Source organism: Phyllostomus discolor, chromosome 14, assembly GCF_004126475.2.
Source record: "Phyllostomus discolor isolate MPI-MPIP mPhyDis1 chromosome 14, mPhyDis1.pri.v3, whole genome shotgun sequence".
Lineage (NCBI taxonomy): Eukaryota > Metazoa > Chordata > Mammalia > Chiroptera > Phyllostomidae > Phyllostomus > Phyllostomus discolor.
The window spans coordinates 46992989-47054241 of record NC_040916.2 but is presented as its reverse complement, the minus strand read 5'-3'; the positions used below and the strand labels follow the sequence as shown (position 1 = coordinate 47054241).

The 61253-nt window shown below is 47.9% G+C and overlaps 2 protein-coding genes across 8 annotated transcripts; both read left to right on the top strand.

Annotated features, from left to right (window-relative positions):
- The first annotated feature begins 1256 nt into the window (after positions 1-1256).
- On the top strand, positions 1257-23855 carry CGN (cingulin). The gene is made up of 22 exons (XM_036015733.1): positions 1257-1323; positions 1354-1385; positions 6533-7413; positions 8040-8140; positions 8257-8326; positions 8439-8534; positions 9983-10110; positions 10758-10890; positions 11177-11389; positions 11803-11951; positions 12204-12336; positions 14744-14944; positions 15288-15494; positions 15858-16115; positions 17031-17201; positions 17721-17882; positions 19320-19409; positions 19887-19970; positions 20085-20203; positions 20531-20639; positions 21022-21185; positions 22109-23855. The coding sequence occupies exons 3-22, from the start codon at positions 6547-6549 to the stop codon at positions 22248-22250; spliced, it is 3597 nt and encodes a 1198-aa protein (XP_035871626.1). The 5' UTR covers positions 1257-1323; positions 1354-1385; positions 6533-6546; the 3' UTR covers positions 22251-23855.
- Positions 23856-25045: 1190 nt separating this feature from the next.
- Positions 25046-59721, top strand: TUFT1 (tuftelin 1). Of its 7 annotated transcripts, XM_036015967.1 has the most exons (13): positions 25047-25221; positions 41076-41150; positions 41532-41633; positions 44798-44884; positions 45412-45501; positions 46985-47050; positions 49330-49443; positions 52523-52651; positions 53388-53482; positions 55362-55467; positions 56350-56433; positions 57347-57447; positions 58234-59721. In XM_036015967.1, exons 1-13 carry the CDS (start codon positions 25162-25164, stop codon positions 58295-58297), a joined length of 1173 nt encoding a protein of 390 aa, XP_035871860.1. In that variant the 5' UTR covers positions 25047-25161; the 3' UTR covers positions 58298-59721. The 7 variants fall into 7 exon arrangements, with proteins under 7 accessions (XP_035871861.1, XP_035871860.1, XP_035871862.1 ...); XM_036015968.1 differs by lacking the exon at positions 46985-47050 and having other exon boundaries at positions 25046-25221; XM_036015969.1 differs by lacking the exon at positions 45412-45501.
- Positions 59722-61253: the final 1532 nt, after the last annotated feature.

Genomic DNA, 61253 nt, shown 5'->3' with positions numbered 1-61253 from the left:
TTTGATTACTCGAACCTTACATAAAGCTCCCTTTGGAATGCAGGGACTTTGCATCCTTGCAGAGGAGCTGGTAGGTGGACTTTAGCCGCCAGGACCCACACCTAGCCTCCAAAGGATGGGGGAGGGGAAGGAAGTAGCTCCCGAGAATAAACCGGATAGTCAGTCAGCTGCATTTAAGATTCCAACTCAACCCTAAATACTACACAGTAAATATTTGTTGAATAAAAAAGCGAGGAGAATATCCAGAGCCCAGAGATGTAAGCTAAATCAATCTCTTTTTTACACATCTCAGCGGTTACCATCTAGGAAGCCAACTTAAAGAGTCAGTTTAACCACAGCTGGTGTATTAGCAGTGCCTCGTTTGCTAAGACCCCCGCCCCTGACTTTACTCCCCTGAGATCAATTTCCCCACTTTTTAAAAAGGGGACTTAAAATCGGGCTGAGTCCCCTTCTGTTTAGAGTGAGGATCACTCCTATTTGACGTAAATTTACATCCCCCTTCAAAGTGAAGTCCACCCCTCGTTCCAGTCCATTCAGCAGATACTTAGTAAGCGTCTAATTTGTGACATTCCTTGTAGACGTTTGGGATGAAACAGCGAACAAGAGATCCTTGCTCTGGATGGACTACCGTAGGGCGAAAGACAAACGGCGCCTGTGATTTCTGAGATTAACATAAATTTGGAGGCGGATCAACACTACAGTGAAAAGGAACAACGCTGGAGAGTGCTTTGTGGAGCCAGCGGCCGGGAGGAGAACCCTGGACTGCAGCTCTGGCCTCGGGCCGGGGAACGGGGAGACGCGCTCAGGCGCAGGAGGCTCTGACGGCGGGGCCGGGGGATCTCCGCGAAGGCGACGGGAGAATAACCTGGTTTTTGCGAAGTAGGTGAAGGGCAGGAAGGGGTTTGGTCAGAGGTTCCGGCGGAGAACACCGGAGGCCGAAAGCGATTCTCCAGCTGAGCCCCGAGGATGCTCTGGCAGGCGGCTCCCGGGGCCGCGACTCCCGGGGCCGCAGCCCGAGGGGGGCGGTCTCGCGTGGCCCCCAAAATGGCCTCCCGCGGCCCCTGGCCGCTCCGCCCGCCTGCCCACGTGACCCCGCGCGCACCCCCGGCTCGCCCGGGCTGGCGACCCCGGGTCCGGGTCTCGGTGGCGGCGGCCCCGCCCCTCGCGGGAAGCGGACCAACCGCAGGAGGGGTAGGGCGGGTGGTACTGGCCAATGGGGGTGGGGCTGCGGAGGGGAGTAACAGGTTGGTAGGAGGGAGAGAAAGCCGGAGGGATTGCCCAGGGACTGAGGGGCGGGGGGCCCAGAGCCGCGCGTGCATCTCTGCCGGAGCCCGAGCCCAAGCCCGAGCCCGAGCCCGAGCCCGAGATCGCCGAGCCCGGCTGGGGTGAGTGAACCGCGCGGGGTACGGGCACCTGAGAGGCGAGCGGGCCCTCAGGTGTATCCCAGCGGGGCGCGGCGCGCGGCGATCAGTGATATGACCCTGCAGGGCGCTGGTGCTGAATTGGAGACCGCAGGAGGGGAGGTCAAGGTGGGGTGGGAGTACTGATCAAGAGCTGGTTCCCACTCTAAGGGTGCCAGAGGCAGGTGCCAGGGAAGGTGCCAGGTGAGGGGCACCTGAGGCTAAGTTTATTCCCAGGGCATGACAGCGTTTCAGGGCCAGGATCTTTCTGAAGGTCAGATGCCAGTCCCAGGGGCAGAATTTCTCTGCGAGTCTGGGGTGGAGGGGGGAAGGAGTTCGTCTCAGTTGGGCAAAGGGAACTGCTGCCAGGTTCAGAGACGAAGGGGGAGGGCATGGAGAGGTGCTGTTTCCCTGAGGTTCCTGTCCTCTGACTGCCAGTCTAGCTGCTGCAGACACCTCTCGCTAGCTTTGAGGTGGCTCTGAGGTGTGGAACTTTCTCTAACCAGTCACCTACAGGTGAAGACAGTCGCAAATAAGAAACACTGAGGGGTAGGACAAGAGGACGCCCGCACCTCTTTGCTAGGTGTGAAACTGTTTAAGGCTTTCAGTTTCTGTCCTCTTTGCTTTCATGCTAGGGAGAATTTTTTTCTTCTTACTCTAGATAGGGATATGAGGAAGCAAGGTCCCTAGGCCTACAAAATATCTAGAATTCCATCTTTCTAATGAGGCCTCTTTCTGGGGCTAATGTCAAACACTTCCCCCAAGCACAGGTACTTTCTTCTGTGCTGTTTGATAAGGCCATTGGGTGATGGCTGGGAGCCTAATCAATTTCCTTGATGCCTCTCAGAAGATCCCCATTATTCCCTGAAACCCCCCCAGGCATCCCTGATTCCTGCACCACGTTGGCTGTCAGACTGGCAGCAGGCACTAGCGATGCAGGAAATAGGCAGGACTCTTCAGGAGACCACAAAACTAGGGTTAGCACCTCCAAGTCTCCAGCTGGATGATTGGCACACACTGGGGCTCAGCAAGACTTCCGAGGCAGATTCCCTTGCCTTAGGCAGTTAAGAGCCAGCCTTAGCTTGGCCCCTTTGATGCCATGCCTGAGGAAAGTTGTAACTGGGGAATAATTAGCAACCGCTACCTTGTCCACTGGCTGCCTACACCTGCCTCTGCACCTCTTCTTTCATCCTGGATATTTGGAAGTGGGGGGCTGGCACTAGGGGACTGCTAATCCAGAGATTTGCCTGACCTTAAGAGGATTCTGGCTTCCTAGAGCCCTTCCTGCCTTTCCCAGGCTGACCTGCATGCCTTCACCTCTGTGGGAAGTGAGAAGGCGCTAGGGCTGCTTTTCTTTGTGTGGGGGAGGGGAGTTAAGGTCCAGGGAGGTGGCCCAGGAAGTGTGGGATCAGGAATGCATCTTTGAGAACTTGAGAGGGAGGAGTAGAGTCTTCCTGCCACAGACTGGTCAGTCACTTGCCAGGTTCTTTGTGCATTTGCTCCTCCTGCCTGTTCCCTCTCTACCTTCCGCCTCCTTCAGAGCCTTGGCCTTGGCATCTAGACTAGACAGAGTCCCTGCTCATGCCTTTGCCCCTCAGCCTCCTCTGTGGTATGGAATATCTCTGCTTTACTAGCTGCCAGTGGAGTGTCCCTGGCCCTCCCCTTCCCCTTGCTTCTCAAACCAGTCCAGCCAGTTTGCAGGGGCCCAGTTCCTCATTGTGTTTTTCCCCCACTGGCCAAGCAGCTCTAGCCTGGCTCTCAGGTTTCGGCTTTTTTTTTTTCTTCCAGTGGACGAAGCCAGAAATCCACTTGAGGGGTTCTTTTTGGATCCACAGGGAACCTTCTTATCCCTGTAACTATGAGAAAATAGGAGCTGAATGATCAAGGTCACTGAGCTGTCCTTTTGTATTTGGACCATTTGTTTTTCTTGTTGCCTCTAAGGGGAGTCTAATCTCTATTCTAGTTCTCCCATTTTCTAAATCTGCCAATTATGTAACATTAGCATACTCCTCAGTCCTGGTGTATCAGTTCTTCTGGACACCCCAAACCACCCCACCCCTACTTCCTGCCAGGAGTACAGAGACCTTGTCACTCCTAGTTGGGAGCCAGACAGTATGGCTGGGCCAGAGTTGATGGAATTGGGGCAGGGCAGGCTAATGAGTAACTCGGGGAGAAGTGGCTGTTTGGTCTAGGTTCAGTGTCCTCCTCCTCCTTGCAGGCAGGAATGGCAGAGGCAGACCAATGAAGCTGAATTAACTTGTGACCAGAGTACAGTTGGTGAGGAGCGGCTTGGGCACATGCCAGTGGAGGGAAAAGCAGGGTCAGGCATCTGATGAGAGTGAAGGCTCTGGACTCCATGTTGCCTTGTGCTGGATCACTGTTTACCTGCCTCTGGGACTTACGCAAGGCCGGCCTTGGAGCTGTCCTGCTCCCCAGCCCCGCCCCACTGTCCTCTGTAACCGAAGGCGGATAGGTTTCGGGTTTTCCACGTTGAATCATTTAGAACTCTGCTTTCTGACCCACCCTAAAGATTCCTTCAGCCATCCTGGCCCCTGACCCACATGTCCTGGAACTGAAGGTGGTTGAGGTTAGGGAGTCACTGGGTCCTAGTGGTACATTCAAGGCTGCCTCTGAACAACCTGGTGCTCTTGGGTGAGCAAGGTGCTGTGTACTCAGCTGAGCCAAGTCTGGGAACCTCTTGACCTGGATCTTGGAGATCAGTAGATATACTGACAGCATAGAGCTGCATCATGAATAAATAATGTGACTTCTGAGAGCTGGCAGTCTAGGCACATCTGGTTCCAAAATTGACTGAGTAGGGCAAGGAGTCCAGGCCAGGAAGAGGTCTGATTACTAGGACAAACAAGAAATGGCTATGAGGACTTTTTGGGCAAATCTCTCCACTGCTGTGCGAGGCTGCCTTGGTTCAAGATACAACTTTTAATAAGTGTTTATCCACATCTACCATGTGGCAGGTCCTGGGGACACAGGAGTCAGCTGAAAGCCGTGCATGCACGGTCTTTTATCCTCTAGGAGCTTATAATCTAGTGGGGGAGACAGACAGGAAACAAGTTATCACTGTGATAAATATATGAAGTTAAGCTGAGGCAGACTCCCTGAAGGACAACTGTATAGCATATCACACGGTTCTGACCTAGTTTGTGAGGAGTGGTTGGGGAAGGCTTCTCTGAGGAGGTGACATCCTTCTATGAACCAGATGAAGCTAGGAAGGTCCTGTTGGAACTAGCAGCGACTTTGCAGGGTAACATGTTGTTAGCTTTGTGACAGGTGTACACTGCTAGCTACATTCATATTTAATATCTTGTCATTTTTATTAAAGTATACCCTAAGTAAATAAAGTGCAAAAATATTGTGTATGATGATAAATTTTTACAGTTGGATACAACCATATAATTTTTGTCTAATTCCCACAGGTTATTACCTCATGAGGTATTATCTTTATACCCATCTTAAAGATGAGGAAACTGAGGCTCAGAAAAGTTGTGATTTGCCCAGGGTCGTACACAGCAGGTGAAGAGCAGAGCTAGGATTCCAAGCCAGATTCTGACTCTAGTCTCGTACCTTTTCTACTGGATGAGTGGTTTGGAAAACTTACCCCTTTGTCTTGTGGCGTCTTTTCTGGTTCCATTTCTTACTTGAATTCCAACATAGGGCCCTGCCAACTGAATAGCCTGCTCCTTTGTATCTGAGTCAGAAGTTGGTTAAGGTCTTCCCCAGTGCCTGAATAGTGGAAGAGAGGGGCTCTTGGGCTCATAGGTAGGCTTTAAGGTGTTCATGTGAACCTCTTGAGATTCTGTGGTAAAGTTTGAGTGGGCTGTCTCCCGGAAGGAGGGTACATTGCTTTCATCGTGTTCTCTATGAAGCCTCAACCTCGGGGGGGAAAAAAGTATTGAGGGGTATTTTTTGTTCATTTTGTTCTGTTCTGTTTTGTTTTTTTTCCAGTAAGGTGCTCCTCCCTCTCTGGAGGCAAGGGCCTGGAATGCTAGGAATGCTCTTTCTCCAGCAGGAGACTCCCACCAAGCTTTTTCTCACCTGGAGCTTGGCCCTACTTGCCCTCTCACCAGTTTCCTGGGCTTCCTAGCACTTCCACAGTCCCTGAAAGGGCCCTGGCCAAGTTTCCTTGGCCCAGAGCTCCACAGGGAGGTTGAGCTGAGTATGTTTGTGTCTCTGGTACGTTAAAAGGCTCCTGCTCCAGTTTGGTGCTAGGCTCTGCTGGAGATTAGCAGAAGCTGAGTTCTTACTTGCTTGGAGGAGAACCACTCCCCGCAAGTTCTTGGAGTCAGAGCACACCTGCCACACATTCCATTTGCTGACACTAGGCTTGGGCAATGTAGTCCTGGGGAGTTGGCCTGTGGGTGGTCTCGGCTCTGGTCCTCAGGGGCAAGTCTGCCTGTCCCAGGGCCCCTGGACTGGCACTTTTACTCATCATTTACATCTTTTTCTTGAATAGGCAATACACCTGCATGGTTCCCAAATTCAACAAGATGCACAAAAGAAAGCCAGTCACTTCTCCATCCCTGTCCCTAGCCCTCAGTTCTCCCAATCCAGAGGCATTGCTGCTGTCAGTTTGAGTATCCTCCCAGAAATAGGATGGAATAACTTGGGGTCTTCTGTATTTGAAATGAGCTGTGGGAGTGGAGGCCCCTTTGCTCTACAGAGATGGGGTGTCTGATAGGCAGGGCTTGGGTTCTGCCTTGCTGGGGTGGGGGAGGCATGTGGTGGTATGTGTCTCCATGTGAAGATCAAGCAAAGTCTTTAAACTCTTGACAAAGCCAAGCTTCCAGGAATGTACCAGAGGAAAAAGATTCTTCTGTGTCATTAGGTCTCCAAGTGTGTTCCCTGGACCAGCAGCATCAGCACTACCTGGGAGCTTGTTAGAAATGGAAATCCTCAGGCCTCACTTCAGACCTACTGGCTCAGACACTCTGGGGGTGGGTCCAGCAGTATGTCTTTTAATGGGTTCTGGGGATGCTTCTGCTGCTCAGATCTGGCATGAGAACCACTGTTGTATGTAGAAGTAACTGACAAGGCAATCACCAGAGCTGGGCAGGGGAGATTTCTGCATTGCCACTTCCAGTTTCTCAGTTTGCCCTCTTTTCTTCATCTCCTAGGACCCCTCCTGCCCATGGAGCAGGCATTCACCATGGCTGAGACCCGGGGCCCTGTAGACCACGGAGTCCAGATTCGCTTCATTACAGAGCCAACGGGAACTACAGAGATGGGCACCCTGCGTCATGGGGGCCGACGCCCGGCTAAGGATGCAAGAGCCAATACCTACGGGGTCGCCGTGCGTGTGCAGGGCATCGCTGGACAGCCCTTTGTGGTGCTCAACAGTGGAGAGAAGGGTGGCGACTCCTTTGGGGTCCAAATCAAGGGGGCCAACAACCGCGGGGCCTCGGGAGCTCTGAGCTCTGACTCGGATCTCCCTGAGAGCTCCTACTCTCGGGCCAAGGAGTTTTCTGGCCCCCTGCAGGACAGCATGTCTGATGAGGAGCCTGGGGCCCACTGGAGCGGTCGGCTCCTCCGCTCCCAGTCCCAGGCCTCCCTGACGGGCCCTGCCCATGCGGGTCTAGGCAACCGGAGCACCAGCCTGCTGGAGCTGGCCCCGCAAGGAGCTTCCCCAGGGAGCACCATTGACACTGCTCCCTTGTCTTCAGTGGACTCACTCATCAACAAGTTTGACAGTCACCGTGGGGGCCAGGCCCGGGGCCGGACTGGCCGCCGCATGCGTTCACTGCCCCCTGAACAGCGTAAGCGGAGCCAGAGCCTGGACAACCGGCTCCCACGAGACACCGTTGAGGAACGGGAACGCCTGTCCTCCAGTCACTGGAGCCCCAGCACAAAACATGACAGCAACATGGGCAGCTCAAAACAACCGGCACCGAGCCAGAGCCCTCCCGGTGGCTTTAGCCGTTCCCGTCAGACCCAGGACTGGGTCCTGCAGAGTTTTGAGGAGCCACGAGGGAGAACGCAGGACCCTGCCCTGCTGCAGGTCAGACCACAGCCCTCCGCAGCTTCCAAACCCTGGACCCTTCTTGTCAGCCCTGACCCACCAGTCCTGGGACCCCGTGCTGCTTCAAATAGTCAAGGGTAGAAAGTCTCTACCTTTTGTCTTTCACTTTTTCCATCAATATGGACAGGATTTCCATGGGCAACATTGTAAAAGAAATGGAACGAACTATAGAATCACCATCCACAAGTGTGGACAGTTACTTGTCCTTTCCCAACCATTAACGGTGCCTCTGTCACTAGTGCTTGCTAGGTCCGTAGCATGCACAAGGCAGGCTTGGAGGATATGAGCAGCTTCCTGGTTTCTCTTGCCAAAACTCCCAACTTTGTCTCCCACTCAGGAATGCAAATAAGTGGAGGAGTGATTCTCCCCTGAGACAAAGTTAAGCCCATTCTAGTAGTAAATCACCTACAAACCCTAATATGTATCTGTCAGTATTGCAGAATTACTTGTGACACAGCTCGCAGTTGGTTGAGATTTGCTTGTTGAGGAAATTTCGATCTGTAGCTCAGGCCTCAGCAGTGCTGCCTCCTTACCCCACTTCAGGCTTATTCATTGTGCTTGAAGGGGCTTAATTTTCCTATTTCTTCGGGTTTATTTTTTTGCAGTTCAAATCAACCCCAGACCTTCTTCGAGACCAGCAGGAGGCAGCTCCACCAGGCAGTGTGGACCATGTGAAGGCCACCATTTACGGCATCCTGAGGGACGGGTGCGTAGGGGACTCCTTTTCCTTCCTTTCCCGTCCTCCATACTCTACCCTAACTTCCTTCATCTTGGCTACCTCTGTCCTCCACTAAGCTTTGCTTCTGTCCCTTTATCCTCCAGAAGCCCAGAAAGTGAAACCTCTGTGAGGAGGAAGGTTAGCTTGGTGCTGGATCAGATGCAGCCTCTAGTGGTGAGTGGTCTTCTCCTAGTGGGAGCAAGGGGCGGGGTTAGGGCCTTTGGAGCCTCAGGATCTGGATGTGGACTCTTCCTCCCCTTCACCCCCTACCCCATGTCTCTGGCAGATGGCTTCTCCTGGTTCTACTAAGACCCTGGCAGGGCAGGGTGAACTCACCCGAAAAGTGGAGGAGCTACAGCAAAAGTTGGATGAAGAGGTGAAGGTGAGGAGAGGTTAGAGGCACAGGGGGGATAAAGAACCACAGGGGAAAAGAACCTTGGCCTGAGCTGGCTTCTCCAAACAATGGAAGGAGCACTCAAGTGTCCTACAAGACAAGAGGACATGCTAGGCCTAGCGAGGACTTCTGGGCTTCGCTGGAGCTTAGACAGGAGGAGCACGTTCATCAGGAGTGGTTGCTTTTCATTCCTTTTTTTTTTTTTTTTTGGCAGTTCCCATCTTGTCTCTGCCACTTATTGGATGTATAAATCTTGAGAAAAATGTGTAACTCAATTCTTTTAATCATCATAATAATGGTGGCGATAATAGTAGCTGTCATTTATTGGGTATAATTTCTGTGGTAGGTTCTGCCCTGGATACTATGTAATAATTATAGGGACCCTGTAAAGTAGGTATCCTGAACTTCTTTTTTGATGATGAGAAGATTGAAAATCAGAGAGGTTAAGTGAATTGCTGAATTGCTCAAGATAGTAAGTTGCAGAGAAGAAATGGAAAAATTCAGGTCAGTCTTATTCTAAAGCCTATGTACTCCTCCCCGCTTCCAGCTCTTACACTGTTGCCTGTGTGTTGTTGGTGCTCAGTACATGTTGAATTGTAACTCCTTTTGTTTCCTGGAAAGCAGTGTGGTGTACTAGTTTCATGGGGAGCTTTGAGTGAAATTAACAGTTCAAATCCTAATACCCTTAGTTGTGGGCTTTGTAACCCCTTGGGTAAGTTCTTAACTGTTCTAAGCTTCAGTTTCCTTGATTGTAAAGTAGGGATAATAATTGAACTGTATTAGTTATCTATTGCTGTGTAACAAATTACCTCAACACTAAATAGCTTAATGCAAACTTCCCAGTGTCTGGATGCCCAGATTTTGGGAGCAGCTCAGCTGGGCAGTTCAGGCTCAGGGTCTTCATGAGGTTCTGGTCAAGGAGTTAGCTGGGGCTACAGTCATTGGGAGACTTGACTGGAATTGGAGGATGTCCTTCTAAAATGGCTTATTCAATGGCTGTTGGTTGGAGGCCTCAGGTCCTTGCTGTGTGGGCCTCTTCGTAGGGCTGCTTGAGTGTCCCTCACAATATGGCAGCTCCCTTCCCGCAGAGTGGGTGAAATGAGAGAGAAAGTAAGGAGGAAGCTGCAATGCCTTTTTATAACCTAGTTTCAGAAGCTACATGTCATTTCCCCCTTTTTCTATTTGTTAGAAGTACAGCCCATACTTAAAGGGAGAGGCTTCACCTTTTGAAAGGATTGTCAAAGAGTTTGTGGATGTATTTTAAATTATCACATATACCAAGGCTATTATGAGGGTTAAATGCAGATAATCTGCCAAGTTCCCTAGTATAGTACCTCTCATATAGTGAGTGTCGATAAATGGTAGAATTCCCATTATTCCTGGCCCTTCTCAGAGGCTCTGTCTACTCTCTGTCTCCTTTTATTTCCCTTTTCCAGAAACGGCAGAAGATAGAGCCATTCCGGGCTGAGCTGGAGCGGCGGCTGCAAGAGAAGGCGGAAGAGTGCAGCCGGCTGCAGGAGCTGCTGGAGAGGAGGGTGGGGGAGGCCCAGCAGAGCACTAAGGAGTGAGTGCCGCTGATGGAGCCCGTGGGGCTGCACGGGGCCTGGTCAGAGTTAGAGGCTGCCCAAGGCCAAGGGAGACAGGAAGCTCCCAGAAGCTGAAAGGGGCAGACAGGTGGTTCAAAGACAGGACCTCTCTCTTCACCTTCTCCATCAGTAATGGTGATGGTGCAGGAGTTGGGCTCCCAGGTTTGCCTCTGTGCCTCAGGTTTTATCTGTAAAGTGGAGTTAATGATAGTACCTGCCTCAGAGGATTGTTGTGAGGACTCAATCTTTCATTCGGCAGATGTTTTTGCAATGAATGCCATGTGTGTGGCGCTGATCTAGAGTCCTGGGGTACATGGTGAACCGTACAGATGAAGGACGCTGCTCTTCAGGAGCACGGTTTCAAGTGAGGGGGACAGGCTGTAGGCAATAAACATTCTTAAGTATATTTCTCAAATGTGAAAAGGGGGTAAGTTGTAGTAGATCAGGAGGTCCAAGTTGTGGGGGAGCAGGTTCCAGTGTTAAAATAAATAGCATAGTCAGGGGAGGGCTTACTAAGATTTGAACAAAGGCTTGAAGGAGGTTTAAATGAATTGATATGTATAAAGTGTTTACAAAACCGCCTGACTCATACTGCTCAATAATGTTGTCTGTTGCTAATTATTAGGCTCCAGAACATGAAGCTCCTCCTGGACCAGGGTGAAAGGGCACGACGTGGGCTGGAGACCCAGGTGACGGAGCTGCAGGACAAGCTAAAGAAGGTCCAGAGTCCTGAGCCAGCTAAGGAAGTGTTAAGGAAGGTAGGGAGCTTCATTTGGTACCCCTCCTCTGCTTCCGTTCTGCAAGAGCATCTTCAAAGTATGGGGAGTACCCCTTAGGGTGCTTTCAGGTGGGCCCAGTACAGCCAGAATGGTGGGTTTGCTTTATCCTAACAAGGCATCTTAGAGGGCAGAGGACACCTGGTACCATGCCTAACAGATTACAAAGTGCTCAATAAATATTTTTTGATTGGCTGACTGAATGAATGACTACACAGGTGGATCTTAATAGGTGGTCACCTCTGTACTGGCACCTTAACTTTCTCAGGACCTGTTAGAGACCCGGGAACTTCTTGAAGAGGTCTTGGAGGGGAAACAGCGGATAGAGGAGCAGCTGAGGCTGAGGGAGCGAGAGCTGACGGCCCTGAAGGGGGCCCTAAAGGAGGAGGTGGCCTCCCGTGACCAGGAGGTGGAGAGTGTCCGGCAGCAGTACCAGAGAGATGCAGAGCAGCTCCGCAGGAGCATGCAAGACGCAACCCAGGCATGTGACAAGAGCGCGGCTGGGAAGGGGACTGCCCTGAGGTCTCCGTATTTTCATACTTTTCATGGTTATAACTGGAACTTCCCCTAAAAGACATTTGCGAGATGTAATGAAACCTTGGTCAGGAAACCTACAAGGTTTCCTGCAGAGGAGGGTGTGCAGGCCTGAAGTACCAGAGGGTGTATAATCTAACCCCATGGGGAAATAATGGGGGAAGGCGTCCTACAGATAATGGAGGGGTGGACTGTGATTTGTGGGGAGAGCTTTCTGTTAGCATCCAACCAGGTTCTACTGGTGTCAGGGCGTGCAGCTGTTGCTGCTGGGCCTTAGCCTCCCCTTCTGCATACTCATACTTTGGTTTGAAGTGAGCTCTCCCTCTGAGCCTCCTGGTCCCTGGATTCACCCTTCCCTAGGACCATGCAGCATTAGAGGCTGAGAAGCAGAGGATGTCGATCCTGTTGCGGGGGCTGCAGAGGGAGCTGGAGGAGAGCTCAGAGGAGACCGGGCATTGGCAGAGCATGTTCCAGAAGAACAAGGAGGAGCTTAGAGCCACCAAGCAAGAGTAAGGACCTTGACCCTCTCCCAGGAATACTTAACCATGATTCTTACACATATCCTGCTTCCTTTCCACCCATGCTGTGCTCTCTGCTCCCCCATTTCTCAGTCTACTCTCTTTTATACCCACCTTCCTCCCCTGAGACTGGGTATCCAGTGTGTTAGCCTCCAGGGAGGTGGTTTTTATTGTTCTGCTAACCTCTCCAGGCAGGTGCCTGACCCTGTCCCTTTTCCTTTTAATTCACCTGTATGGTCTCAGAATGCTGCAGCTGCGGATGGAGAAGGAGGAGATGGAAGAGGAGCTTGGGGAGAAGATAGAGATCTTGCAAAGGGAATTAGGGCAGGCCCGAGCTTTTGCTGGAGATTCTCACCAGGTGGAGGAGCTCAAGAAGGTATTTGGGAGTTGGGGGAGAGAAGAGCAGGTTGGGGTGGTGGGTGCCTACCTCACCTGTCCATGGGGCCCCCACACAAGTGTGGCTACCTTCCTCGTGCTCATTGGTTTGCAGGCCTCACGCTGCCTACTCAGCCTTGCCTCTCTCCAGCACAGTCTTTGCCCCCAGCAGGACTGAGGGCTGGTGTCTTCAGTAGAGGTTTCTAGTGGAAAGGCCTCTCTGTGGCCAGGTTGAATAATATATCCAGAGGCTGCTGGCTGCTTCCCAAGAAACCTCATGGGTAGTGACTTTTAGGTGGATTTGTGAAACTCCAGGGTCATTTTTTGCAAGCTTGGAAACTTAACTTGGTCACATAAGAGTTGCTCTGTCCCTCAGAGGATACTTATTAACTACATTTATCAAACAAATGTTCAGTTAGAATGCCAGTTTATTCACTCACAGTGAGGACTGTCATCATGGCCTGGGGTGCTTGCACTGGCATGGCCAGGGCACCTACATGGGAAGTCAGGTAGTAATCTGAAAGCTTCTTAGACAGTGTAGAGTCTAGACACAGAATTAAATGCTTTATCATACATGAATATCTTAAAACTGTTAAGGGCATAAAATTGAAGTGAACACACAAACAATTTCGTCATATTCCTAGGTTTCATTGATAAAGGAAAGAAAAACAACTAATTGTTTTGGGAGATGTAGACACTCAAAAAATATCCCCTTGAATCTTAGAGACTGGCATCTGTGGCCTCCCGAGCACCCTTCTAGGTCTCCCTTTCTCTGATTGGCTGTGCTGGCTCCTAGTGCTGTACGTAGGAGGTGCTCAGTTAATGAGTGTTAATTAATCAGTGCTCATTTATCATGCCTTTACGGTAAGACTGCCTAGTTGTAGTCAAGGTAATCACACTTAAATGAGTAAGGAAATACAGGTCTATATAATGATTTTCCACATATGTAAAAGCCTGAGCTTACAACAAAATATTTGGTGGAGAAAAACATGATAAATGTTAACCAAATATACTTTGGTGGTTATGAAATCAAGAGCACTCTTAAAATGTTAAGATATTTAATTACAATATTGTTACAAAGAACAAATATCAAGGACAGTCTGAAATCTCTTCACTGTATTGGTTGCATAGTGAGCCCAGACATTTGTTTCGACAGCCACAGTTGATGCGTTGCGTTATGCTGAATAAAGCTACACAGTGGTAACTGGTGTTCCATTTATCTGTACTTGAAGTGTATTTTATCAAGTACTTAGTCAATAAACAAAGTGAATATTAGGGATACAGACTAACCCAGTGTGATCTAGCCCATACACTGTGTTGTTTTTCTTCTTCTTGTAATTACTTGTTAGTTTCTCACGTGGAAGACTTACTATATTATATAACCTTTCAGACAAATTATGGTAACTTTATGAATTCCAGAAGTACCTAAGAGCTAAAGGATTAGAATCAGAACTCATATTTAAATTAAAAAAAAAATGGAAGCAGAGCAGCACCAGTATTTATTGTGCCACATATTCTGGTTTCCAAAACATTTTTTTTAAACAGCCAATCCTTTTTTTATCCATACTGTCATCAACTCTCACTCTACATAATTTTTTAATGGAGATTTATTTCATATGCCATAACATTCACTCTTATAAAGAGTGTAAGTAAGTTGGTGGTTTTAAGTACATTAACAAAGCCGCACAACCACCACCACTATTGAATCAGAAGACATTTTCGTCACCACAGAAAGATCCCCACGTCCACAAGCAGCCCCCCCCCCCCCCCCAAGCAACTGCTGGCCCACTCTCTGTCTGCGGATTTTCCCTTTCTGGATGTTGCATTTACACGGACCCCTATAACATGGGGTTTTTTTTATGTCCACTTTCTTTCACTTAGCGTAAAATCGTTCAGGGTTTACTCATGTTGTCACAATTATCAGTACTTTATTATTTATGGCTGAGTAATATTTCGCTATATGGATATACCACATTTTGTTTATCTGTTCACCAGTTGGGTCATTTGGGTCGTTCCTCCATTTTAGCTATAATGAGCAATGCTGCTATGAACATTCATGTACAAGTTTTGTTTTGTTTTTACTTTTTATTTATTGATTTGTGTGAGATAGAGAGGGAGAGAGACCAATTTGTTGTTCCTCCTAGTTACGCATTCATGGGTTGATTCGCCCAACCTAGCTACCTTGCCATTGCCAGGGCTGTCTTCAGTTCTCTTGAGCATATACCAAGGAGTGGAATTGCTGGGTCATGTGGTAACTCCGCGGTTAACTTTTTGAGAAACGGCACAACACCTTCCCAGGTCACCACACCACTTTATATTCCTTCCAGCAATGTATGAGAGTTCGCTTCTCCTCATTCTGGTATCCCAGGCTGGCCCTCTGTCCTGTCGCCATTCCCCTTCCCTTCTAGGAGCTGCGCCGGACACAGGAGGAACTTAAGGAGCTGCGGGCAGAGCGGCAGAGCCAGGAGGTGGCCGGGCGACAGCGGGAGCGGGAGTTGGACAAGCAGCTGAGGCTCGAGGCTGATCGAGCCCGGGGGCTGGAACAGCAGAATGTTCAGCTGCAAAAGACCCTCCAGCAACTGAGACAGGACTGTGAAGAGGCTTCCAAGGCAAGGGGAGTGGGCACAGGGCTTAGGAGGTGGAGGCTGAGGGGTCTGGAGGGCTGAGGAGCCAGAGGGCGTGGAAAGTTACCTGTCATGGGTACGTACAGACCAGATCCTTGGTCCTAGGTGTGTGGTTCGAGCAGCCAGGATTTGGCAGCGGGAGGCTGGGCTGTACCTGGTGACACCCGCTGCATCCCTGTAGGGGCGGGGTTCTCAGGGAAGCCTCTGGTTGGCGGCACTACCCCACTTTAAGTCCAGTTCGTGTGGCCTCTTTCGGGGGGTGGTTTTCCCGGGAGTGGTCGGGAACCTCGAGCCCTGGGGTCTGAGCCGCCACTCTGAACGGCCGCAGGCTCAGATGGCAGCGGAGGCAGAGGCAGCAGTGCTGGGGCAGCGTCGGACAACAGTGGAAACGACGCTTCGGGAGACCCAGGAGGAAAATGACGAATTCCGAAGGCGCATCCTGGGTCTGGAGCAGCAGCTGAAGGAGGCTCGAGGCCTGGCGGAGGGTGGGGAAGTGGCGGAGGCACGGCTTCGGGACAAGGTGCAGCGGCTAGAGGTCAGTGCTCCTGGTGACCTCAAGGCTGGCTCCTCCAGGCCCTCTCTCCTCTAGTCCCGATGGCTAAATACTCACCCACCACTTTTATTTTGCCTTTACTGTGTTTCTGTTTGCCTCCAAACCCTCTGTTCACCTTGGATTTATTTCCCGGAGTGTGCTTCGGTATGAACGTCCCAAGCTTTGCACTGGTATCTTTGTCTCTTATCTCCCAACTTTTGCATGTTCTGTGTCTTAATTTTTTTTGCTACTTCCTCTGAACCTGTTTTCATTGCTGACCCTTTTCTTCCTCGTCTCTCCAATCTACTCACCTCCAAATGGCTAGAGCTCAAGCTTTGCCTTCTCTTGGTCCAACCCCCGTCCCAGGCAGAGAAGCAGCGGCTAGAGGAGGCTCTGAACGCTGCTCAGGAAGAGGAAGGGAGCCTGGCAGCAGCCAAGCGGGCACTGGAAGTGCGGCTGGACGAGGCCCAGCGGGGGCTGGCCCGCATGGGGCAGGAGCAGCAGGCGCTGAACCGGGCCCTTGAGGAGGAGGCGAAGCAGCGGGAGGCGCTCCGGCGGGGCAAGGCCGAGCTGGAAGAGCAGAAACGCTTGCTGGACAGGACTGTGGACCGACTGAACAAGGAGGTGGGACAGGGGGCGGCCTGGGCTCACGAAGAGGCCCAGCTCGTTCAGAAGCTTGCCTGGGGAGACGGGGTGGGTGTGGGTCAGAGTGTGTGTGTGCTGTTTACTTTCCTCCTTTCCCTCCGTACATTTCTGGGGAGACCAAGGTCAAATCTTCAGAGTGGCATCCTTCCTTCCTCCCTCCCCTAAGTGGTTTTTCCCTTCCCCCGATATCCTGTTCCGTCATGGTCTTGATCCTTGGAAATATCTCCTGGAATTCTCCCTTAGAAATCAGTAAGGCTTAAATGTAAGAATCCTCAATGGGAGAATTTTATATTTGGGGTAGGGGAAGGAGAAAGGAAAAAGAAATAAATTGCTTGTTTTCAGCTAAGGTTGTCTTCCTAATCTCCTGCTTCTAAAGCAAACACTTAGTGTAGTCCATCCATTCTAAAATGTACATTTTATCATCTCTGAAGTTGAGTTTTGGCTTATAATTGATGATATATTGTAGTTCAACTGGCAAATTTTTCTTAGTGGTATACCTTATAATCATTAGTATTTTGGGTTTGCTGAAATAAGGTCATTTAAAGTTTACTTTGTATTAGGCACTGTTGTAAGTACTTTGCATAATTAACTAATGTAATTCTCCCAACAACTTTATAATGTAGGTACTATTATTATCCCATTTTACAGATGGGGAACTGAGACCCAGGGAGGATAAGTAACTTGCCTATGGTCACACAGTTAGTAAGTGGTAGAGCCAGGATTTGAACCCAGGCAATCTGTACATTACTAGTAGCCATACTAAGGTCCTAGGCCCAGGACTGAGCAAGAGAGGGCTGCTTTGGCAGGAAGGAGGCTCTGGGCAAGCCTTGGGAGCCTGGGCCCAGAGAAAAAGCAGAGCTGTCTGTTAAAGACGTGGGTGTCTGTGTGTCTCAGCTGGAGCACATTGGGGACGACTCTAAGCAAGCCCTGCAGCAGCTTCAGGCCCAGCTGGAGGATTACAAGGAAAAGGCCCGGCGGGAGGTGGCAGATGCCCAGCGCCAGGCCAAGGAGTGGGCCAGTGAAGCTGAGAAGACCTCTGGGGGGCTGAGCCGGCTTCAGGATGAGGTAGGTGCTTAAGTGACAGGAAGGTGGAAACCTTCCCAGTGTCCTTGATTTGAATGAAGGTCATTGCCTCTTAACTAAACCTGTGGTCCAGGGGTCCTGGGAGACCTGGGTTTAGGTCTAACCACCTCGAGTGACATACTGAGGTGAGGGTGGGGGGAGGGAGTAGTCCACCCTAGATATGGACATTGTCTGTAGAGCAGGGATTTCAAACTCACCTGCACATTAGAGCTACCTGGGAAGATTTTTAAAAATTCCAGTGCCCAAGCTGCATCTTGTACTATTTAAATCATCATCCTTGGGGATCAGCAGTCTAAAATAGCCTCAGGTGGTTCCAGTTTGTGCAGGGAATTTTTAAACAATAAAGAAAATGGACTAAAAGTCAGTCTGCTTTTTATTATCACCATGTGCTGGCAATTCTAAACAATGCCCATGGGGAACTGATTCTCCCTGAAGGCAGACTGCTTCCGCCCTCGATCCCCACCTTCTTCTTTGAGCTGTTGCATTTTCTCTTCTGCCCAGACCCAGAGGCTGCGGCAGGCCCTGCAGGATTCCCAGGCTGATCGAGATGCAGCCCGCCTGGACAAGGAGCTGCTGGCGCAGCGGCTGCAGGAGCTGGAGCAAGAGGCGGAAAACAAAAAACGCTCTCAGGATGACAGGAGCCGGCAACTCAAGGGCCTTGAGGTGGGGACATTGTGTGGTGGCCTGTGGTGGTGGGAGAGGGTGGGGGCCTGGGGCCTGGGACAGATGGGACTTCTGTGGGCAAAGGAGCCAGGACACTCCAAGCTTCCTTCTCTGCAAGGGATCAAAAACTGGCAGCTCACAGCTGATGGATTTTATTTGACTACAGTGTTGGGTGTTTGTTTTGTTTTTGTTTTTTTTTTTTGAGGTTTTAATGTTACTATTTTATTTATTCTATTACTTTATTTTTTGTTGTTGTTCAGTTACTGTTGTCTCCATTTGTCCCCCAGTTGCTCTCCCCTGTCCTGTCCAACCTCTGCTCCCAAAGACAGTCCCCACCCCACTGTCCTTGTCCATGGGTCCTTTGTACATGACTGCAGTGTTTTAAAGAACTTTGAATTAAGTGCCCATGTTTGGAAACTTGTGGATGTCACACAAAGATTTGGCTCTGGGTTTGTTTGTTTTTTTTTTTAAGATTTTATTTATTTATTTTTAGAGAGGGAAGGGAGGGAGATAGAGAGAGATAGAGAAACATCAATGTGCGGTTGCTGGGGGTTATGGCCTGCAACCCAGGCATGTACCCTGGCTGGGAATCGAACCTGGGACACTTTGGTTCCCAGCCTGCGCTCAATCCACTGAGCTACGCCAGCTGGCTCTGGCTTTTTAAAATACATTTGGAAAATATGGTAACACTGACCTTTGAGCCCTGAGTTTTCTACACAGCAGCAGTGCCCAGCAGCGGCCTCTCCCCTTGAGAGTAAGCAGTGGTCTTCAATTTACCGCCTTTGCCAATAATAATAACAATAATAGCAATCGCAGCAGCAGCAAACACTTCTGTATCGTGCTCTGTGCTGAGCACTTAAGACTCATTTCATCCTCAGAATACCCCTGTGGGTTAGGGAGCCTTGTTTTCTCCATTTTGTAGGAGGGAAAACTGAGACACAGAGAGGTTAAGCGACTCCATGGCCACTCTGCTGGGAAGTGGTGTATCTGATTTGCACTCCCAGGCTGGCTGGCCCTGAGCCCATACTCCGAGCCTCTGTGTGGCACTGCCTGGCTCGAGTGTGCTTCCCAAGTCTATACCCTGGTGCGTCTGGGTCTGGCTTTCTCCAGCTCAGCGTTGGCTTGGGCACTTGGCTGTCTCTGTTTTCCCATTAGGGAGGTAGGGCTGCCCCCCTGAGGAGAGAGAGACTCAGGTGTGTCATTCTGCCAAAGGGCCAAGACCAGTGCAGGCCCCATTCTTTCCCCTTGACGCCACACCTGGTCAGCAGAGGGCACGAGCTCCATGGTGGCTCTAGGCAGAGGCAAGGACCAACAGGTTATGGGGATGTGCGAGAGAGAAAAGTCTGGAGGCCTGTCTTTGAGAGGGTCCTGATTGGAGTTTGGCATTCTGGTGTCCAGCATTTGGGGCAGAATTAACCTGTTGTCCTTCCTCCACAGGAAAAAGTCACCCGGCTGGAGGCAGAGTTAGACGAGGAGAGGAACACTGTGGAGCTGCTGACTGACCGCGTGAATCGAGGCCGGGACCAGGTAACCCTTCCTCACCCCACAGCTGCCTCTGCCCCTGATGACAGAATCTGTGGACCCTCTCAGAAACAACGCCCCCTTCCAGCTTTCATAGTCTGGGGAGTTCCGGCTGCAGACCTGTGCATGGCTGGCTTTGCTTCAGGGTCTCCCCTGCTTCGGGAAGGGCTGGCAGGTTTCCTCAGGTGGACAGAAGCCAGGAATTTAAGTGGAGGAAGCAACCCTGGTGACCTGGGCTAGTCTCTGACCTGAGTCTGGGCTGCTTCCATTCAGAACGGATGTTAGTTCCTGGTGGGACTGAGGACACCCTATTGAAATTCTGTGGCTCCTCCCATTTGAATAGGCTGTGATTTCTTAGTTACCTGGGAACTTTTGGGTTTCAGGGTTCAGAGAGCATCTTCTAGGGATTCTGCCTTGCTTGGTTCGGCCTGATGGTTTATTGTCAGCCCTCCCCAAGTCTGGCTCCTCTCACCCATCCCCTAGGTAGACCAGCTGCGCACAGAGCTCATGCAGGAGAGGTCCGCTCGGCAGGACCTGGAGTGCGACAAAATCTCCCTGGAGAGACAGGTGAGGGGGAGCCGTGGGGAGTCTTGGGGATTGATCATGGGGCGGTGGGGTAGAATGACCACGGAAGGGACCAGAAGAAGCGTGCTCACTGTGGAGGCTTCCTGTCCCTCTCAGAACAAGGACCTGAAGAACCGGCTGGCCAGCTCAGAAGGTTTCCAGAAGCCCAACAGCAGCCTCTCTCAGCTTGAATCCCAGAATCGGGAGTTGCAGGAGCGGCTGCAGGCTGAAGAGAGGTGAGATGAGCCCATATTTCCTCTCTGCCTCTGGGCTTTCCGCCGCTGGGGCACCCTCCCTCATCTACCTTGGACGTGGCCAACCTGGCCTGATCTTCAACCTGGAGAACTTCTCTCGACAGAGAGCAGAGAGAGAGTTACAGAAATTCTAAAATATGAGTGATGTATATCTCCCCAGTTCTTTGGATTTGCCCTGAATCCTCCCCAGTCTAACCGTGGGGCTCATGACTGAGAGAGGTTTTGAGGTTTTGGAGGCACTAGAGGCCAAGCAGGGTTTCCTTTAGAAATAGTGGCAGCCACAGACCTGCCCCTACTCCACCGTCTCAGGGAGAAGACAGTTCTGCAGTCCACCAACCGAAAGCTGGAGCGGAGGGTTAAAGAGCTGTCCATCCAGATTGATGATGAGCGGCAGCATGTCAATGACCAGAAAGACCAGGTAAGGACCACAGCCGGGCCCAAGCGACCATTTGGTCGGTACATACTGCACTTGCATGAAGGCCAAGGTTGGCTTCACCTCATAGGTCTTCTAGACCTAGACTTTCCTTGTGTAAGGACAGAGACTTGAAAGGACTGGATTAGAGGAGTCATAGGAAGCACATGTAGTGAGTACCTGTGATGTGCTAGCTTCTCTATCTTAAGTGTTACTCATGTATAAACTCATTTAATCCCCAAGACAAACCTGTGAGGTTCGGGAACTGGCCCATGGTCCACATTTTTCTAGGGGAAGTGATTCCTTGTCAAGATTGCTACAGGGGAGGATCCCAGGCCATGGTGGCAGCAGATGCTTTTCTAATGTGGGGACTTGATACCCTTCCCAGCTAAGCCTGAGGGTGAAGGCTTTGAAGCGGCAGGTGGATGAAGCAGAAGAGGAAATTGAGCGACTGGACAGCCTGAGGAAAAAGGCCCAGCGTGAGCTGGAGGAGCAGCATGAGGTCAACGAACAGCTCCAGGCGCGGATCAAAGCTCTGGAGAAGGACTCCTGGTATGGGCTGTTTTTCTGCCCCTGCCCCTGCCCCATTGGGACAGTGGAGCAGGAAGGGGATGAGCAGTCCTGGTTGATGTTTACAGAGAGGAGGAAGTTGGGGACCTCTCAGTGTGGTTTCGGAGGTTGTAGCCCCATGAGAGCAAGCTCTGAAAGGGGCTAGTAAGTCTCCCTGGAAAACCAGGTCATAATACGGGTGGCAGACATGACTCAATTCTAACACCGAGGGTCCCATGGGAATCAGGCCTGAAATGTACATTTTTGTCCTGAAGCTGGCTCTGCTCAACAATAAGCACTGTTACTATAACCCAGATGCTTGAGCTCAAGGCATAAGGAGTAAAACTCCCTACTTTGTAATATAGGCCTTTACAGCCATCGGGCACCTGCATGTCTCTCAGACACCATCCTGAAAAGATTTCGGTGTTTCTTTATTTGTTATCTATAGATAGGGTTAGTTTTTTATGCCTTTAGCCTATTGGACATTGATAAGCTACGCACATGCGCTATATCCCCCTGCACTTCCCAACCCTAATAAAAGCCGGGTAGGAGAAGGGCTGGGGCATCCTCCACTAGAGGGAATCGCCACCCCTTTTCCTGCCGGAGCAACAAGATTGCGGCCTGGAAAGCTCATTATTTCCATCCTATGGTGGCCCCTGGAGGACCTTGCTGGCCGAAGTCCCCCTGAGGAGGATCTCTCAGATGGGACTTCAAAGTCACTTTTTTTCTGGCTGGAAGCCAATATGATTGATTACCGTTTAGTACCTCAGCCCCCATTCTATACCCCATCTCCCCACATCTCTGATTAGTGGGGGATCTTGTGAGTAGCTTTAAGTCTTAGAAGAATTGGAAGTCTCTTTAGCATGAAAAGGATGGCTACCTAAATTTTTCTGCCTCCATTACTGGTATTCCTTTCTCTGACTCAGGCGCAAAGCTTCTCGCTCAGCTGCTGAGTCAACCCTCCAGCACGAAGGGCTGAGCTCAGATGAGGAGTTCGACCGTGTGTACGATCCTTCCTCCATCGCATCATTGATTTCGGAGAGCAACCTGCAGACCAGCTCCTGTTAGCTTGCCGTCCACAAGGGCCCAGAAACCACAGTTTGAGGCCTATCCTGGCCAGCCCTGCTCTACCCTGCCTCAGGTTCCTCATTCCTACGGAGGACCGAATCATTTAGACCTGAGACAAGGGAGGGTGTGAGTGATGGTGATAAAAGGGTATCAGCACTAAGGTGGCAGACTTTCCTTTTCCTCTTCAGGAGTGGGTATTTTGTTAGGCCACCTGAGTGTGTAAGTGCCGAGCCCTCCCTCTTCTCCCTCACAGCAGCAGCATGGTCAGCATATAGGCGAGGGAAATTGAGCAGGACAGGAGGGGAGAGAAATTGCCATGTATGTAAAGCTTTATTTCTTTAGTCCTTAACCCTCAGGCTCAGGGAAGTACCCCAGGTGATTCTGCTCCCTTAACTCCCGCAACTTGCTTCCCTCCCACTCTGGAGCAGGGTGAGGGGGATGTTATGGGTAATGGACACGCTGGCGTGGCTCTACCTGCTCCTCAATGCTCCTCTTTGCACAGTCATGGGGCCTATGTGTTGGTCCCCACCCCCCTCCAATCCTATTTTTTTGTCTTTCTCAAGCAAGTGGATCCAGGAGACCTTTTCTCCTTCCCTTTCCATCTTTACCATTCCTAAATTCCTTATTTCCTCTCTGCCTTAGCCATGGTGAGGAGTAAGGATGCTCTTCTTGCCTTTTATACCTACACATTCATACCTCTCCAAGGTCCAGCCTTTTCCCATCCAGGGCCCTCAGCCTTTCCTGTGGCCCCAGTAACTGGGGGAGAGAGCTACTGGCTTCTCTGCTGATGAGCCTCTGAGAGACGGACTTTGGTAGTGCCATGATGAGGTGGTGGGGCCTGGTTCTGCTCAGGGTTTCCATCCTTCCTCCTCCCTCTGTGACTGTGGATGTGTTTATAAGGTGGTTGTATCTGAGAATGCTGACAACTGTCTACACACGTTGAAAAGCAGAGATTTCAGCCCTTAGTGGTATGGTTCAGTGGGTTTGGCATCACCTTGCAAACTGAAATGTCACTGGCTCAATTCCTAGTCAGGGCACATGCCTGGATTCTGTGCCAGGCCCCCAGCTGGGAGTGTTCAAGAGGCAACTGATCAATGTTTCTCTCATACATTGATGTTTCTCTCATTCTCTTTCTCTCTCCTTTCCCCTCTCTCTAAATAATACAATCTTTAAAAGAAGAAAAAGAAAAGCAAAGATTTCAGTCCCTCCCTGACTATCCTTCCTTGTGACTTCTCTGACCAGTGTGCCCATCCTCAGTGAGGAACTGAAGGACCCTCATCTCAGAAGCTTGGACCTGATACAGGGCTTCCTAACTGGGCCTGGAGGCAGATTCTTGGTAGAAATGGGAAGAAGCAAAGCAGGGTTTATTCCTCCTTTGGGTTTTGGGGAGAGCCAAGCCCTGGTGGGGAAAACGTAAGGGAGATGACTCACCTCATTTCCTAAGCAGGCTCTGTGAGGAGCCTGGGGGAAGAAGAAGGCCGTTCTCACCAATGACCTGTGATTTTGATTTAAAAAAATTCTCTGCAAATCAGATATTTTCTTCCAAACCAATCCAGCCTTGATTTTTATTTTAAATTAAATATTAAAATTATATCTATACTGAAATCCTTGACTTGGTTGGTTTTTTTTCTTTTTTCATTCTTTTTCCTAGCTTATTGGGAGGGCCACATAGTATGAAGAAACTATTTTAACTGCACAAGGTAGAGGCTGAAGCTGGGTTTTCTTTACCCACTTTTTAGAAACCCTTTACAACAGATCAGATGGGACCTAGGGGCCTGGGAAGTGTTTATACACCTCCATTTTCTCCTAAACAAGCTCCTGGGAATAGCAGGGCCAGTAAATGCCTTCTTTGAGAGTTAGAGGAGACACCAGAACTGGGTTTTATTCCCTTGGGGCATAGGGATAATCCCAGCATTCACCTCCTAGGTACAAAGACACATCCATTCCTGCCTGGCACAGACCCAGTCACTACCTGGGAGATAGGGAAGTTTCAGTCATCTCTGCCCTTGTGTTGCCTTGAAGAGAAAGCTAGCTGTTCACCAGAGCCTATTGCTGGATTCAGGGGCACTGCCCACTCAAGAGTGTCAAACCTCTTGCCTACCTTCCATGTGGACTGTCACCCAGTGAAGCAGCCACCTGCAGAAAGCAGCTGGGCTGGGAAGAGGCTCCAAGGGCTTGCTTGGCCACCTCCCTTTCAAACCCTGGAGCAAACACCACTGGAGAAATGGAGACCATCCTTACACAAGAAGACAAATTCCTTTTAAGGACTGGTGTCCCACCTCTCCCAACCATATAAAGGCAGCTTTGGTATAATAGCTTCTGTAAAACAAGCCCCACCCAGAGCCAAGCTGGCTTTGACTTTGGCCTGGGCCTCCTGCCAGGGAAGGGCACCTGCCAGACTGGCTTAGGCCAGTCTGAGTGAGCTGGCCCTTGGTGCCTGCGTTTCTACGCAGGTAGAGGAAATTTGCTCACCTTCCAAAAGCCTGCAGACTGGCCTATAAGCGGGGAGAAGAGAATGTCTGGAAGCTTTTTTCCAACTCATGTAGGGCCAGGCAGGGTGATTCTCCCTTACCAATACTGGTCTTGGAGTTGAAAGGAGGACACAGCCAAACTAATAAAGTTTGAGGTACAACCACACGATAGACAAACCTTGAGTACAGTAGCCTCAGGTAGCACCCAAGCCCCACCTCTATGTAAATCTGAGCTAGCGCAGATGGGCGTGCCCTGAAGCCTCTAGGCCACGCCCACCTCACATTTTCCTTCACGGTGGGGAACGGCGCCTTAGGGGCGTGTCCTGTCGCCAGTCCCCGCCCCTGACGCACCTATACAAGAGGTAGCTCCGCGCGCGCCGTCTCGTTGGAGCCGGACAGCTGGACCGTGGGCTCGAATTTGCTGCCCACGCGGGAGGAAGATGAACGGGACGCGGGACTGGTGTACCCTGGTGGACGTGCCCCCGGAAGGGCAGACCGAGGTAAGAAAAAGTGGCGTCGCCGCCTCACTGCCTCCCCTGCTGGGTACCTTTCGTTTCCAGTTCCGCGGCTCTGGAGCCCCGCGGCTAGTTCGCTGACATCACCTGGTGCTGCGCTCGGTGCGGTCAGCTCCTCGCGGCGGTTCTTTTCTCTTTTCTCCCGCCCCTCGGCGGGCAGTGGGATTCTTGGGCAGTCGCGGGATAGGATTTCTCTGAGGCTCGAGGACTCTAGGCGTTCCTGCTCTTGGGGAGGACACTGCGGCTTCTGCCCGAGGCTCGGCGCGGGTCTCGGGGCGCACTACTCAAGCGTCGTGTAGGCTGTTGATTGGGTTGTAGGAGAATCAGCTCCAGGGACGATATCCCTGCGCTCTTTTGGAGTTTGGGTCCCGACGAGGGGGATTAGGCTTTTCCGTGGGTCCTGGTGATTTCAGCAGCCCTTCAAAGAACTTCTAGGTACTTTGGGTGATTAGTAACAAGACAAAGGGTAGAGAGTGAAATCCTAAGGCGTGGACTAAGGGATGGGGGCGAGTAGGGCTCCCAGTACGCCGAGAGTGGCCGGGAGGAATAGGGCTGCCTGCTGGAGGGGTCTCCTCTCTGCTCGGATTTCTCCTTCCCCCTTGCAGTCCTGCTCCCTTCCCCCGTCGGTCAACTGATAGCTTCCTGGGACGGTTTGTTGTTTTTACTTCCGTTTCCAGCATCCAAGCCCGGTGCAAGGACATGCCGGAACCTGGGCTGAGAAGGGGAGGGAAGTGATCTCTGCGAGTGACCTTTCTGGACGGACTGAGGGTGGGGGAAAGAGGGGAGTTCTTGGGTGCTGACCGATCTGCCCGGCTCTCATCACCCCCTGTCTCCGTGTCTCCCTGTCGCCGTCCTTCGCCCCACCCTAGCTGAACTTTTGGTTTTTGCCCTCAGAGAGGCAGAAGAAGGTAATTTGTGGCTGAGGGTTTCAAGGCTCTGCTGCGTAACTTAACCCAAAATGGTGTGTGTACTATTTCATCGATTTCCAAGCTGCGGTGGGTGAGAGTGAAATAGGAGCCAACGTGATGGGGAGTTTGTATCCCTCCCTCCACTCTGTATCTGATTCCCTTCCCCCTTTCCTGCCTCAGCAAGCCCCTGAGGTAGCTGACCCAACTGCCCTTAGATTGGCTCTTCTTCCAACGCTACTTATACAGCCCTGCTCAGTCGGTTGGAGCGTCCTTCCGACGACCCGAGCGATAGAGGCGAGTGTGAGAGGGCAGATGATTGATGTTTCTTTTTCTCCCTCCCCCTTCCTCTCTTTCTAAAAGTAATGAAAAAAAAAATGTCCTCAGGTGAGGATTAAAAAATATATTTACAGAATAGTTTCTCATTTCAAGTTAGGGTAGAGATGACCACTGTTCACAGTCCCCTCTCCAATTTCTGCCCAAGACCTTACAATATAGGTCTTGCTACTTCCCAACCACAGGCGCCCAGTCCCTAGTCTCTGTAGCCTGCCGCTCCCCAGCTATGGGATGCTGCAGGATGGAAAACATCCATTCCCCATCGTGTCATGCCCAAGTCCTACACCATGCTCTTGCTCACTGTTTTGGTATGGTTGCTCACTGTTCTGGTATGGTTGAGGCAGTGCAATGGGTATGAGGAAAATAAAGGAGAGGGCATTTGTGCTCTTTTGCTTGCTGTAGAAAAGAGATCCAGAAAGGTCCTAAGATCCCAAGACATTGGCCTTAAGATTAATTTGAATGAATTGACACCCTCTTTCATCCCTTGATGTTTTGCTGCTTGTCCAGTGGGGCAGGAAGTTGGTAGTAAAATCATGAGCAAGGAATTCTAACCATAGTTTGAAGCTAACAAGAGACCTCTGTAACAAAGGAGACAGAAAATCACTTGTATTCCTTCTTCCTAGGCTGGACTTAAAAGTTGTTTTACTTCAAAGGTGGGAATGAAACAATCATTGCTCAGATCTGATCTTGGAGACATTCCGAGCTCTTAAGCAGGACAAGATGATAAACATTCACTCCATCATGGTACAGGCTTTGTCCCAGATTCCTCTCCTCTGAGCCAGATGGCAGATAGAATTTATGGCTCTGAACAGTCCCAATGAACTGGCACATATTCATACCATTGAATGAGTGCTCAGCGCATGAGCAAATGAGTGAGTAAACGAACACACATTTCTGCTGCTGTCAGCAGTGCAGATAGTTTAGCCAATCGGTGTGCTCCAGTGGGAGCTGGGACCCTGGGACTCTGTTGGTGTCTCCTCACCAGCCAGGCCGTGCACTGTAGCATGCCACCCATGCACATGGAGATGTGGCTCGAGCACTCTCTGGGTTGTTTTCAATTGTTGGGGACAGATGCAGCAGGTGTAAGGAGCTAGTGTATTTCAAACTGCAGATCATAGGCACCAGCAGGTCTGAAATCAACTTAGTGGGGTAGGACCAATATTAGAAAAGAAAATAGATTTCAGCTGTATGACATTAGGGCAAAAACAAAACTGTGAAGACAGTAAAAAGATCACTAGTTGCCAGGAGTTTGGGGGGCAAATAATGGGTAGAATACAGAGGACTTTTTAGGGCTGTGAAAATCCTCTATGATATAAAGATGGATATGTGTCCTTATACTTTTGTCCAAACCTATAGAAAGAAGGTTTGACACCATTCACTTCATTAGAGTGAACCCTAAGGGGAGGTATGTGCTTTGGGTGATGATGATGTGTCAGGGTAGGTTCATCCTTGGTTAAAAAAAAAGTACATCCTGCTGAGCAATGTTGATAACAGGAGGCTGTGCATGTGGGGGTTGGAGGTATGTGGGAAACCTCTGTACCTTCCCATCGATTTTGTTGTAAACCTTAAAACTGCTCTTTAAAAAATCATCTTAAAAATAGAATTAAACACTCTCAGAGTGTTAGGGTACACATTTTCAGCAGAACTTTCATTTCAGCTATGTATATGTGTGCATAAGTGTGCATTGGATTGTGATGTAAAATGTATTTTTTTAGGTTAAAAGTTTGCAAACAACTATAGTTACACTGGCAAATAAAAGCCCAAGTCAACCTCAAACATTAGATATTTCCATTAAGTTTCTTAGGTCATAAGCAACAGAGTGACTCTGGCTAACTTAAGCAGGAGAAGAATTTATTAGAAGGAAATGGGCATCTCAAAGAATTTAAGGGAAAGCTTAAAAAGTCTGAGCCGAGGGAGTCCTGGGGCCTGTGAGGGTGGAAGGAACTAATGGAGGGTTTCTACTTTTAGGTGAATTAGTTCCAGCTGTTTTAGGTCTTTTTGCCATTCTGCTTAGGACTCCAGGAGGAGGGTGCCATTGGCTCCCTGACCCCCTTGGCTAGGGCAAGGGGTTCCTAGATGACACAAATTAACCAGTGAAGGAGGGAGATTCTCCAAAGCAAAACCCAAGTGGAGGATGGAAGCTGTGTGGCAAAAGCAGCGGGTGTTCACTGCCTTAGACTTTGGTTGGCATATCTCTGAGTTTCTTTCTTTTTCTTTTAAAATCACTTTTCAAAGGAAAAAATAAGCATGATTTTAAAACAGTCTAATAGCAAAAGGTTTTTAAAAGAAAACTAGCAAGCAGTTCCCTGCCCCAAGTTCTCTCCATGGAAGTAACCACTTTCAGCACTTCTAGCTCTTTTGTCTGGTGTTTACCACATGTTTCTAAATAATATGCTTATAGTGATATTTATGAATCTATCGGTTTTAGACATCCATTGATTTCCTGCTGTAGGCATTATGGGAAAGTTTATACTCTCACTCCTTATAGCCTGTCCTTTTCTTCTCCCAGGCTCTTAATGTAATTACGTCCAGTTTTTTGCTTAACTGTGACTTCTGTTAATAGCAGGTGGTTAAGAGCCTGGTTTGGGAATCGGACCCAGTGTGCTGTCCGGGCTTTGGTGCTGGCTTTGCCCAAGATCACTTCGGTGAATGACTTAATCTTTTCAGTCTCATTTTCCTCAGCTGTAAAACTGGCATCATAATTGCGCCCTTCTCATAAGGATGTAAGAATTAAATAAGGTAATACATGGGAAACATTAAGCATGGTGTCTGGCCAGTGGTAAAATGCTCAGGCATTAGCAATTGTTTTCTGTTTGCTGCTTACTGGCTTAGACAACACTGTCGTAGCCTCCCCACAGACCCTCGGCCAAGGGATAGAGGAAGAGTCTGGAAACTCTCTGGTCTGGCCAATGTCAGCTCCATCTCATTAGGTTGACATTTGTCTGCTCTTTTCTGTTCCTGTCTCCTTTCCTCTGACAGTGGAGGAAGGAGACACCTGAAGATAAAGAAGGCAACTGTAGGTAGACCCAGGGCGAGGACCCCAGTGACCTTTGCTAGCCCCAGCTCAGCCAGGCTTGGACGGAGTGATGGTCAAGGTTCGTATTTTGGCATTCCTCTCTGGGCCCTTCCTCCTCCTGCTTTTTCTGACCATGAGCAAGGCAGCTGGTGTCCTGTGATGGGCTCTATGATAAGGTGATTCCCTTTAAATAGTCTATCAGTGTTTTCCTTCCTTAGATAGATACACTTTTTTCATTCTCTCTAATTTTGTATCTTGATCAGTCTTAGTCAGAGAGGTTCTCTCAGTGCCGTGCTGGATTTGGGGTTTCTTTACCTGCTGCAGTCAGAACCTCTGTCTTCACCCTGGAGTAGGCGTCCTTCCTTGAGGACCTCAGAAAGCTGACTTCGTCTAACACCAAGTCTTTCCTGAGCCCCAAACTTTTTTTTCCCAAATAAATGCATGTACCTAAATTTGTGATTTGTTGAAGGCTTACCCTGCACCTCATTCTGTATAACAGCTTTATTGAGATAGGATTTACATACAGTACGAGGATTTACATACAGTACAAAGCACCCATTTAAGATATATTATAATTCAGAGGTTTTCTGTATATTTGCAGAGTTGCAGAGTCGCTAGCAACATCGATTTCAGACCATTTCCCTCACTCCACCAGGGAAGCCTGATTGGTAGTGGTCACCTGCTGCCCCAGGCCCTACACAACCACCAGTCTGCTTTCTTTGTGGATTTGCCTATCCCGGAGATTTTATGTGTGATTCTTTGTGACTGGCTTCTTCCAATTAGCATGGTGTTTTTAAGGTTGATTCATGCTGCAGCATGAATCAATATGTAGTTCATTACTTTTTATGATTGAATAATGTTCTATCATATGGATATGTTATCACATGCATTCATCATGGATAAGTGTTGTTGGACATTTGAGTTATTTTTACATCTGGGTGGGGAACAATGCTGCCATGAACATTTGTTGACACATCTTTGTGCTGATCTTTGTTTTCATTTCTCTCAGAGAGAAATACCTAAGAGTGGAACTACTGGGTCAGAATATGTGCATTTTAAAATCGGATTCATCTAGAGTCCTTGATGCTTACACCAAACGAACAAATGAATTCTGAAATGGTGGAAGCCATGGCTGGGTGGGGAAGAAACTCCTGGCAGAGGAACCTGTCAAGTTTGGTGACTGGCTCTTCCTTCCACTCGTGACACCTGCCCCATGCTCACACCATAAATTCCTCCTCACACCATTTCATCTCCCTCATTCATTGCCAGATTCTGACTTTCAGGAGCACTGCAGCTGATGCCTCCAAGCCTACCAGGAATTTGGGGGATCCTGGGCTCTGCCTGAGGATCTGGAAGAGGAGGCTTACTCAATCACCATGCATTTGGCACCAGTATTGGCCCACATTTCTCCAGGGTGTGTGTGTGTACCCAAATGGTTTCGGTTCCAGACATGTGTGCTCCGAGCAGGTGGGACGAGCTTCCCTGCCTGCTGTTACTCTGCTGTGTGCTTCTTTGGTTTATGTAGAGTCTTGTGAAATACATTTCTTTCCTAGGGGTGAGGAGGTTTAGTTGGAGAAATGATTATGTACTAGGGAGGCTGGTGGCCCACATTTAAGCCTGGCCTGCAGGGGCAGGAAGAGGAGAAGAAAATGTAGGGCAGGATGGGAATAGGTAGATGAAGGAAGAAAAAGGAAATGGGGGGCACAAAAGCAAAATATCACAAACAAGATAGCAACTAGAGAGGGCAGGGTCACTGGTGCCAGCCCTTTCAGGGGAGGGAGCACTGAGGATCCCCCTTCATGCACAGTGGCTGGCCACTAGGCAGATTCCTAGAGAGAGACTGGCTCAGCAAACGGGTGTCTCCTTCAGAGCTGAGAATGTGGGAGCCCACCTTCCTCTGTGTCCACACTCTCCCTGCCAGGCCCCAGCTCTAGGTGATGAGAAGGCCTGCCCTGCTTAGGGTGCCGTCCTAAATCCTTCCTTCTCATTTCACCTCCCAGCCACCCGTCAGCCCTCTGCATAGGGGATGTCCAGCCCATGGTATTGGGCAGGGAGCCAGACAAAAGGCAAACACCTGTTTTGTTGGCTAATCCATGGGAAGGAGAGGGAATGATTCTTTGTGTCATTCTCAATAAAGGGCCATTTCTGGCCCAGAGTGCTCTGCAGAAGGCAGGACCAAGGGCACCTGACACCTGCAAGCCGAGTGGGTTGGGAGTCTTAGCAGAGAACCGGTAGCTACCCAACACCCCATCTGGCCCTCTTCTTTGACTTTATTGGGGCTTTCCTCCCCCTGGCCTCTTTGGAGCCAGTGTTTTAAGGGGTCAGCTATTCCCATTTCTCAGAGGGGGACAGTTGAGGTGGCTGCAGTAGCTTGAGAGACCACCTATATTCGGATGGGACAAGGCAGGGACAAAGCAATGGAGGAGCGGGTTACTGGGTGAAGATGAATTAAGGATGCTCCTTTCCAGCTCAGGGGCAGTCTCCACTTCCCTTATTTTCTCTTAGGAAGACTCTTGGCCCTTTTCTACCTCCCAGTCCTCAGGGCCCCCCCCCCCCCCCCCGCCCTCAGAAGTCTGGGGAGTGGGATTTGGGGAAGCCTGGACTTTTCCCATAGATCTTCCCCTGTTCACATGAACCTGTGATGGGAGAACCTCTGGGGCCTCCCTGTTTATTTCCCTAGCGTTTAGATCTCTAACCCTCAGCTATGTGTTTACCCCTCCCTGCCCGCTCGCTCTGCCGCTCTGCCAAGTGAGTCACACAGCTGGAGATTTGTTTGAACAGAGTGAGAGGCTGCCTATAATTTGGAGGTGGCTGGGCTTCTCCCCAAGACTATTTATGGGGTTAGAGGCTGCTTACCTTGTGATTAGTTCTGATCCCTTTTTTTTCCCCTGGAGAAGAATGCTCCACTTTGTATCTTGCCTTGCTGAGAGTCCCCAGTGGGGACCACCCTGCTAGACATTTCGGGGTATTTGGAAAGCTCTCTGGAGCCCACTGACAGCCATGAGGTCACTCTTGCTCCAGAAAACAACCAGTGGCACCAAGCAGAGAGGTGCCCATTTCCCTCCTGAGCTGTGGGTTGGGATGGTTGGGTGAGGTCTCTGACCTCCGTGACTGGGTTCTCTGATTGTGGAGCATGAGGTGCCAGAGAGAACCCTAGATTTGTTCATAGGCTCCATTTAGACAGTTTGTCTCATTTACTCTCCTCCCTCGCAGTCTTCCCAGAGCTCCGTGGGAAAATAATGCTGTCTCACCTTTGTGAAGTGATTTATGGTTTGCAAAGCACTTTTACCCTAAGGCAGGGTAGTTATCATCATTCCCATTTTGCAGACAGAAAACTGAGAGAAAGTGATTTGCTGAAGGATGACTAGCTGTCAGCTGGACTAAGACCTCACCTCGGACTCCGAGTTTAGTGGGTTTTCTCTCTATGTATTTTATTATAGGAGTGTGGCATGAATACATTTTTGTTGTTCAAGTTTAAAACACTGTGGAAGTATATGGGATGAAAGTCTCTTTATTCTTCTGCCCTTCTCTAGAGTATGGAAGTTTGGTGCTTTTTCTATGCGCTTACTTTCAAGAAATACCATGTGGTTTGATGGTTAGCAGCACAGACTGGAGCCACAGGGCCTGGGTTTGAATCTTGGTGCTGCTCCTTACTAGTTATATGACCTTGGGCAAGATACTTCACTTCTGTGCCTCAGTTTCCTCATCTGTAAAATGGGGATATTGATAACAATACCTACCATATAGTATTGTTAGGAGGACTCAGTGAGTTAACATATGTCAAGCATTTAGAACAGGAACCAATAGGGGTCAGCACATAGCAATTGCTATATCTATAGGAGTTGGCAAATACCACTGCTATGAAAAATATATGTGTACTTAAGTATAGATACTTAAATGAGAAGTCATACTTTTAAAATTAATTTGCAACTTGCCTTTATTCACTTAACATATCTTGAAGATCTCCTCCTGTTGATTGTAGAGGTTTATCTATCAGCAGTATAGCACTCCACAGTATCCATGTTGCCATACTAATTTGTTCACTCACTCACTCACTCACTTTCTAGAGGATATTTATGCTCTTTCCAGTTTTGACTATTGTACACAGTATTGCAGTCAACAGTTTTACACATGTATCTTTGGTCAGATGTACATGGATTTTTCACAGGGCGTATTTCCTGAAAGTGAAATTACTGGGTCAAGGGGTTTACGAAATATGCAAACTCCATTAATATTCCCAAATGAACTTCCAAACATACTTTTACAAACTAACACTGTCTCCAACAATACATGAGATTAGTCATTTTCCCTTTATTCTCACCAAGCCTGGGTATTATAAATATCTTTTTTGCCAAAAAGATATTTTTAGACCAGTATCAGTTGGTCTAAAAATGCTATTTTTGCAGGATTTACATGAAGAAAAGCCAGTTGCTTTACTGAAATGCAAGAAAGAAGACTCACCTATATGGACACCTGTGTAGTGAAGGCCCAGTTTGCCAAGAGTTCTGAAGCCCCCGGGGTCCCTTCTAGGTTCTAACCTGCTTCCTGCCCAGAAATGATGGCTGTTTTGAATTTTCTGTTTATTTCCTTTTTGTTATATTTACTACATGCCCAAGTAATATATTGCTTAATTTGACATATATTTAACTTTATATATGTGGTATCATATCTATTCTATAGCTTGCTTTTTCACTGAACATTAATTTTGAATTCATTCATGCCAATGTGTGTAGCTGTTCATTTATTTTCACAGCTGTATGTCCTAGACTAACGTGCCAGAGTCTGTTCATGCATGTGCTTGTCAGTGGTCCATCTGGGTTGTTTCCAGTGTTTTGCCATTGCGAGCAATGCCACTGTGAGCGTACTTCTATGTGCCTTATTTTGACACTTCTTAAATCTGTAAGTTTAATGAAATCCGCTCCCCTCCTACACTCCCAGTAATAACTCATTATTGTTTTAACTTGCATTTTTCTGATTACTGGTGAGATGGAGCATCATATATATATATTCATTAGTCACCTTATTTCTTCTTAGGGTTGCATTTCTTGGCCTTTGCTTACTTCCTCTCCTTTTCATGTCTGCATTTTTTCAGTTTTCCGTACTGCTTCTGTACACGGAGGAGTCTGCGTCTCTCAAAAGGAAGGGAATTGGGGAAGTGCCTGACCCCAATTCATGCAACACATTTTTTGAGCACCTACTCTAGGCCAGGCATGTGCTGAGTAAGCTCTCAGTGTTGTCATGGAGCTCATGATTTTATTGGGGTGGATGAATGAACACGTAGTTATGGAGGAATGGGGGGGGGTCAGTGCTAACAGTGTAGGATGTGTAGGCCTTGGCTGGGTGGCTCAGCTGCTTAGAGCATTGTCCTAAGATGCTAAAGTTGTGGGTTTGATCCCTGGTCAGGGCATATACAAGAATCAACCAATGAATACATAAATAAGTGGAACATCAAATTGATATCTGTCTGTCTGTCTCTCTCTCCCTAAAATCAAAAAATTAAAATAAAATAAAAATAGTATAGGATGTGTGGTGTGTAGGGAGTGGGCTCTGACTTACGGGTCCTGGAATAGGACCCTCAGGGAAAGGATGCCTGAGCTAAGCCTTGAAGGCTGAGTGGGAATTTTCCAAGGAGGCAAGGGAGGGGAGGGTGACCCCCAAGGGAGAAAACAATGTGTGCACCAGTGGGGCAGTGGGAGCATGTATTGTATGAGAAGACTGTGAACAGAAGGAGAACTTTGGGTCGGGTGCCTTTCTACAACTGGGTTAGGAAAGTTAGGGAGCGGGGTACAGGTGGGGTACTGGTGGGAGCTAAGACTGTGTGGTATAGACAATGAGGGAATTTCAGTGCCACAATTAGTTTTTTTTTTTTTTTTTTTGCCTTTTCAAAAAACATTCTATTTAACAATAATGTGCATCCATAAAAGTAAATGTAACACAAATGCACGGTCAAGCAGTTTGCGTAAACTGGCTGCACTGCTTTAACCAGCTCCCCGGTAAGAAACATGCCAGGACCAGCAGCATGGCAGCCCCACTTGTCCGATTATTGGCATCACCTGCCCTCCACCCTGAAGGGTGGCTACTCTCCTGACTTCTAAAACGAATGTTAGTTTTGCTTGTTTTATACTATTATTTGTGGAATCATATATTATAGTGGTGTTTTTTTTTTAATTTTTATTTTAATTTTCATTCAGGTACAATTTTCTAACTTTTACTCCCATCCCAGCCCACCCACCCAGCCCTCTCCACCTCCCTCCCATTTCCCACCCCCCCCTAGTTTTTGTCCATGTGTCCTTTATACTTGTTCCTGTAAACCCTTCCCCTTTTCCCTGAAATTCCCCTGAAATTCCCTCCCCTCTCTCCTCTGAACACTGTCAGCCTGTTCTCTATTTAAGTGTCTTTGGTTATATTTTGCTTGTTTCTTTGTTTTGTTGTTTAGGTTCCTGTTAAAGGTGAGATCATATGGTATTTGTCTTTCACTGCCTGGCTTGTTTTGCTTAGCATAATGCTTTCCAGCTCCATCCATGCAGTTGCAAAGGGTAGGAGATCCTTCTTTCTTTCTGCTGAATAGAATTCCATTGTGTAAATGTACTGTAGTTTTTTGATCCATTCATTTACTGATGGGCACCTAGGGTGTTTCCAACACTCAGCTATTGTAAAAAGCAAAACATTGAGGTGCATGAGGTGCATGAACATTGGGGTGCATAGGTTCTTTTAGATTGGTGTTTCAGGGTTCTTAGGATGTAATCCTAGCAGTGGAATTGCTGGGTCAAAAGGCAGATCCATTTTTAGTTTTCTGAGAAAATTCCATACTGTTTCCTTAGTGGTTGTACCAGCATATACTGAATTTTTTCATCTGAATTCTTTTGCTTAGTATTTCTGTGAGCTTTTCCCTTTTGCATGCTCATTATTTTTGTGTGCAGCATTCTGCTGTGTGGCTGTGCACAGTCATCCAGTCTACTTCTGATGGCCATTTGGGTGATTTCTAGTTTGGGGCTATTAAAGTGCTGTTATGACCATACTGGTGTATGTTTTTGTGGGAAACAGCATGTGGGTTGATAGCTAGGAGTCAAACTGCTGTGTCGGAGGGCATGCATGTGTTCAACTTCAGCAGATTTTCCAAGGTCCCACTGACAGTGTATGAGTTTCGATGATTCCAAATCCCCCACCACTGGAGGTTGTTTGTTTTCGGTCTGATGTGTATTTGTACTGTTACTTTGCAGTGCTAGTTTATGTGATGACCAATGAGGTTGAACCCTTTTGTTACTTTTATTGGCCATTCAGATATCCTCTTACATGCTGTGTTTACTGAGGGTTTTTCTGTCCACTTCTCTGCTGGGTATGCTGTCTTGCTCTTTTTCTCTCCTTCCCTCCCCCACCCCTTTCTCTTTCTTTTTTAAAGTACTTTTTTTTTCTTTTTTAGATTTTGGAATCATTTTAAATTTACAGAAAAATTACAAAGATAGTACAGGGCATTCTTGTATATTCTTCACCTAGTTCCCCCCAATGTTAACATCTTGTATAATCACCATGATCTGTACGTCATAGCTAAGAAATTCATGCATTGCCCTGGCTGGCGTAGCTCAGTGGATTGAGCGTGGGCTGGGAACCAAAGTGTCCCAGGTTCGATTCTCAGCCAGGGTACATTCCTGGGTTGCAGGCCATAACCCCTAGCAACCGCACATTGATGTTTCTCTTTCTCTCTCTCTCTCTCTCCCTCCCTCCCTCCCTATCTCCCTTCCCTTCCTAAAAAATAAATAAATAAATCTTTAAAAAAAAAAGAAAAAAGAAATTCATGCATTGATGCTGACACAGTACGGACTAAAGTATAGCCTTTTTTAAGTTTCACCAGTTTTCCACTAATGTCCTTTTTCTGATCCAGGATCCAGTCCAGGATACCGCATTGTATTTAGCTTTTTATTTTTATTTTTTGTCTTTTGAACATTCTTTTTATGTTCTGAATATCTTTTGTTAGATATATGTAGAAAGAATATCTTCTGCTCTGTGGTTGCCATGTACTCTCTTAGTGGTGTCTTGATGAACAAAAGTTTTAAATTTTAATACAGTTCTGTTTATTTTCTGGGAAGGATTTTTTTTGTGCCACATTTAAGAAAATCTGTGCCTCTGTCAAGGTCATAAAGATGTTCTGTGTTTCCCTATAAAACCTGTATTGTTTTGCTTTTTACATTTAACTCAGCAATCCACTTGGATTGACATTTGTGTATGGTATGAGGTATGAGTTAATATATGTCTTTTTCATAACAAGACATTTTACATTAACCTATAAACATATAAGAAATTCTTTTGGAAAATATTTTGAAGGGGGGCATTATTTCAAATTTTGAGGAACTGGCATTTTTGTATACCAATGACTTTTATGTGAGTCACTGTGTTCTCACTGAAGCATAGAGTGTATAGACATTCTATTTTACCAGATAATAAACTAAAGTTGAGGCAGAATAAGGTCTCTATACACAACAAAGGAAAGCCAGAGCCAGTACTTGAACCAAGGTCAAAGTGTTCCAAATGCTATTCTTTTTCTGTGAAGATGAAAGAAAGTCAAGGTGGGCTTCTCAGATAATGGGCCAGGCAATAAATCTGGTAGTGATCTAGCTACTGTTGTGTATCACCTCATTCTATCAAAGTAAAATATATTTCTAAAATAAAAAATATATATAAGAATTAAGAAAAAAGAAACTGATAAGCCCCTTCATAAGGGGGTAGGTTGAATAAATTATCTTAATCTATTCAGTGGAATACTAGGACCCATTAAAAGCCACTTTTGAAGACTGTCTAATGTGATGGAAATTAATGATGAAACAGTAAAGGGGAAAAAAAGCCAATATATAACTGTGTACAGTGGTATGCCTTTTAAAAATATACACAGAAAAATTTTAAAGAACACTAACATTTTAAGAGTGCCTATTTTGGGGTAGTAGGGATTATCAGTATTTATTTTCTTTGTTATATTTTTAAATTTTTGTCCCTGAAAGTATTCATTTTTCCCCCCCAGGTAATTGTAGATGCAGTTATAAGAAATAATAGGGATCTCTTGCTCCTGTTACTTAGTTTTCCTCAGTGGTAACATCTTGCAGAACTATGTACATTGTCACAAGCAGGATAGTGGCATCAGTACAGTCAAGATACAGAGTATTTCCCTCACCACAAAGATACTTCAGGTGCTATTGTAGAGCCACACCCGCCTCCTTCCCACCCGCATCTTCTCCTAAACTCCCAGCGACTACCACTCTGTTCTCCATTTCTGTGATTTTGGGATTTCAAGAATCTTACTGAAATGGAATTCTACAGCATGTAACTGCTTGTGATTGGCATCCTTCACTTAGCATAATTCTCTGGAAATTGTTGTTGCATGTATCAGGAATTTGTCCCTTTTATTAAAAGTACTTAATACTTTTAAAAAAGATTTTATGTATTTATTTTTAGAGAGGGGAAGGAAGGGAGAAAGAGAGGGAGAGAAACATCAACGTGTGGTTGTCTCTTACATGCCCCCAACCAGGGACCTGGTTCGCAGGCCTGCATTCATTCCACTGAGCTACATCAGCCAGGGCTAACAGTAATTAATAGTTTTATTGGTAAGTATTCCATGATACGGATGTATCACAGTTTGTATAACCATTCACCTACCAAAGGATATCTGGGTTGTTTCTAGTTTTAGAGAGTTAGGAATAAAGCTGCTATAAACACTCATGTACAGGTTGGGCTGCCCCACTTTTTCCCACTGCCCCCAGGTGTGAGGAGATGGCGTTTTAATCAAAGTGCACGCCTGTGTCCTGTGGAAAAGTTGACAGCCACTCTGGCTCTTTTGAAATCATCTTCTCTCTTTCCTTTTGTAATATTCTCTTGATCTAGCTGCCATGGAGCACTCACTGTGCCTTTGACCACCCGCAAGGGGTTAACGGAAGGGGCAGCTGCTCACTGAACACAAATAACTAAGAGGCAGAGGCAGGTGCCACAGGAGGCCCTGCGAGCTCAGGGAGGGAAGGAAGCATCTGGGACGATGTGGCATTTGAATGTGAACTCTTGAGGGCCTTGCGGATGCCCCAGCTGAAAACTGGAAGAAAGGCCGTAAGACACAAAAGGTGTGCAGAGAGCAAAGTCACTGGAGCCGGGAAGCACGCACTGTTGGAGCACTGAGGAGCTCTAGCAGGAGAGGCGGATTGGCCCAGACCATGGGCAGCCCTCAGTGCCACATGAAGATCTGGCTTTTATTTGTAGTAATTAAATGCTTTTGTAAAACCAGCTACATTGCCAGCATTGGGAAGGCTTAAGGGTCATGTGGGAGTGTCTTTGCGGTCTTTCCTAAATATGGGTTTATTCCAATAAGCGGGAGGAGGCTAATACTCAAGTACCTCCATGTCATGTGGCAGAGAACAGCTTCCACACATTTTCAGTTAATTTTCAGAAACGACCCTCAGGTGGATGGCAGTATCCTCATGTCACAGTGAGAACACTGGCAGTCAAGTGGCCACAGAGGCTGATTGCTTCTCCAAGTTGCTCTTTCCTGTGTAAGAAGAACTGTTGCTCCCCCACAGACGCTTCTCCCATCTCCTTGGGCAGACTCCATTTTTTCCTTCTCGTTTCCTTCCCCACAGACATTTGGAAGGTTAAGAGGGTGCCTCCAAATCTGTCGAGACTAAGATGGCATTTATACTTTTGGATTTCATAGCAGGGGATGACCAGACAACCTCAGGTCACTTTGATCCTTGGGTAGCTCAGCTCCTCCTTCCTGCTCTCACAGTATGGGTATCGAAGGTGGAAGAGTCTTTAGGGATACTTAGCACATCCTCTTATTTTTCTGTTTTGAACCAGAGGCCCAGAGTGGCTAAGCCTCTCGTCTTTGTGGACACATAAAACAGGTTTTAGGCCGGGTTTGGTCCATTCTGCCTTGCTGACCATCTCTCAGTGTTATTCTGTCCCCAAATATCCAGTCCCTACTTTCCCTCTTACCACATGGTTTTTCCCTCAGGCATTCTATTGTCCCCACATTGTGGTTTTTAAACCTTCTTTGTGTTCTAAAAGAAAATCCACTTCTTCCTATGAAATTGGGCTGATCTCTAGATAAATACCTATTGTCTCGCCTGCTTTCATTTGGATAATTTCTGTGTGGCTCACAGAAATAGGGGTTTGGATTCAGGTACCTTCCTACAGTTTGATTCAGGAAAGAATCCTAGTCTTGCAAAGTGTATCAGTAACTTCTTGGTTGGCTGTTAGGCATGGAAATCCTGGATTGGGGCTGACCAGTTCAGGGTGCCCTCTCCAGGGCTGGGGAAAGGGGAGCCCACGCAATGTGCTTTCTGCCATCTGGGGATCAGGGTAGTCCCTCTGCAGCTGCATGGAGCAGGGTGCTGTGTGGTCTCTGGTGCAGTGTAAAGAGGCTCCAGAGACATCCTGCCACCCAGGAGTGGCTGGACCTCTGGCAAGCTAATGTCGCCTCTCCAGACCTCAGCTTTTCTTGTCTGTGAAGTGGTGATAATAAGGCCCACTCCATAGGGCTGGTGAAAGTGCACCTGCACCGGTAGTGGACTGAAGGTAAAGGTTATTGTTGCTGTCATTGTCATTATTAGGGCAGCGTGGACATTCTCAGACTGACTCTCCAGAGTGAACTGACAGGAGATGAACTTGAACACATAGCCCAGAAGGTATGGAGGTTCCTGATGAGGCGGCCTCCTCCCCTTAGCCAGGTCTCCTTCCCTGCCATTGACCCCCATCCCAGGGCTGCTGTTGGGGAGCATTTCTTTTCAGGCACACCCAGCTGACCTCAGCATGGTGCACTGCTTTGGAGGATGGGGAGACTCCCACTAAAATGAAAACTAACCTGCAATTTCTACTAATTTTCCCTGTCTGGTGTTCTTGCTGCTGTGTGGCTTTTGGTACAGGCTCTGAAATGAATTTTTGGAGGGAACATCTGACAAATCCTGCAAGTCTTTGGAGGAGAGGGTTTCTGCAAAGGTCAAGGTGCAGAAGTTCTGTGCTTGTCATATGAGTCCCGAGCCACTTTTCTCTCTCTTTCCCTCTCTCAGGTGGGCAGAAAGACCTGTTCAGTGGCGTCTGGCTACTCGACCAGTCATTCTCTGGCCTCAGAACTGGTGGAGTCCAACGATGGACACGAGGAAATCATTAAGGTAAGCTTAGTTCACCTCCACCTTTTCTCCCTTCACTCTTTCTCCCGACTGTATGTGAGAGGGAGTGGCTGACTTTGCCAAAGGGAGCTTACGGTTTGACGAGAACAACCAGACCTGTGATGCTCGTTCCTGACTATCTCTGGAAAATCTGAACAACAGGAGACCACAGTCCATCTGTACTGACTTTGGTGTGACCTGACCTGGCCCCAGGCTTGGGGGATGGGCAGGGTGGCCTCTCTAGGTGTTTGTCCACTGTCCATGTTTAGGTGCTGAGGTCATGGAGACAACTGGGAGGTGTGTTAATGAAATATAGTTTTAAAAATTAAAACAATTTTTAGGATTTCTTTAAAAACAACAACTTTTTGAAATGCAGTTTACATACCATACAATCAACTTAGTTAAAGTATATACAGTTCATTGGTTTTTAATATATTCAGAGTTGAGCAACCAACACCACTATTAACACCAAGACATTGTTGGTCATTCCTTCCAGCTCCTGCCAATCACCCATCCACTTTCTGTCTCTATGGATTTGCCTCTTCTAGACATTTCATGTAAATGGGATCATATAATCTGTGTCCTTTTGTGCCTGGCTTCTTTCATTTAGCATGTTTTCAAGGTTCAGCCATGTTATAATGTGTCAATATTTATTCCTTTTAATGGCTGGTAATATTCCCTCACATGGCTATCTATATCATATTTTGTTACCCATCCATTAATTGGTGGACATTTGAATACTGGTAGTTTCTACTTTCTGTCTATTATGAGTAAGGCTGCTATGAATATTCATGTACTACTTGAATATTCATGTGAACATGTTTTCAGTTCTCTTGGTGTATATCTAGGAGTGGAATTGCTAGGCCATATGGTGACTCTACATTTATTCTTTTGAGGAACTACCAGATTTTTCCCAAAGTATCTGCTTCATTGAACATTCACACCAGCCATGTATGAGGGTTCCAATTTGTCTGCATCCTCACCAACACTTGTTATTATCCATCTTTTTTATTACAGCCATCCTAAAGGCTATGAAGTGGTATCATGCTGTGGTTGTAACTTGCATTTCTTTAATGACATCTTTTCATATGCTCACTGCCCATTTGTATATTTTTTTGGAGAAATATTTTCTCAAATCCTTTGTCCGTGTAAAAATTCAGTTGGTTTTAATTGTTGAGGTGGAACAAAGATTGCATAAAGACGTTCTATATAATATTCTGAAGGCTAGACCCTTATCAGGTATATGATTTGGAAATATTAAAATATTTTTCCTATTCTGTGATATTTGTTTTTACATTTTCTCAATGATATCCTTTGAAACAAAAGGTTTTAATTTGTTGAAATGTGATTTATGTATATTTTTTTTGTCACTTGTGCTTTTGGTGGTGTATCTAAGAAGGCTTTGGCTAACCCAAGGCCACAAAGATTTATTTCTCTATTTTCTTCAAAGAATTATAGTTTTAGCTCTTATAAATAGGTCTGTGACTCATGTTGGGTTAATTTTTGGATGGTGTGAGGAAGGGGTCCAACTTCACTCTTTTGCATGTGGCTCTCTTTTTTTACAAACATCATTTGTTGAAAAGACTGTTCTCTCCTGTTGAATTGTCCCGTCACCCTTGTCAAAGTCAGTTGAGCGTATTCTTACTGTACTGTTGTAGTCCATTGGTCTACATGTCTATCCCTGTGCCAGTGCACTCACTCTGATTTCTGTGGCTTTGTAGTAATTTTATTCTTTTTCAAGATTGTTTTAGCTATTCAGAGTCCTTTGCATTTCCATATGAATTTTAGGATGTTTGTTAGCTGCTGCAAAGAAGCCAGCTTAGATTTTGACAGAAGCTATGTTGAATCTGTAAGATGGATTTGGGGAATATTGCCGTCTTAACAATACTGTTTTCCAATCTATAAAAAGAAGATGTGAGTTCATTTTTTAAGATCCTGTATTTCTTTCAACCATGTTTTGTAATTTTCAGAATACAAATCTTAAACTTTGTTTAATTGACTAAGTCTTTTTTGTTGTTGCTATTGTAAATAGAATTGTTTTCTTAACTTCATTTTTGGATTGTTCATTGCTAGTGTGTAGAAATACAACTAGTTAATTTTTGTATGTTGATCTGGTATCCTACAACCTTTCTGCATTCCTTTATTTGTTCTAATAGGTTTTTAGTGAATTCCTTTGGGTATTCTTTTTTTTAATTAATTAAAAACTTTTTTTTAGAGAAGGAAGGGAGGTAGAGAGAGAGAGAGTGAGAAACATCAATGTACAGTTGCTGGGGGCCGTGGCCTGCAACCCAGGCATGTGCCCTGACTGGGAATCAAACCTGTGATGCTTTGGTTCGCAGCCCATGCTCAATCCACTGAGCTATGCCAGCCAGGGCGGTATTCTTATGTATATAATCATGGCAAATATCTGGGTGCCTTTAATTAATTTTTCTTATTCAAAGTCATTGCATGGTCCTTAAAAAAATAAAACTACCCAATAATTCTATCAATGTAATCACTGTTAACAAACACTTTATTATATATCCTCCCAGACTTTTTTCTATACATATATATTTTTTTTTCAAAAAATGTAATTGTGTTATATACTTTATTCTATAATTGCTTGCCCCCCCCCACCAACTTAATTGTAGTTTATAATAGCTATGTCCATCTGGCATTCTAACGGCTTCATAGTATTCTATTATAGGGATACCATAATTTATTTACGTAATCCCCCATTGTCAGACATTCGTCTGTTTCTTTTTGCAGCCATAAACAATATTTTGCTGAACCTGTTATTAACTTAATAACATGTCCTATATAACACAAATAATAAAGAAACACTTTCTCAATTATAAAAGATTCAAGCATGGTATATACAGAGAAAAATGTGTAAATTCCCTTTACAATCCTCTTTCCTTGAATGTGTGTGTGTGTGTGTGTGTGTGTGTGTGTAAAAGTTTTGCCAGTTTAGCTAAATTTATTTCATTAGGATAAACTTCCAGAAGTAGATTTGGTAGGTGGAAGAGTAAATATAGTTGTAAGTCTTCTCATCTGAATCACCAAGTTGCCACCCAGAAGGGCGGTAACGCTTTACTCTCCTATCAGCAGTGTAGTATGAAGCTGCCTGTGTGGAACGTTTTAACTGGAGTTTTCTTAACTGACGAGTATTGTTTTCCTCTTTGCAGGTGTACTTGAAGGGGAGGTCTGGAGACAAGATGACCCATGAGAAGAGTATTAACCAGCTGAAGAGTGAGGTCCAGTACATCCAGGAGGTGGGCACCCTTTCTCTCTGTGGAAATGACCTTTGTCATTTCTCTGACTCACATTGTTTTGTCTCCCTTCTTTTGTGGGTTCTGATTTTCTCCCTTCTGCCCCCTTCATATCTCCAAAGTGCCACCATGCCCTGTCATGTGTTAAGTATAATTTCTGACCCATCCATTAATCCGCAAAGCTTATTAAACACTATGTGCCCAGCACTAGTCCCCAGCCATTCTGTCTAAAATTGCCAGCTTCGCTTCCCCAGCTTGTCCTAACCCGCACCCTGTTGCCATATAACATACTACATGTCTTACTTATTTGTCTTTTGTGTTGTGTGTCTCCCCATCAAGAACCCCAGGGCAGGGGTTTTGCTTATTTTGTTGTTTGTGCAGGAAGGACTAGGGACCCTCCTTCCCCCAGCCAGTACCTAGAACAGCACCTGACTCCTAGGGGTACAGTCAGGGATGGACACAGAGGTGGGTGAGTTGATGTGCTCTCCTTCCCTATCCCAAAGCTGAAGCTCCTTGTCCTCCCCTCCCAGGCCAGGAACTGCCTGCAGAAGCTACGGGAGGATATAAGTAGTAAGCTTGACAGAGATCTAGGAGAGTCCCACCATCGGCAGGAGATACAGGTAATAGGAAATGGTCCTTGGCTGGGTCCCTGCGGAGGAGGTGGGGTTGTGCCCGTCATCCCATGGGTGCCTAATCTAACACCGCCGCCACGCAAGGAGAGAATCCAGGTGATGCTGGCCTCTGCGAGCACTCTCAGCCGTGTGAAGGCGAGCCAGCAGAGGGGCACTGGCATTCACACACCTCAGCCCAGGGATAGGACGCCTGTTCCTAAAGCACTGTCCAAAAATTGGATTTATATAAATAAAAGTATTGTTCAGTTATTGGCAGGACCTGTTATCTATAAGGATCCTGTGATCCATCTTCTTGTAATACAAAGTCTTACAAAGCAGACAGTCACCAAGTCGACCTTACTCATCTGGGTAACACCTGGAGTGTAACTTGGGAGTTCTGGCCCCCGTCGGTTATTTATCTGTGTACATCGTTGCTTCTGCACTGGAAGGGGAAGCTCCTCGAGGTTAGGGTTCACCCCGACTCCGCGTCTCACATGCAGTGCAGGGGCTGGGGTGCAGAGAGTCATCAGTAGATGTTGATTCATCTAACTGAACTAATTGGAGAAGACTTCTTGGGACAGACACTCCTGGGTTCCTATTTGTCAGCTTTTCTAAAATTTGAGGACAGAAATGTTCTCAGGAAAGGAGAACTGTCTCTTCTATGACTTGATCCTCATCCCCCATTAAATTCTGAGTTGTCTCTTCTTCACTTGCGTGTGGTTTGGGCAGGGTGGTCTTTTCCAGCAGCCCCTGCCCTCATTTTCCCGAGGGGAAGCATGACCTAGAACCTAGTGCCAACCAAGTTCCTCTTTGGCTTGGGTGTGCACTGGCTGTGTGGCCAGGACCCCCTAATGCATTTCGTTTTGGCTGAAGGTGGGATTTCCACTGCCCGAGCTCACATCTGGTTGGTGCGAGGTGCTTTGCCGGGTGACTGAAGAACCCATTGCTTGGAGAATGACCCAGGCCTCTTGTTTGCACAGCCAGAATTCATGTGCTGAATAATAAGGTTTTGGGTTGGAAAGAATCGCAGCACGTACCGCTTCCCCTTTTGATTTATGCTTTGTCAAACCCTGTCAGGACCCCTCAGGGGCATGGGAGCATCTCTGTTTGTGGCAGGCAGCTGCTTGGATTCCCTGAGCTGCAGGGAGTGGGCCTGCGTATTTCCCAGTCTGTTGAAAGGTTTTAGCCTGAAGTTTCCTTCACCCTCCCTACAAGGCTTGACTATTCCTTCTGAAGGTGGCACACCTTTCTCCACTCCTGTCCTTTCCATTTTCCGCACAGCACTGGGAGCCTTTTCTTCCTCTTCCTTTTCCCTTTCCTCCTCTTCCTCTTCTCCCTCCCCCTCAACCTCCTTGTCTATCTGTCTATCTATCTATCTATCTATCTATCTATCTATCATCTATTCATGATTTGAGATCTTAGAAGAATGTTTAGAAGTCTGTTGCTTGGGATTGTTTTAACTACCATTTTATTTATTTATTTTTTTGAAAAGATGGTGCTAGAGAAGCCAAATGGTTTTAGTCCAAGTCCCATGACCCTGTACAGCAGCCCACCTGAGGTAGGTGACAAGGAAAACAATGCTAACTGCTGCTTAGCCAGGAGGCAAGGTACCCTCCTCCCTGATGCCTTTATTTATTGCTTTTTCTCTCTCACTACATATAAGAGTAGAACTTACTTGCTGTAAAAATTGAAACAATGGAGAAACATATAAAACAGAACAACTCCTTCCTCAATCCCACTCCTTGGAAGTGTCTGCTGTTAACAGATTGAAATGTGTGGGTCCTTGTAGAGCTGTGCTTCTCAGTCTTAACTGCCTGTTGGAAGACCTTGGGAGCTTTAAAAGACGGGCTGTGTGTTTGCCATCCCTAGAGGTTATAATTCAGTTGGTCTGAGATGTGATCTGGGCATCAGGACTTTTACATGCTCTTCAGGTTATTGTAATGTTTAGCCGGAGGTGAGTACCAGTGTTCTAGAGCAGGGGTCCCCAACCCCTGGGCCATGGACTGGTACTGGTCCATGGCCTATTAGGACACAGGCTGTGAGGGAAACTCACCTGAGCTCCGCCTTCTGCCCCCCCTTCCCACCAGTCTGTGGAAAAACCAGTACCTGGTGCCAAAAAGGTTGGGCACCGCTGTTCTAGAGTGTTTAAAAAATACAGACTACCATATTTAAATATCATATATATGCCTGTCTACGTGTGTTATTATATAGATACATGTATATAAACGTGTTATATACACATGTGCCATGTATATAATATGTACTTTTCACAAATACAGGGTCATGATAAACAACAATTCCTTTTTATTTTTTTTTTAAACTGAAGACTATAATATAGCTTTTTTTTTTCCTATTAGCACAGGTAGGTAGACCTACCTCATGCTTTTGAATAACAGCAAAGTATTTCCTCCCTTGGCTGCTCTCACTCTAATATGTTCAATACATGATTTACATATGCCTAGTGAATGTGTTTTCAGTTTTCATGATGGACTTGTGCTGTTTCTGTGTTTTCCTTTTTACCTGACATCGTATTTTTAGATCTGTTCACTTTCCTTTGTTAAAATATAGTTGGTTGTTTCTAACTCCTACATATAAAGGTTTCTAATTCCCTTTTTTAAAGTTTTCTCTTCATGAAAATTTCCCATGTTGTTGAATCATCTTCTGAGAACTCCATTTGAACTAAACACATCATAATTCTGCTCCAGGAGCTGTTTAAATTGCTCTCATCTGCCGCGCAGCCTAGGCCCCACTACGGGGAATGGAGCGGGTATCACTCGCTGAGCACTAGATGTGGAGTGTTGCGATTCTGGCACTCACCTCAGAGGTGCAGCTTGGATTTTTCTCTTCCTCTGAGTCACTCGCCATAGTTGGTAAATATGCTATTGGCAACAAGTTATAATGACACCCGGTATCTATTCAGCCTGTTTCTTCTCACGAGGTCCAAGTCCTACCAGATATTATCTTGTTTTTGAGGCAGCCTGTAAGGTAGGGCGTGGCAAGGAGTCTTCTGACTGATTCACAGGTAGAGAGATGAAGGCCCATGGGACCCAGTAATAACGCCGCAGCTGGGACCCAGCCGCCTTCCTCCCAACTGTGCTTTGCTTTGAAGGTGCTGCTGCTCCCCACAGTGCAAGCCGGGGAGCAGTTTTTCTGTCAGACTCACAGGAGCTGGCAGCTGAGGTGTCTGATGCTTGTGCTGCAGAGATGGGGGCGAGACCCTACACGCCAGCTCAGCCCGAACCACCAACCCACACTTGGGTGTGTCTGCAGGAGAGACTTACAGTAAAACCACTGAGACACCTTTTCCTTCGAGATTCTGGGGCTTATTGGGTGCCTGTGCCCTAACCCTGCCCATCCATCCATCAGTAACCCTTTATACACCTATCTGTGCTAGGCGCAGAGAACAACAAAAGCTGTGCCTCTGGGACTCGCCCTTGTTGTGGGTGCGGCACAGTCCTTGCCTTAGGAAACTGTAGTCCAGAGAGGAACCAGGTATCTGCTCCCAGAGAGCTTGTCTGATGGAGACAGGATGCACACGTGAGGGTGGCCTAAACACAGCTGTTGGTCAGCTGATACACGTATAAAAATTACTGTGCCCTAAAATAATCAGTTGAATGATGGGAGGCTAGTTGACATTTTTAGGGTATGGAGAGAGTGTGTCATGAATGACTCAGAACCCCTGGGGGCCTTACACTGACTCACCCCTTGTGTGATGTGAATTCTTTTGTGAGGGTGGTCTGGACAAGATGGTCCGGACGAGTGTGTGTTGGGGGAGGACCTTCTCGTACAGAGTCACAAAAATAGTGACTCCCCTTCCCTTCCTTGCTCTGGCCGTAGGTGGACATCTGCGTAAGTGAAGATGTCGACAGCTTGAGGAAGACCGTGCGGGACTTGCTGGCCAAGCTGCAGGAGGCCGAGCGGCAGCACCAGTCAGAACGTGTGGGTTTTGAGGTGAGATTCGGGATTTGGGGAGAAGATGCCCCAAGGGTTGGGCTGCTAGGTACAGGCACCAGCAACTTTCTCGGTATGGACGTAATGTCTTTCTGGCCGAGTGCCATCAACTGGAAAGGTTAGCTTTGAGGCCTGGGGCACTTGCTGTCTGCTTCTCCCTCCCCTGGATATTTACCGTTTTTGCTGTCCAAGGCTGGCCCCTAGTTCGAGGGTCAGCTCTTGGTTCTCTGCTCTGTTGAAGTTGAGTGGCGGTGCTCAACTTTGTGATCTTGAATGAATATCTCAATTGTTATTATAAAAGTAATACTAGGTTATTACAGAATATTTTTTAAATACAAGTCTATAAATAGAAAGTGAAAGCCTCCTGCTATTAAAAGTGTGTGAGGTCTTCCATATTTTCCAGAAAGTTCTTTGAGTATAACCTGAAGAACTGTGGGCAAATACTCGATAGTTTTTTTAACTAGCCTATGTGAGATGAACCATCTGCTATCTGCTATTGTTCATCCACACGTAAGGTGTTTATGTCATTAATATGTAATGATAGGATTACAGCCTGCCCAGGCATGCCGAGAGCTGGTGGAAAGAGGAAGGCCACCCAGACTCTCCTCTTTCATGAGACTGAGGGATCTAAGGGGTGGACTGAGTAGGAGCAAGAAGGGCATTGAGAACGCCTGACTGCCTCTGGTCCAGCTGACGTGTCGTTGGAGCAAGGAGTTAGCCTCTCTAAGCCTCAGTTCCAACTTTGGTAAAAAAGTGGTCGTGAAATATGTTTCCTGTATGGATTGAGTTTGATAATAATATGTACATATTGATTACTCTAAAGGGTTTTTAGAAATGTAAGATAACCTGTATTTTTATTAGTGATCAGTTTAACAAGCAGGTTTTCCTCTCCCAAATAGTTTGGACTTAGGGCAATGCTGAGATTAGTTTGGTCTCAGAACAAAGTAGCTGTGCAGTAAAGCACTTCGCTACATGTATTCAGATGCCACAATTTGGATAATGTGGCTGGCGATGTGTTAGTTTGGTGACTAGCTGTTCCCTGCTTTCTTGGAATAGAACAGGAGGAAGGGGAGGGTGAGGTTGCAGTGCTGACCAGACTGTGCATTTGGGAGAGCAGTTTCTGCACTGAGAGGCACTGTGAAGTCCTCGTCGGTTTCGGCGTCACATAGAGGGCTCTGTTAGCCCTGGGTTTCAAAGCTTGAGCAAAAACGTCCTGAGTGAGAGCCAGCGGCTAGAAGGCCCCTGACTGCTTAAGCTACATGCCCGCAGTTTCTTAGAAGGGGCTGCCCTTTAACCCCATGGTACACAGCACCCACCAGCAAACAGGAGGTACTCCTTGGGTTGGTGCCACTTTTGGGGTAGGTTGGCACACTGTTGTGATGAAGAGGTTTCTAGAGCTACAGGGACACGCACAGCAGGGGAGCACGCTGGTTTTCTTTCTCCTTCGTGATCTGACAGTGGGGTGGGAGGGTCCTGGGCCTGTTAATGCTATGCCCTGAGCACACACCAGCCTGGGCACAGTGTTTATGTACAGAAATGAGAAACTTTTTTTTTTAAGATTTATCTTTAGAGAGAGGGAAAGGGAGGGAGAAAGAGAAGAGAGAAACATTGATCCCTTGCCTCTTGCACCTCCCCCAACCAGGGACCTGACCCACAACTCAGGAATCGAATAGGCGACCTTTCGGTTTGCAGGATGGCACCCAGTTCACTGAGCCACGCTGGTCAGAGTGAGCGGGAGAGACCTTATTTTTACGTCCCTGCCCATGGGGCTGGCCTGTTTCCGGCTCATGTGGCGTATTCTCAGTCTCTCCTAATGAATTAGACTCTGTGGTCTACTTTTCTGAACCTGGGGGTAGAAAGGGCAAGGTTGTCAATTACCATGAAAACAACCTGCCACTAAGCCTGGTTTCTCGTTCTACTGGCTGCTGGCTGTCAGGAAGGATTTGCAGTGAGCTTCTCTGGACAGGGCCGGTGTGCAGCAGCGACACGTCCCATCACACATCATCCTGCACTTTGCTTTCTCCTCCCTGCTCTGACTTCAGGAGGAGCTGGACAAACTGGCTGCTGCTGTTCCATTTCCCAGGGCTGGTCATGCTCTCCAGAGGTTTCCTGAGTTCTCTTAACTGATTGGGGAGTCAGTGTGGGGTAACTGGGAAGCTACTGAAATGGACGGTGAAGTAACCGGGTTCTAGCTGTGTAATCTCGACGAGGTCATCTGGCCTTTAGTTGGGAAAGGAGAGGGTTGGACTAGGTAAACATCAGTTAGTTCCATTAGTGATTTTACTGAGCAGTGACTGTGTGATGGGTACTGTGCTGAACTCTGGAAATGTAATGGTATTCAAAGTCTCGGCCATCACGAAGCTGATGGTCTGCTGCGGGGTGCACATGAGTGACTGGGCAAAATCTGCTCTTGATGAGGGGAGGGCAGTGTGTCCTCTGTGGTGTCTCACCCAGGCTCGGTGGCTCCCCGGAGGCAGGGGTGTCTAAGCTGAGACCTGAAGGACAGTTAGGGTTTGGCAAAGTGCATGTGGGAGGGAAGGAAGCAATTCCTACTTTACTTTTCATTCTAAAATTCAGCTTCTATCCTTTCCAAATTAGCTTGTCATCTTAGATAAGAAACCAAATTCTTCCTGGTGCTTAGTACCTTTGGCCTTTGTGTGCAGGCTGCAGTATGGCTTGAAGGGAGGGTGAGGAAGAGTTGGGGAACAGAAGGAGCGACGTGGAGATTATCCTCCTCTGGATTCTCTGACCTGAAAACCACAGTGCTGGGTGACCTTGGGTGGCGTCAGAGGGCCTGTGGAGATGGTGAAGAAGTCAGCCGTTGGAAAGTGGTGCTTACTTTCCAGGTGTCACTCTAAAGTAGAGCTCAGCCAACTGCGTGTCAGTGGACCCCAGAAATGGAGTTAGTGTGCTAGTCCCCCAAGTGGTCCTAGGACAGTGAGTGGGAGATGGCTGCATGCTCATCAGGGTTGCCCACCTCCTCCCATCACCACGCCTAGGTTCCTAGGTCCTTTTCTAAGGTTTTTATCCACGTTTGGTCTTTTTGTCCCCTGTTTTATACATCCCCATCTTGTCTTAGGTCACACTCAGCCGGTACCAGAGAGAAGCAGAGCAGAGTCACTTGGCCCTGGAGAGAGCGGAGGACAGAGCAGAGCAGAAAGAGATGGAAGTCGGAGAGCTGCAGAGGCACCTGCTGGGGATGGAGACGGTAACGGGGAGCCCTGCCCTTCAGAGCGCAGACTCTGGGCTGGGGGAGCCCGGGGTCGACCGAGACGCTTGTGGAGACTCTCCTCTTCTGAGCAGCTCCACGTCTAGTATATTTTAGCCTTTAAGGAAGGAAAGGCCTTTCTGTCATCTAGCTCCAGCCCTTGCTAACTAGAGTGGAGTCCATTTCCATTTTAACTGGATTCTTTTTTTTTTTTTTTAAGATTTTATTTATCTTTATCTTTATTTATTTATTTATCTTTAGAGGGGAAGGGAAGGAGAGAGGGAGAGAAATATCAATGTATGGTTGCCTCTTATGTGCCCCCTGCTGGGAACTGGCCTGCAACCCAGGCATGTGCCCTGACTGGGAATGGAACCAGGGCCATTTTAGCTGGATTCTTATATAGCTGCTCTTTATGGGCTTTTGAACTATTAAGGAGCCACTCGGACTGGTTTCTGAGGGATTGCAGCCATAGCTGGCAGGTGGGCCTGGGTGATGCAGGGCCAGGCTCTCCGTCTGGGCAGCTGGGTGAGGCTGGGAAGTTTCTGTGTGCGGAGGGTGGGGAGGGTTTTCCCTGACAGGGGAGGACACCCCATCAAACCAGCTTGGCCTGCTGCTCTTTGGCAGCTGTCCCAGGCCCAGTAGGGGCTGAGCCCCAGCCCTAGCGGCCACCTCACCCTGAACACGGAACCTGTTACCATCTTCTTATTCTGGATTTTCTTTCCTTTGGCTCCTCCAGGAGCATCAGGCCTTACTGGAGAAGGTCAGGGAAGGGGAGACGGCCCTGGAGGAACTTCGGAGCAAGAATGCTGACTGCCGAGCAGAACAAGAAAAGTAAGGGCCCTGTCTGCCGTGCAGCTGGGGTGCAGGGAGGGTAGGGCGGGCCATGCAGCCTGCAGCTCTCAGGGTGGCCAGCCCTGGGGAAGAGGCTAGTGCTGTCGTCAGATCTTCCAGCTCTGAGTCAGTGTGTCTGCTCAGGGTGGGGCCCCGCCCAGGGAGATACTGTTTGGGGAGCTGCCATCTCCGGGGAGTTCATTTTCCGTGGAGTAATAACTTTGAGAAAAGGGTTTTATTTTAAGAGCCAAGGTCAAGAGCTAGAAAAGCATCTGCCGTTGCAGCACATCATCCCACAGGTTGTTCCCCTGGATGTGGGTGCAGGATTGTTACACCGGTTTCCTCCCCCTCAAAACAACAACTAACTGTAAACTGTTTGAAAGTGAAATCCAGTAACTTCCTCACCAGTTTTGCTGATGAAAATTACAGTTGGCAGCTTCGTGAAGAGATAATGATCTTCCTTTCACGTGAAGCACCTCGGAAACTGAGAACCACCTGCCAGCATATAGGGGATTTCTGAGATCCTTTCCACTTCGAGGTTAGAGGGTTTTGCATATTCCCTCTGGTCAGAGGGGATCAGAGGCCCCAGACCAGTGAAATCTACAGAGCAAATACTGGGCCATTCTGGACCTTCAAGAATTTGGAAGTTCTTTGTGCCCTTGGCAATTGATAAATAAGATCTCAAATGATAGATCAAATTTAACATCAGCATATTGAGTCTGACCTTCATTGTATCAATTGGACCTTTTCAAGTTCAACAGACATGACCTGAAAGGCCTTCTAAGGAATTTCGAAGATGAACAGACACAACATGATCCTTGCCTTCTCGGACCCCTCAGTCTGCTGGGAGCATTTTCTCTCCTTTGGGATAACCACAATCTGCGCCTGCCTGGCACGGAAAATGCAGACATGCAGCCTCCTTTCTGACTGGACTCCATAGCAAGAATTGCTTTAAATTACTCACACTCCCGGTTCCTTAAAAATGGGTGCTCATGTGCAAGCGACAGGGAGGAATGAACAGGAGAAACAAAAAAAGCCAGATAATCTAAAACTGAGGCTTGGGGATGGCAGGTGATCCTCACCAGTGTCGATTTCCTAAATGAAAGGAGAGTGAGAGGCGCCTGGGGAGCTAAGGGTGGGAACGTTTGAAGCTTAGGGAGGATGTCGGGGTGCTAAGATTTCATTTGTACCCCACCCCCTCACCTTCTAACGGCAGGCACTTGGCAGCTTCCTCTGGTGAAACTGGAGAGGAATGGGTACCAGAATTCTTCAGAGGCCTTGCACTCCAGGACACTCTCCCCAGCCACCTGACCTTCAGGGATTTGGTCCCAGTTTGCTTAGGAGACGAAAAGGAGACAGCAGTGTCTAGGAATCAAGAGACTTAAAAACAGGCTTGTGTGAAAAGGCTTTAAGGGTCCTCAAGTCTGATCTCCCTCTTGATAAAAAATCCTGCCACCAGCTTGGTTGTGGTGGGTGTCACAGTCCCAGCTCCTGCTCAATTCTTCAGGAGTGAGGAGCTCCCTGCACACAAGGCAGACCACTTCCAGCAGCTTGAACACGAGACGGTCTTCCTGCGTTTACATGAGAACCGCTTCCCTGGAACACCTACCTACGCATTCTAGTTCTGCCCTCTAAAGCTCTCCAGAATGGCCACGTCTCACCTTTCTGAGCCACATTTTCCTCATTTGGACCACCGGATCTCTATCGATGCCTCCATTGTGATGTTCTAATGTGTCCCCCCACATCTTAGGGCAAACCACTGGGGAACTGGGCAGAGGGAATCACACTAGATGGAAGCCCTGAGCCCAAGCCTCTTCCTGGGACTGGGGACACAAAGCATCTTTACCCCTTGCCTTAGTCTGCTGCTCTGTATCCCCAGGGCCGCTAACCTGGAAAAGGAAGTGGCTGGGTTGCGGGAGAAGATCCACCACTTGGATGACATGCTAAAGAGCCAGCAGCGGAAAGTCAGGCAAATGATAGAGCAGGTAAGCAGGGTCCGATGTCCCCTGCCATGGGTTGCCCCCGCTGGAGGTCACTGCATTGAGCTAGTGCTGTTTCCCTGTCCAGTCTACGCTTCTGTTTAGTCTCCTGGGGAGCTTGGCTTGTATTCGCATACACATTCACTTATCTGTGTGCAGATTATGGACCCTGCACCTCATAGCAGATTGTCTGCTTTCCCCCACCTGTGCTCAAGCGTAGCATACTCAGGGTAGGCTGGTTTGCAGAATTGTTTTGAGAACTTAAGACCCCTGAGTGGCAGGGCATGTTCGCTGCATGTCAGCTCTGTGAGAGCCCGGATTTTTCTGTTTTGTTCACTGCTGTTTCTCATTGTCTAGAACAGAGTCTATCATATAGTAAGCTCTCAATAACTATTTTTTAAAGATTTTATTTATTTATTTTTAGAGAGGGAAGCGAGGGAGAAAGAAAGAGAGAGAGAAACATCAATGTGCAATTGCTGGGGGCTGTGGCCTAGAACCCAGGCATGTGCCCTGACTGGGAATCGAAAACCTGCTATGCTTTGGTTCGCAGTCCGCGCTCAATCCACTGAGCTACGCCAGCCAGAGCAACTATTTCTTAAGTGAATAAAAAAAGTTGTATTTCCCAAAGTCAAATGGAATGGTTTCGGAATCATCTATTATTTGGGATTATCAGGGTGGTGTTTCCCTCTCACCCCTTACCTCATACCTGGGATAATCCAGAGTTTAATATTGAAGGAGGTGAGGCTTTTACAGAAAAGCTAAGCAAGGCATGTGAGTGGTACAAACTTGGCCTTTAGTCTCTGCTGGCTCCCTGGCAGCAGGGTGAAGTTTGATGAGTGTGAATGAGTCATTTCAAAATGAGCTCAAGTGTCTCCCATATCTTTGCAGCTCCAGAATTCAAAGGCTGTGATCCAGTCAAAGGACAGCACCATCCAGGAGCTCAAGGAGAAAATAGCCTACCTAGAAGCAGAGGTGCGTGCGCTGGGTAGCCTGGGGAGGGAGCAGACTCCCAAAGAGAAGACAGGGCATGAGGCAGGGAGAGGTTCTGGGGGGCAGGGGCCTCAACTTGTCCAACTGCTGCTCAGAAGTGAGTATGTGGGATGGCTGGTTGATCTTCAGTTCAGCTGAGTGAACGTCGTCTGAGAACCTTCAGGGGGTTGCTAACAATGGTAAGACCTGCCCCCACTCTGAAGAGCTATGTCATCGTGGTACAAGCCCTGCGCCCAGGAACTATGGAGGCGAGTCCTTAATTCTGCCTATGGGCTTAGCAGAGGAGCTGACCACATAGCTGGACTTTGAAGGAGAAGGCATTCCGTAGAGGCGGAGTCTCCCATGGCCAAGGCAATGGGCTCGATTGCTAATGAGTTATTTCTCGGCTGATTTCCGCCTTACCTCAGAGTCCTTCCTCTCCATTGACTACCTAAAGTAGCCACATGTGAAATTTCCACATGTGAAATTTCCTTGTGGCTGGGGAGATAAAAAGAAGTGGAAGATGGGGCTGTTGATCTTTGGAGAGTTGTTAGTCTAGAGTTAGAGATAAAATACATTTTTAAAAAATGACCTAAGAATACTTATAGAATAGCGTATTAACAAGGACATATAAATAACTCAACTGACTCCAGGAAATTAGATATACAGGAAATGAGTGGTGTTGCACAGAGCTGTTGAGAGAACACTTCTCAGGGAGGGGGCTGCAGCAGCTACTGGGGGACGAGAGCGAGCTGGCCTGGGGAAGACGAGGGGCGAGGGCGTCCCAGCAGAGGCACGCAGGGTGGGGGCGCGGTGACAGCAGTGCAGGCACAGAGGTGGAGATACCAGAACGAGCAGTTAAATGTGACAAACGGAAAGCCAGAAGCCAATTGTAACCTCAGCACTGGTGCTGCAGAATTTAGAGATGCATGACCGGCTGGAACACCTGATCGAGAAACAAGTCAGTCACGCCAACTTCAGCACCCAGACCTGGGCCAAGACCGAGAACCTGGGCAGGTAAGCGCATATGTGTGGAGTGGGGCCGAGGGAGCAAGCTAAGGAAAGAGCTGTGGCAACCCTTTAGTGCTGATGCCAAGACCATGGCTCTTTTTTTTTTTTTTAATTCATTTATTTTTAGAGAGGGAAGGGAGGGAGAAAGAGAGAGAGAGAGGAACATCAATGTGTGGTTCCTGGGGGCCGTGGCCTGCAACCCAGGCATGTGCCCTGACTGGGAATCGAACCTGCGATACCTGGTTCGCAGCCCACGCTCAATCCACTGAGCTACGTGAGCCAGGGCAAGGCCATGGCTCTTTTAAATCCAAGTTTATCTCTCAGCCTCTGACCTCCCCACTCTCTACCCAAACCATTCTCTCACCAGGTTAGGCCAGAGCATGCTACCACTCCCCCAGAAGGCCCACCAACAGCTAACAGAGGTGTATAAACCCTCTGAAATTGTATCCAAAAATCATGCATGTGTAGTATGTGCATATTTCCAGGAAGAGGCCCTTTTTTGCCTCAAGAAATCCACAACAAGGTCTAAGACTTTGAAAAAAAACAAGAATCACAGCCACACCCACTTCACAGTTGTTTAACTGCTCCCTCTCTTCTCATCACCCCTGCCACCGGACTAGTCCCGCCCCTAAGCCTTCCCTTGGATGTCACTGACAATGACTGTTTCAGAGCACTTGGAACCCAGGAGCTTAGCCAGCCCTGAAGTGTACAATTCCAGAGACAGACACGGAGGGGTGGCCCTGTGAAGGGTGGGTAACAACTCAGGACTTACGTTTCCAATTTTCTTTTCAGCGTTCGGATAGCCAAGCCCCCCAACCCCAAGCCCATGCCTCTCATCCGGGTGGTGGAAACATGAGCTGAGGAGACGGATGCTGCTTTTGCTGCGGAAGCTCGTCACCCCGTAGGCTGTTAGCACTGACTTTAACCTCCTGACCGGTCCCCGGCTGCCCTCGGGGCAGGGGGTTTGTGTGTCCTGGTTCCAAACTCCTGTCCTCGGCCTGCTGGGTGGATGGAGAATGAGCGCCTCCTCTGGACACTGCAGCCCTTGGCGGACAGTATCCTGCTGGCAGGAGCCAGGGCCCCACCCTTACCCCTGTAGTTACTGGTTTTATCTTAGCAGAGCCTCCCTTCCGATGTAGCCAGGAGTTCAGCTGCTCCAGGCCCTCATCCAGTCAGAAGTGAAGAGATGACAACATTGGCCTCAGCCCTAGAAGATGGAGACACAGATGTCCACAGTGATTGGAGAGTGTCCTGGGGGAACGACGTTCCTTCCAAACACACAGCTCTGTTCTTAGCAACAAACTGTTTTTCTACTGGCTCCACCCTCTGCTCATGCTGACCTGGGTCTTTTTCAGAAAGAGAGACAACAGGTTCCCTCAGCCCTGACTGGCCAGTCCCTGTTTTGGGGGGAGGAGAACATCACTCCGGGAGTAGCTTTGAGCAGAAGATCGTGCCAGGCCACAGTTAGTGTGACTTCTCCGCTGTGACGACTCCCAGCATCTCTTAGGGATTCCCCTAAGATGCAGCACAAGGTGCACCTTAGTCATCTTGACCGACTCAAAGCCTAAAAACTGTTTTCACTGGGTTACATCAGTGTCAGTGAAACTCTCCTTGTATTTATTTTGCTAAGTTATTGGCATTTTTGCTTATATCTCACACCTGATTCAGTACCAGAGTTCGACACCCTCCTCTCGCCGTGTTGGGGTTTTCTCGACACTGGGAGAAGAGTGTTCCCACAGGACTTCATTTCAGAACAACACTGTTCTAAATCTTTCTCTCTCTTTCCTCTACTTCTTTCCCTTCCTCTTCCACACCTGATCGGTACCTCAGGAAGGCAAGTATATTTGCCCTGAGACATTGTATGTTTGGGGGAAGAGGGCGATCAGGATTCTTGGGGAGAATTGAATTCTCCTAACTCCTCTGCACCCCTCTGCTTCCTCGTGGGTCTGTTGTCCTGGCTCCAACTGACCCTGTTACTCATAGTGTGCTCTTGACGGCTCTTCCTGTAGCCCCAAGAGGGAGAAAAGCATCAGAATGTGGTGGTATAGGACCCAGAAGTCTTCAGGTTCTATTGTGTTCGAGACTGGAAGCCTTAAGTCTGGGTGTTTGTGCATCACGTTCTGGCTTTGTCTGTGTGACAGTGTTCTGATTTCTTCGTGCAGCTCCTGAACCAGGGTTCAGACCAGTTGATCTCCACGGACCTTTCCAGTTCTGATACTTTTTCCTGTACTATATTCTTTGTATGATAAATTTAATAAATTTGTTAATGTTTCTCTTTGAGCTCCTGGCCTAGTTTCTTTTCACTTTTCAGGAAGGATGAAAGAACATCATTTTAGGGCCCCTTGAGGATGGGCGCCTTGCTGTCCACTGCTGGGAAGTGGGGTCCAGATATCCCAGCACTGTGGGGTGAGGACCCTGTAGCACTCAGAGGAGTTAGAATGTCCCCGTTAAGCAGCTAAGCGTCATGGCCCAAGCAGCTCAGTGTCGTTGAAGGAGGTAGCCCCTAACTTGAGCTTTGACCCATCTGGTGTTGTGGCCTTGTGGGGTCCCTGAGCTTGGCCAGTGTATCTTCAGGGCAGGGGGAGAATTGGTCGGAGGCAGAGATCCTGTGATGGGAGATTCACTAATCAGCACCGGAGGCAGCTGAGCAACTGCACGTCCTCTGCAGAGATGAACAGCTGTCTGGAAATGCTGACTGCAACTACCTAAGGGTTTAGTTTTGGGCTATCTCTGGACATCATTCAAGTAGTCCACTGATCTTTTTCTTTCTGCCAAGGATGTTTACTGCAGGGCCTAAAGGGGGCATGGCTGAATTTACACGAATCTTCTCTGGACCAAAGGAACTAGAACTGCAACGCCCTTCATCCCTGGCCATTTCCTTTCTAGCCCCCTTTCTCAATTGGAACAATGTAAAATTTTCTCATAACTTTCCCTTTCTACTCCCCAGGGAATTCACACCCAGGTTTCAGAATGCATTAGAAACCGGATCCAGACCTGGGTTTGTCTTCTGACGGTCCTGGGTTCTCTTTCCCTGGCAGTCTTGCTTGGCCTGGGTATATCTAGAGTGGGCTTGTTTTCAAAATGTGAAGAGGGTGGAAGCAGGGTGGGGTTGCCTCAGGTGCCAAGACTTGCCAGGCTGGAGGGAGACAGGAGTGAGTGTGCTGCCCTACAGGAAAGGGAGGCTCTCGACCTGGGCCTCGTTGATAGGATAAGCAGAGATTCCCGCTGGAGATAATGAAGTGTTCTGGAGACTAGAACAAGGGCACGGAGAGCTTCCTTGGGCCAAAAAGTGCCTCTGGTGTGTATTTCCCAGAGTTTAGTTGTTTCACCCCCAAAAGGAGCAGGAGCTTGCCACAGAGGCTAAGGAGGGTCTCTGGGAGGAGAATGTAGTCGAGGGAAAGGACCTTTTCAGTCAGAGGAGTAGGATGGGGGGAACCAGAGCAGAATGGGAAGAGGCACTGGGCCCAGGAGAGGGTGTGGTAAGTAAGCTGCTCCTGACTCCTGTGGCCTATTTATTGCCTGTGTTATGTCATTTGTAAGCCAACTCTTCTGTGCCTCTTGAATGTTTTGGGGAGGGGAGATGGAGTCTGACACGCCGGGACCTTGGCCCAGTGTCAGATGAAGGCCAGTGTCTTTGAGCTGGGTGTTGAGAGCTGCCCAGACACGCGGCCCTCTGTAGAGGGCCTCCTGTGACCTGGGACACCAGCCCTAGGAAAACTAGCTTGCTGGAACACTCCTCGCCTCCCAAACAACTACCCTTGGCCTCCTACCTCTACTTTTGTCCCTTCCCCTGACAGAAAAATCCTGCCAGG

Bases quoted from the DNA above. Each gene is read 5' to 3' on its own strand.
- CGN (XM_036015733.1), top strand. From the start codon at position 6,547: ATGGAGCAGGCATTCACCATGGCTGAGACCCGGGGCCCTGTAGACCAC. The intron at 8,535-9,982 runs GTGAGGAGAGGT...TCCCTTTTCCAG, and splicing joins AGTTGGATGAAGAGGTGAAG to AAACGGCAGAAGATAGAGCC. The intron at 20,640-21,021 runs GTAAGGACCACA...TACCCTTCCCAG, and splicing joins TCAATGACCAGAAAGACCAG to CTAAGCCTGAGGGTGAAGGC.
- TUFT1 (XM_036015967.1), top strand. From the start codon at position 25,162: ATGAACGGGACGCGGGACTGGTGTACCCTGGTGGACGTGCCCCCGGAA. The intron at 41,634-44,797 runs GTAAGCTTAGTT...TCCTCTTTGCAG, and splicing joins GACACGAGGAAATCATTAAG to GTGTACTTGAAGGGGAGGTC. The intron at 52,652-53,387 runs GTAACGGGGAGC...TGGCTCCTCCAG, and splicing joins ACCTGCTGGGGATGGAGACG to GAGCATCAGGCCTTACTGGA.